Raw genomic sequence first — 72,089 nt, forward strand, 5'->3', positions numbered from 1 at the left:
CTTTCCTGCCATCTTCTCTGCCCTTGTGGCTAGTATGTAGATAGGGTTGGCCCAATTATACTGAATGCCTTTTCCAAGATGCTGATTGCAATGGAGTGATTGACAGTGGTAGATTTGCTGATAGCCATGATTTGAAGTTCAGGCTAAATTTGCTGGAGTTTCTCCTGTTTGAGTTTGGTGTTCATGAACATTTATGTGGCTTAAATTACTTCTATCATGTGTCAGCCATGGCCTGAATGTTATCTGTGCCTTGCAGCCTGATACATGCTGGATTATTACTGCTGCTAGGTATGATATATGATACGAATATATTTTTATTGAATTATATGTGTAGTGCTTGAAGCTGTTGGCTGCTGCCCATCATGGGGAACGTTTGTGATGTTTTGCACAGTACATGTATCCAATAAGACTGGTGGCAAGAGTACAGAACATTATTTATCAGCCTCATTTGTTCATTTTAATAATAAGATGTCATGAATTGATTTATTACTAATAAATATACCTGTACTACAATTAAAATAAAACACTCGAAAATCAATTTAAATATAATGCTTTAACACTTAAATTTTAGCAATCGGCTTTGCGCTGGACCACATGGACAACAGGAACACATACATAAGTTCATTAGTTCATACGTTATAGGAGCAGAAGTAGGCCATTCAGCCCATCGTGTCTACTCTGAAATTCACTCATGGCTGATAGAAACATAGAAAATAGGTGCAGGAGGAGGCTATTTGGCCCTTCGAGCCTGCACCGCCATTCATTGTGATCAGGGCTGATCGTCCCTGTATATAATGTAATTAACATATGTTGTGTCTTGTGCGAGGGGACACATGTGCTAGTGGAGACTTAAGGTGGCGTCCTGCAATAAAGAAGCTTGTTAGTTTACTCCTGTATCTGAGAGTTCTTTTGAGTCAGTTCCAAGTACCCAAAATACACTACAATTGGTGACGAGGATGGGATAGAGTTTGTGAACTCACCCACAGGACTGTTTTGCAACACATAAGATTGTTTAACAGTTTAAACTGTAGATACGGAGTTGTGTCACAGTTGTTTGCGAGCTGGACAAGAGAGGCCTGCAGATCCCTCTATGCCGGGGACTGCATTTAAAACATCAGCTGTACAAGTCGGCGAGTTTAGTCAGGCTATCTCTATGTTGTGTCTACGCGGCAAGATGTCGTCCTTCGGATTGTTACTCATTTTAGACTGAGTTTTGTTTTTGTCAAATTCCTCAAGCTGAATAGTCTTTGTATAAGTTTTAGGTGAATTGTTACACCAAAACACACAACAACAGCACGAAGAGGATAAAAGAACAGAAAAGGAAAGAAGAAGGACTGTCAGAAAAAAAAGGTTGTGTTTGGAAACAAAGTGGAACGGCACCAAGCCAAAAGATTTGGCGCCAAATGGTTTTGAATTGGCGCCAAAGAAAAGAAAGGTCGGAACAGGAAGCAAGGAAAACAAGTGGGGCAGTAGGTAAGTGTCACCGAAGAAAGCAGCCGAAAGCTGGAAGCCTAACCAGCAGGACAGCGACGGTGTCAACTTACCTGGAACATTTTCCAGGGCTGTGTAGCCAAGGCAAAGGGGCAGAAGAGGCCCAGCAGCTGCCACCGACTTCGGACGTTTTCCAGGGCTGTGTAGCCCACAGCCAGGCCCAGGAGCCGCCAACGACGTCGAGTGAGGGCCTAGTACCGGGTACGTCACGGTCAGGTCCAGTGAAGCCACCGATGAAACGGTGTCAGCCCGGCTGGGAGAAGAGTCAACCCGGTCGAGGGAGAAAGCGGCCGCGTGAGAAGCGGACCGGCAGCGAGAAAAAAAATCCCGGCCACGGGTGAGAAGCGGACCGGCAGAGTAAAAGAAAACTGGCCGCGAGAGAAGCGGACCGGTCGTGAAAGAAAGCCCGGTCGGGAGTAGAGTCGGCCCGACCGTGAGCAGAAAAGAGGGTCCGGCCGTGCAAGAGAAGCGGACTGGCCGAGGGGGAAAGCCCGGACGTGAGAGGAAGTCCAGCCCCAAGCAAAGAGTGGGTCCGCACGAGAGAAGGAGGACAGCTCTCAAGCACTTCAGCCCGGTTGGGAGTAGAGTCAGCCCGGTCGTGAGGGCTGTGGAGACAGTGGGCAGGCAAGTCAGCAGAGCAGCAGTAGTCGACTTCGCAGTGAGCCAGCAGCAGCAAATGTAACGGTGAAGCCTGGAGGAGCCAACAAAAGCAGCAAAAGTGGAGGTCTGGCGAGGCCAGCAGCAAAAGTACCGGTGGGGACAGCTCGAGAGGTCGAGAAGGCACCGGAGTCCATAGGCCGAAAACCGACCAGTGAAATTCTTCAAAGTAAAAGCAGGACTGTTCAATGTAATGCGTTGGTCACTGATCCTTCACAGTAAAAGCGGGACTGTTTGGATGTAATGCATTGGTCACTGTTATTAATAGTAAATCTGTGTGCATAGCAGGAATATGGTTAAAATGTTCGAAATGTCTATTAACATGCAATGTTGGTTAATAGTATAAATCTATTATTATAAGAATTAGTAATAGTCAGTGGGCTGGATCACTTCTTAGTGTGTAGAAGGATTAAGTCTAGTGCAGAATACACAGTGAGAGAACAGAAGATAGTGCACCTGAATAGCAACAGGTAGCATGGCTTTTCAAATTGTAGGAAACGTGCCCCAATTAGATTATGGGTGTAATTTTGAGAAATGGACCAAAGTCTTGGAGGCTTGTTTCATTTCCAATGATATTGCTGCAGAGGAGAAGAAGAGAGCATGGTTCATATTAGGTTTAGGAAGAGAGGGTTATCAGACCTTACGTATGTTACTGCTGCCAGCAAAACCCACAGATAAAATGTATGAGGAGTGTAAGGAGGCTTTAATGGCTCATTTCTCGCCAAAACCTCCAAGGGTATCCAGAGGCAAGGAGCCTGAACTAAAGAGGGCAGAGAGTCTCTCAAAGGGCCAAGGTCAAGTGCAAAAGGACAAAGGTCAAATGCAAAAGGACAAAGGTCAAATGCAAAAGGACAAAGGTCAAGTGCAAAAGACAAAGGTCAAGTGCAAAAGGACAAAGGTCAAGTGCAAAAGGACAAAGGTCAAGTGCAAAAGGACAAAAGTCAAGTGCAAAAAGACACAAGGTCAAGTGCAAAGGGACACAAGTCAAGTGCAAAATGACACAGGTCAAGTGCTAAGGGACAAAGAGCAAATGCAAAGTGGCAGAAGTCAAAGGCAAAGAGAAATTGCCATCCAAAGGGCAACCCTAGCTATTCAAGCTGCATTCAGGGGTATGAATGAATGGAAAGAAATCCAGAACAAATAGAAGGCAGCAACGGTAATACAAGCAGCATTTAGAAGGCACAGAGTATACCGTCAATACAAGGCAATGAGTTTGGCAGCTATAATAGTACAAACCCATTGTAGGGCACACCTTCAAATGGAAAGTGATCGCAAAACTTACATGAAGGTACGCAGAAGCGTTGTACTGCTTCAGGCAGCCTACCGTGGAATGCTTGTTCGAAGGCAACTGCGGGGCATGCATAAATCTGTCAAGGTCATACAGACTTATTATCAGATGTATAAACAGCGTCAATATTTTAAGAAAATACGCTGGTCTGCCATTGCGGTACAGCACCGATACAGAGCATGCCTGATAAGAGATGTCCAAGTGAGACAGTATCAGAGTTTGAGAGAAGCAGTGGTGTGTATTCAGGCCTTATACCGCGGCATCAAAGCCAGAGTTTTGGTAAAGAAAACCAAGGCAGCACGCTGTATTAAGCCATTCATAAAAATGTGCATTACAAGAAAGCATTTCTTGATGCAAAAGGCAGCTGTAGTCACTCTGCAAGCTGCATACCGTGGTTACTGATTAAGGGTACGGTACAGAGCTATGCGACAAGCAGTCATTTCGATCCAGAGATGATACAAAGCATGCAAAATAGGGCATTCCCAGCAATATCAGTTAATGAGGGATGCAACTATTACATTCAGACTGCCTACAAGAATATGGTGGTTAGGCAGTGGGTTAAGCAAAAGACTGACTGTAAAAGTGCAGTCAGTACTCTGTATGAGTTGGTATAGGAAAGACCTAAGGAGACAAATAGATGCACACCATAAAAGGCTGAAACGATACAAAAGGCTTAAACGATATAGGAAAGACTTCCTCAAACCGATGTATACAGCAGTTGTAATGCAGTATCACTACCGTGCTTATGTAGTAAGAGAAATATACAGAGCGCAAATCAAAGCCACTGCTGTATTGCAAGGACAGTATAGATCCTACTGCTTGATGAATAACCAGAAAGGTGATTTAAGAAGACAAATAGACAAACAACAGAAAAGGCTTAAACGTTGCAAAGAACGGTTAATTAAATGTGTGACAATGAGCAAAAAGCTGTTAACAGAAAAGTCTAAAGAAGAGAGGCTTGTCGGTCGAGACAAAAGTATGCAGGACCGATTGCGATTAGGACACTTCAGTATAGTCCAGCATGGAGCTTCCTCACTGAGCAATGGACAATTATGCATTGCTGAATGTCATTATACAACAAGAGCAGATAAATACGGAGCGCCAGGAAATTGAGCGACAGAGAGCGACTGAAAAACGAAAACCTGCAGTCATGTGTCAGATCCCACCTACAAATAAGGAACAGAAACAGAGGAAATGTTAACTTTAGCAGAATATCAAGAACAGGAAGAAATCTGCAAATTACATTAGGATATTTAAAAAGGGAAGAGGCAGAGATAGAGCTAGAGTGATTAGAAAGATGAGTGGAATGAACCATTATAAGTGCTAAGTTTTAGTACGTTATTACAGTTATGAGGATGTAATGTAAGATGACTGTAATAATATAATTGTGCAACAGTGTAACGGTGTAACCTGCCTCCAAGTTAAAGGGGGAGCAGTGTAATGTATATAATGTAATTAGCATATGTTGCGTCTTGTGCGAGGGGACGCATGCGCTAGCGGAGACTTAAGGTGGCGTCCTGCAATAAAGAAGCTTGTTAGTTTACTCCTGTATCTGAGAGTTCTTTTGAGTCAGTTCCAAGTACCCAAAATACACTACAGTCCCCAATCAGTAACCCGTGCGTGCCTTCTCCCCATATTGCTTGATTCTGTTAGCTCCTAGAGCTCTATTTAAATTTCCGCTAGACCCTCGAGTTCGATCTATCTTTCCCTCTCAACCCCATTCTCCATCTCCCCATGACCCTTGACACCCATACTAATCAAGAAGCTGACAATCTCCATCTTAAAAATACCCCCATTTGCAGCCTCCACAGATGTCTGTGGTAATGAATTCCACAGATTCACCACCCTCTGCCTAAAGAAATTCCTCCTCATATCCTTTCTAAAGGTGTGTCCTTTTATTTTGAGGCTATGGCCTCTGGTCCTAGACTCTCCCACTAGTGTAAACATCTGCTCACTATTTGGTAAGTTTTAATTAAGTACCCGTTCATCCTTCTGAACTCCAGTGAGTACAGGTCCAGCACCATCAAACACTCATCATACGTTCTCGTAAACCTCCTGGGGACCCTTTCCAAAGCAAGCACATCCAGCACGTCAAGCACATTAATTGACTACATCTTGGTGTTCAACATCACAATCCCTTCCAAATGCATCATCAAACTCAGGGAACGGAGTCACTTATGTATATAACAAACAACAGAGGTCCCTGCAGTGATCACTGCGGAACAACACTAGTCACTGTAGTCCAGTCAGAGAAACAACCCTCCACCACTACCCTTTGTCTTCCATGGCCAAAGATATTTTGAATTTATCCTGCCAAGTCTTTATGGATCCGATGCATCTTAATCTTCTGGAGCAGTCTAAGAATGGCCTCTCCCACACAAAGCCATGGCTTACCAAATGCAAATAAATTGTATCCTTAACAATCTTCACCAATAGTTTTAATAACACTCACCATCTTATAATATGCTGGAATATCTCTATTTCCCATCTTAAACAAAAGAACAATATTCTCAAATATCTTAAAAAATGTAATATCCTCAATAATTCCAAGGAAGCTGAGGCCCAGGACCGATCTAATGGCAGAAGGAGTATGTGTGAACCTTTTATCTATGCATGGAAGCACATTGAAGCCCAGACTAGCCAGCAGATGGAGCTCACTGTCTCCTAAACCTCCCATCTACATTTTGCCCTGTCAATGCCCAACTTGGCCGTCTGCGAATCCCACAATGGTCTCATCAGTTACCCCAGGCTCCACTGAACTGGAGTAGGAATTTATGCATTGAAATTCATCCTTGATTTCATGAGACAAATATGAAAAGTAATGGGTAAGGAATGTTGATTTACTGAGAGGAAAGAAACACCTAATGCGTAATAACATCCCTTTAATTTCAAACCAGCAGAGGAAAAATATGCCATGTGTCGGATGATAATGATGTGAGAATGTGGGTGGAATGGATGGCAACAGGAGTTCACGTGATGCAATGTGCAACAATAGATCAGGACAGGTATGACAAATTTACTTGAGGAGCGCAGCAAACAATCCAGGCCTCACCATTCCTGCACAAAATCCATTCAGATTTCTGGGCATCTGGTAGGCAGCCTGTTCCAATAATGCATCTCCTTCTTTCAGTTTGCAGGTAACCAAATCATAGAAACTACAACCACAACAGATTGTAAATTGTGACTGGGAATTTTACTGATGGGATCACAGATTGGAGTTAACACTTTCCTGAAATCCATGAAGGATTATGGAATTTGCGAATTCTCAAATCTATTCATTGACATGAATTTCAGGCTATAAATCAATGTTTGTATGTAGAGTGGGTATGTGCAGGAGTATTCTGATTCTAGCGATTATTTTTCCAATAGCTGCAGATGACCCGAGTTGTATTTCAAAGCGCTATCTTTGGGAGCTCCGCAAAAATCACATTATCACAGCAGGAAGTAGTTCTGTTTTATGCTGGAGGTAAACAGTGTGGCTTGCTTTGGAGGCTGTGGTGCACTGGGATACTATAGCAAGTGGTCAGTGCAGTTAACTTGACTTACGACTTTTATCCCATTTTCTTTAGAAGGCTGGAAATACTTGAGTTGCAACTCCATCGCATTTGTAGGCTGATTGCTGTGTTAGATTTTGATATACAAGTTAATTCAATCCCAGTGTTGGCTACTGTTCTGAATGCTCCGAATACAAAAAAAAAACTTTTTCTTTGCTCATGTGTTGTCTGCCTCATCTTGACCCTTTCTGGGATGTTTACATCACGGAGAAATCCATCATGTATGAAATCTTCTAATGGAACAAATCCCCCCACCCTTGGCAAAGACCTTCATCCTAACAGTTCAAATATAAATATTTAGTGATGAATGATACATGTTTATTGAGCAGCGAGCAAGGATCCGAGTTGTTATACTTACCATGTCCATGGAAAATGTGGGGGCTGATGTTGTGCCAGCCATCGGAAGTTGTTAAGCAATTCTACAGACTAGTCTTCTATTTCATCCCTTCTTCCCATGTTCCGAGGAGTTCTTGGTGAAGGTTACGAGCTGGTCCACAGAGATGAATTGCTGACTCTTCTATTTTTTCCAGTGTCTCTCATGGCTGAATTAATAGCCTTGCTGGGTGTCAGCCAAAGGTTACAGGCCCCTTGAAATATACCAGGAAATATTTCCTCATCAAATTTGGAGCTTCTCATTAGTAACTCAAGAGTTGTCTAATCTACAAAATAAATGTGAATAACTATTTTACGGAGACAGTTCAAGCCAGTGTTCAAATCCCGGGGGGTGTTAATAAAATACATGCTATACTAAAGGCATTTTAATTTCTTTGTACTTGTTCTAAGCGTATTGGGTGAAAGGAAGAATGTATATTTAAGCAAGACTTACAGAGTAGCACACGTTGAGGGTTACATCATAAATTTAGAAAACAGGAAGGTAGCATCTGACCTGTTGGATGTCTTACAGCTCTGAAACACATTGTAAAGAATTTTATGTCCTGCAAGAGAAGATATATAAAAAAATGATGAACTTTTGGTTTGCTTCACTCCAAGACAAGGTCTGGCTTAACAGCTAAGCATTGAGCAGGGTCTGGCTGGAATAGGAATTGGCAACAGCCTAAGTGTCATAGCGTGGGTAGCGGAAGGGTTGTCACTGAAGTTTGATATCCTAACAAAGTGATTTGTTGTAACATGATTCATAGCAGAACAATGCACAGTTTAATCCGATGTTTGGGAGGAATCCACGCGCTGGTGTATGTGTTAGTCTTGCAATGTAGCCATTTACAGGCACAAATAATTCTGCATGTAATAACCATGTGATCTAAATTATTAACGTTCACAAAGCTACACAAAACTTCCAAGTAAATGTCCGTAGTAATTCTTTAATTGGGGCAGATGAGTGTGATAAAGACAGAACATACTGGAAAATCTCAGCAGATCAGGCAGTGTCTTTAGAATGAGAATCAGATCTGGTGTTTCACAAGGGCTGTGGAACCAGGGGGGCTGGGCTGCAGCCCCTCCACTTTTTTGGTGAGATATGCTTCATAACCCAAAATTATCCGACCCGCAGGCGTATTTTTCTCCTCTTCTGAGGATCTCTGACATCCAGAATCTCAGAACAAGCGCGCAGTGAGCGTGGCAAAACCACAGAACATAGAGGAGGAGGGAGAGAGAGAGAATCGGCCCCGAGAGGAAGAGAAACAGAAACAGAAACAGAAACATCGAAAATAGGTGCAGGAGAAGGCCATTCGGCCCTTCGAGCCTGCACCGCCATTCAATATGATCATGGCTGATCATATTGAGTCGGCGGAGAGAGAGTCGGAGAGAGAGAGAGAGGAGAGGGGGGGGGGGGGCGGATGGGGGTATATCCCCCCACTTTTTGAGTTAGTGGATGGCCTGTATTATCCCCCAGATTTTGGAGGTCGAGCAACAACATAAATAATAATTGTGCCACCCTCCTCCCTTTCTGTCGCTCCGCTCCCTCACCGGGTACCCCCGAGGTCGGTGTTCAGTGATCGCTCAGCCCCCCCCACATTCAAAAACGTTCCGCGGCCCCTGTTCCACGTGGGTAATCTCTGCCCACTGATATATGAATACAATTAACTTGAAGGTCGCAGAGGAGCAGCAGCCTGACCAGCGAGTGAGTGGATTGGCTGAAGGAAGGTCAGTTAAGTTCATAGAAACATAGACAATAGGTGCAGGAGGAGGCCATTTGGCCCTTCGAGCCTGCACTGTCATTCATTGTGATCATGGCTAATCATCCACAATCAGTAACCCGTGCCTGCCTTCTCCCCATATCCTTTGATTCCGCTAGCTTCTAGAGCTCTATCTAACTCTCTTTTAAATTCATCCAGTGAATTGGCCTCCACTGCCTTCTGTGGCAGAGAATTTCACAGATTCACAACTCTCTGGGTGAAAAAGTTTTCTCATCTCAGTTTTAAATGGCCTTCCCTTTATTCTTAGACTGTGGCCTATGGTTCTGGACTCCCCCAATAATGGGAACATTTTTCCTGCATCTAGCTTGTCCAGTCCTTTTATAATTTTATAATTTTATACATTTCTAAGTTCAGCAGGTTTAAAAAGAGTGCCAAGAGTAAGCCTGGGGCAATTACCTTGAAGGTTGCCGAGGAACAGCAGTCAGACCAGCGGGTGAGTGGAATGGCTGAGACATCCTAATTAGTTGTGTGGATAGTTAACTTGATTAGATAAAATTAAGTTCAGATCTAGGGGAGCGGCCTTGTTAATGCCAGACAGTGGAGATGCAATGGCAAAGATTTAAAAACCTCATGGATGAACACCAGAAATTGTTCATCCCTGTCTGGCAAAAAAATAAAACCGGGATTGCGGCTCAACCGCGGCTGACGAGCAAAGTCAAGGATAGTGTTAAATCCAAGGAAGAGGCATATAAATTGGTCCGAAGAAGTGGCAAACCAGAGGCCTGGGAGAAATTTAGAACTCAACAGAGGACGACAAAGAGGTTAATTAAGAGGGGAAAAAAGAGCATGAAAGAAAGCTTGCGAGGAAAATCAAAACCAACTGTAAAACTGACTTTAGTTATGTAAAAAGGAAAAGATTAGTGAAGATTAGTAAAGACGAATGTGGGTCCCTTACAGTCAGAGACAGGTGAATTTATAATGGGAAACAAGGAAATGGAAGACCAGTTAAGGGCCTGTCCCACTTGGCGATTTTTTCGGCGACTGCCAGCATCATTGACTGATGCATCAGGTCACCGAAAAAGTCACGGCATGATGCGGCGTAACATGGCGATGACGCGGCGTGATGATGTATTGACGCACGGTGTTTCCTCAAGTGTCGCAACATTTTTTTTTTGTCGCTGCTGGATTCTGAAATGTTCAAAATCTTTTGGCGACCCTGATATGACGCTGGCAGTTGTAGAAAATATCGGGGTGGGCCAGGCCCTTGAAACGAGTACTTTGGTTATATCTTCAGTAAGGAAGACACAAACATTCGCCCGGAGATTCTAGGACCGAGGATCTAGTGAGAGGGTGGAACTAAAGGGAGTCCACATTAGTCAGAAAATGATGTTAGCTAAATTGTTAAGATTGAAGGCAGATAAATCCCCAGGTCCTGATGGTCTGCATCCCAGAGTACTCAAGGAATTGGCCCTAGAAATCGTGGATGCATTGGGGATCATTTTCCAATATTCACTCAAGTCAGGATCAGTTCTTGTGGACTGGAGGGTAACCAATGTAACTCCACTTTTTAAGAAAGGAGGGAGGAGAAAACTGTGATTTATAGACCAGTTAGCCTTACATCGGTAGTGGGGAAGATTGGGTCGATTATTAAAGATGTTATAGCAGCGCATTTGGAAAGCAGTGACAGGATCCATCAAAGTCAACATGGATTTATGAAGGGGAAATCATGCTTGACTAATCTTTTGGAATTTTTTGAGGATGTAACAAGTAGAATGGATAAGAGAGAGCCAGTGGATGTGGTGTATCTGAACTTTCAAAAAGCCTTTGACAAGGTCCCACACGAGAGATTAGTGCGCAAATTTAGAACACATAGTATTGGAGGTAGGGTACTGACATGGATAGAGAACTGGTTGGCAGACAGGAAGCAAAGAGTAGGAATTAACAGGTCCTTTTCAGAATGGCAGGCAGTGACTAGTGAGGTGTCGCAAGGCTCGGTGCTGGGACCCCAGTTGTTTACAATATATATTAATGATTTAGATGAGGAAATTAAGTGTAACACCTCTAAGTTTGCGGATGACACAAACCTGAGTGGCAGTGTGAGCTGCGAGGAGGATGCTATGAGGCTGCAGGGTGACTTGGATAGGTTGGGTGAGTGGGCAGAAGCATGGCAGATGCAGTATAATGTGGATAAATGTGAGGTTATCCACTTTGGACTGGCAAGAACAGGAAGGCAGATTATTATCTGAATAGTGTCAGATTAGGAGAAGGGGAGGTACAACAAGACCTGGGTGTGCTTGTACATCAGTCACTGAAAGTAAGCATGCAGGTACAGCAGGCAGTGAAAAAAGCTATTGGCATGTTGGCTCTCAATACGAGAAGCTTTGAGTTTAGGAGCAAGGAAGTCCTACTGCAGTTGTACAGGGCCCTTGTTGGACTGCACCTGGAGTATTGTGTCCAATTTTGGTCTCCTAATTTGAGGAAGGACATTATTGATATGGAGGGAGTGCAGTGTAGGTTCACCAGGTTAATTCCCGGGATGGTGGGACTGACATATGATGAAAGAATGGGTCAACTGGGCTTGTATTCGCTGGAATTTAGAAAGATGAGAGGGGATCTTATAGAAACATATAAAATTCTTAGAGGATTGGACAGGGTTGATGCAGGAAAAATGTTCTCATTGTTGGGGATTCCAGAACCTGGGATCACGGTTTAATAATAAGGCTAGGCCATTTAGGACTGAGATGAGGAAAAACTTTTTCACCCAGAGAGTTGTGAATCTGTGGAATTCTCTGCCACAGAAGGCAGTGGAGACCAATTCACTGGATGTTCTCATGAGAGAGTTAGATTTAGCTTTTGGGGCCAAAGGAATCAAGGGATATGGGGAAAAAGCCAGAAAGGGGTACTGATTTTGGATGATTAGCCATGATCATATTGAATGGCGGTGCTGGCTCAAATGGCCGAATGGCCTACTCCTGCATCTATTTTCTATGTTTCTATGTCTATGTGTGCTTGAGTGTGCTTTGCGAGATATGGAGGCCAGACCGAAGGTCCTGAATTTAGAACTGTACATATTGTCATTATAGCTACATCTACACATGATTGTTTTGCTATGTGCTTGTAAACATGTAGGTAGCTGATTATTGCATATGGAGTTCATTATTGTACTTGGCATAAGCTTCTATAATTAATCTGGATAGTGCTTTGGGCTAGGTTTTCTTTGTTGTCTTGGTTGAGCGCATCCTGGTGTTACAGCATAAATACTTTGTGTTTTAATTGTAGTTTACCAGTGATGCTGACACACTGATCATTATATTATCAATATATCTTTGATACTTTCACCAAACTTCACATTTCCCACGAATGGTGCCGTGATCTTGTCTCTGTCTGTGCTCCTCAGAGATACAAGCACCTTCAACAGCATTGATGCACTGGGTTATCTTGGGGTTTAAGTCCAGAAGTCCCTGAAAGTGGCAACACAAGAGTGGTAAAGAAGGCATTGGTATGCTTGCTTTCATCAGTCGGGGTATTGCATTCAGTAAGTCATGATGCAGTTCTACAGGATTTTGGTTAGGCTGCATTTGGAGTATTGCATGCATTTCTGGTCGCCAATCACAGGATGGATGTGGAGGCTTTGGAGAGGGAGCAGAGGAGTTCACCAGAATGCTGCCTGGATTAGAGTGTTTCAGCTACAAGGAGAGGTGGATAAACCTGTTTGTCTGGAATGTCCAACATCATAACTTCCTCTTCTTATCGAGTTCACACACAAGATAGTAAGATTAAACGAGAACTTACCAGTTCGAAGTTTGATCATTATTTTATGAGGAGTACGTTGAGGGAATATGTGAAGAACCCCGCCAGGACGCATGCGTGTCATTCTTCAAAGCAGCGGTGTGAAATCACAGATAACTGTAATGACTGAACATAGTAAGATTAGAGAAGAAAATACCAGTTGAGTATATGATCAAGGGTGGAAGCGGAGGGCACGTATTCCCTCAACGTACTCCTCATAAAATAATTATCAAACTTCGAACTGGTAAGTTCTCGTTTAATCTTACTATTTTACTTCGGAGTCACGTGAGTGACTACGTGAAGATTTCAAAGCTCTGTGATTTCATGCCGTGGAAACGAGTCCATGCATCACATCTGCCTTAATTGACTGTGGGAGGAATTGTGTTAACATGTTTAGACATGAATCCAACATTGAAATCCATGATAAATTATTAACAACAAATATAGCCCCTATTTATGGGGTGAAATTATATTACAGAACTTAAAATTGACTATGCAAAGTTCCAGGTTTAACTACTGGTTTGTGGTAGAATAATTGGAACATTTTCCCCTTACCCATTCTGCTGTCTCGAGGATTTGGTCCATTGGTACATCCAACTCCATAGCTGCCGATGTAGCTGCAGCCCTGGTGGAATAAGATTTGAATATGTTAGTATCCACCCCAGCTGTTGTTAAAACCTCTTTCAGCCATCTGGAAATAGTTTGAACCGACACTTTTTTGTGGGTTGTTTGTGGCTGATTAGTAGTGCCATCTCATAGCCTCAGATGTTTTTGGTGTTATCCATATATAACAATAATTGTCTTATTATACAGAGACGATATCTGTAGGGTAATCCCTAAATTCTATTTTGAGGCCTGATGATCCCGGTCTGTTCTGTTTGACTAATTTGTAATATGAAACGTTATATTCCTGTTGAAGAAGTCATATTATAGTCCAGCCTTAACTTATGTATGACTGTACCCTTAGTGCCATGACCAAAGCCATCAGCATGACTGTTTTGTGCGTCAGTCTTTGCAGGGACAGAGCTGTTGCTGGAGACCAATTCCTTACCAACGTTAGGGCAATGCTCATATCACATTTTAGAGAGTACCTGGTTCTTGGGGGATTGATATTAAAAATTCCCCTCATAAGTTTGGTTACCAGGGGTGAGTCCCAACAGAATGACGCTCTGATCCTCGCCATAGATATGTTGAAAGGGCACTTCTGGCGCAGTTAATGGCACTGTAACTGAGCCCCTCATCATAATGGAGGCTTGCCAGGAATTCCAGAACAGACGTTATGTTCATCGAACTGTAGGTGATGTTGTTTCTGTGACAATATATCTCCCATTTCCTGATGTATGCCAGATATAGTTTTTTGGTGGACTTTCTGTGGCCCGCTGAGATAATGTTCAATGTTCGGTCCGCCAGTCCCAGTTGCAGTAGAGGTTTCTTAAGACTCTACAAATTGATAGGTCTGTTGTATTTGACATGGATGGGTTCCCCTGTTACGGGATGAACCAATAATCTGGTTGTTTCAGGATGGTGATACATGGTTAAAACCCATGTCGAGTATCACAGGGAACCATGGTTAAGTAGGCCAATCGGCACTACCAATTAACAGACGCCAAGTTGTTGTATTTTTCGTAATACCCGACTGATGATGCAGAAAAGGAGGGAATGCATAGATAAACAATTGCCCCCTCAATGCAGTGAAAAGCATCTGTCCCTGCTGTCCCAGGGTCTGGTTCCCAAGAAACACAGTTTGGTAACTGGTGATTAAGTCTTATTTTATTGAATTTGCGTGACCTGATGTCTGTCACTGAATTTTGGGTTACCTGGTAGGTAAGTAGCTGATATTCAAATATTTCTCTGGATACACCATTACCAAATTGTATTAGTCAGATTGTCACTCTGTAGTCTAACATGCTGGTGATTTATCCCAGAGCAGTATGACTTTAGGCCATAGAACACACCCCACATTTCCAGGTAGTTTATGCCCAGTGTCTGTGATAATGATGCCTCCTGTGCCTTTCATCTACCTCCACAGATGGAGATGGAATTGGTAGTACCCCAACCAAGCGCACTGGCATCAGTTTGTAGCACCACTAAGGGTTTGCTGATAACGATAGGGTTGGAACAATGCCGAATGTTATCCCTCCACCATTTTAATTCCATAAGCTTTGATTGGTGGCTTATTGGTCTGTCAAAATGACCAGTATTAACTTTGAGTGCTTGTATTTTTGCCCTTTGTAGATTTTTGGTAATACAAAGGTCCAAATTGTGTGGCTGGAAAGGCAGACACTATATGCCAATTACCCTTGCTACCAATCTGATAGACGGTTCACTGATGTCAGTGGGGTTGTTGCAGACCTCAGTTAAGACTGTAGCCTTGTCCTTTGGTAAAGTCACCGACATGTGAGCTGTCAATAGTGAACCACAAATAATCCATTATGTTGGTAGGCGTTAGTTTAGATTTAACTGGATGGATGATAACCCCAGTTTTCACCCAATTGTATGGTGGCTGTTACAGCTAGTTTGGCCAACTCCAAAGTTATGCCCACAATTAGTATGATCATATGATTGTGTATTTGGTAGAGCTCTATACTGCCAGAGCTGCCCCATCCAGTTGAATTTTTTAAAAATAACGTTTGTGATCAGTCCGTGTAGGCACTGAATAGTAAGCATGTTTTAGGTCGATGCTAGCCATGGAGTAGCCTTTGGAAATCAGTTCTTTAGCAGTTACCAGTTCCCATTTTGTACTGAATATATAGTACAATGTATTCAATTTGGTCAATTCTATGATGATGCGACTGTCACCATATATTTTGTTTTTGGTAAAGATATAAGACACAAATTCCAGCCAATCGTGTTGGGTTTACCCATTACCCCTTTTACACAATTCAATGGTATATCCCTGGATACTGCTTAGGATATAAGTGTCTGTAGTTGATATACACCATGTATCCAAAAGAGTGTAATCTCCCACCAATATGTGTATTATCCACTCTTCCTATAATTTGTAAGGGACCAGACCCGCCTACCTCCATTGTTACCAGTGGAAGTTTGCTTCTTCTGTGTAGTCTTCGTGGAGGTTGAGGCGCCAGTGTCTGGGTTTGTTTTTGGGTTGGGGGTTTGCGCATCTTCCACGAAGGCCGGTCTGGGCTATGGTCTAAAAGACCGCTGTCCTGTATGCCCGGCCTTTGAGCTTTCACCAGCTTCTCTTGTTCTGCTGGTGGGTGCATAAGGGTGCTGTCTTTGGCTGTAGGAGATCCTTAATGTTGTCGCCTTTATGAGCCCCAGGGTTTTTCTAAGTCCTGCTCCGACATGTTTCCAGATGCTATTTCCACGACTGGAACATTCAGGGATACGCAGTTTCCTGGTCCCAAGTATTTTTGCAGTGGTGTCCATCGTGGTCTGGCTGTATGTATTTGGACACCATGACCAGTAGATTTTGCCTTCCTGCACCCCCTGCACACTTGTAGTTTTGTTCGTCAAAACCCCTCTTCAGGGTCAGCCCAGAATTGACCCCCCAGTACTCCCCTCTGACGAGGGAGATGCACTGTGCAGCCCTACGTAAGGTGCTGCTGTGGGTGTTTTTTATATCCCCACTGTGACTAGACTCCATCTCCCGGAGTCTGTCATGTTGGAGCTTTGCTCCATAAGCCGCTCCAACCGGCTCCAGCGCTCACAGTCGCTGGCCGCTCGCGGCTGCTCAAAGTCGGACTCATCAGTCAACGACTCTTTTGGTTTTCTTCTTGCCTTCCCGCCCAGACGCAGTGTTTAATCTGGCCGGTGCGGGGGCGAAGTCGGGCACAGCTGTTCCCTTACGGGTGATTCCTGTGCCGCCTGCCGTTGTTTGCACAGCTCTCCATGTTTCCCCACCTGTGAAACAGTATGGGGAGAATAAAGACCGCAGTTTCACTTACCTGCAGGTCCAGGTTTAAACTGTCGCTACGGGGGAACGTCGTTCCACCCCGCCTCCTGCCGTTTCGACTTGTCAAAGTCGACGGCCCCATTCTGAATAGTCTCCCGCCCGGCCGTGGTGTTCTGGCCGGCGCGGGACCAAAAGTCGGCACAGCTGATCCCACTTACGGGGCTTGTGCCTTCAGCTGCTGCTGGCTCCCGCAACTTCGCGGTCCTCCCCAGCCAGCTTCACTCGCAGCACATGTGGACACTATTTTGTCCAGCTCCCCCCCCCTGTGTAAAAACAGCGCGGGGAACAAAAAACTACCGCAGAGTAAGTCACTTACCTGCAGGTCGCGGTTTCAAACTTACCGCTGCGGGGGAACGCTCCACCCCGCCTGTCGTTTCGCAAGCGTGAAAGCGATATGACACGCATGCGTCCTGGCGGGGTTCTTCACGTAGTCACTCACATGACTCCGAAGTAAAATTAGAAGTTGGTCAGCAAGAGCTGAACACACTTCTTGGCATCTGCATACAATGGTGTCTATCTTGTCGCTTCTTGTGCTTCTTGTGCGTGGTGGTGGAAAGATTGGTGAAAACAGGGCCGCGGCGCGACGTGAACGTTCTTTCCTTGACCGCACAAGAACAACTAAGGAAGGGCAATAAATGCTGGCCTTGTCTGCGACACTTAGATCCAAAAAGATTTCTTAAAAACCTGAATATTGTCACAATATACTGCTTTCAGGTAATCTATCACTATTTGGCTATCTATCATTCTTATCCTTAATGATTTTATTTGTCATACACTTGCAAATTATTACCTTGACTATTCCCAGGAAGTGTACCACCTAATGGCGATTAAAGTGGAAAATAAATATTACTGAAAAACTACAATGAATCACCATGAAAAATACAACAACAAAAAATTGGCAGTGAGTTTAAAGCTTCAGTCAAGTCTCTTGGGTCTTTGCTGACATTCTCAAACTGTTTCATCTTCCTTCCCACAGTTTATGATGTTATCAGAAGTACTCAGTTGAATTACAGCCTTGAGAGTCACTGCTATTCATCAATTATCCTGTACACAGTGAACGTTTCCATGAAGTGCAGAAAAAATAAATGTCTCGTATAAATGTGAATTGATTGTACATGATGGAGAAACAACATGCTGCAGTTCAAAAAAGCAGATGCAATAGCACTTCAAGTATCTGACGGAGTGTTTTGTATTGATTCTTTCGCAAAGAAATTTAGCACTCTGGAAGGGTCATCATTCATGAACAGGGCCTGACTGGCCATGATGGAAGGAAGGAGAGCCTAAGTTACTTTGCTGGCTGCTGCATCACTCTCTGCCCAAGGTCAATGAAGCAGGACCTTCCAAACTTTACTGCAAGTGGGCATTGATTATTCTACAGCCAAAGCAAATGAAACATGATGCCTTCAGTGTTCTCCAGGTGACATTTACACGCTGAAGTGGGGGCTAGTTGGCATCAGCTGAGTAAATGGACATTACCCAAGAAATGTCAAAGGAAGATTATATATTAGATTTCATGAGAGAGAAAAAAAAGATGTTGTTATGTTGCACTAATAGTTTTGTTTCAACTGGAATTTACATTTTCAGTACTTCAATGTAATTAGTTGCTGCTCTATTTACAATACTTGCATTGTCCTTTTGCTGAAGTTGCATTTTGAAAGATTAATAGATTGGAAACCATCCAGGTACTTAAATAATCCAGTTGCTCAGCTTTCATGATTAAAGTTTTTATGTATTGCATTATTATTCAATGCCAAATAATTTTATTTGGACAGGAAGGCATTGAGAAGTAGGAGTATTTTATTTATTTCAAATATACAAGGACAGTTCTTGGATGATTTGGACTATTCAAGTATTCATAACAGTGGAAGCTTTGTTCTTTGCTTAAGAGTGATATAGCCGTGGTATCATTTATGATCTTTCATGTGGCTAGCAGTTGACATTTGGGGTTAGGTTTGAGATAGTCTGGCCCTTGGGGGAGATGGGGAAGGGTTCGCTGTTTATTTTTAGCAGGAGAACTGCAGGCCTACTAATTAAAGGAGGATATATTAGCTCTTTATTAGAATTTACCAAATTGCAAAATTTTAATTTTGCCTCTCTTCCACAAGTTTGCTTAATCTTCTATTCATACAAAATTATTCACCATCTGATTCTCATTTACTGCAATATACCTTCGGGGTTTTTTTTGCATTTAATTGTAAGCTGAGTTAAGGTGGCATCTCAGATGCTTCAGCCCATCATGTTCTGCATCAGAGAAAAACAATTTTGTGAATGGTCAGATTGTGTGGAATCCTCATAAAGCCATCATGTTCATAAGTTAATTAAGTCATAGGAGCAGAATTAGTTTACTCCGCCATTCAATCATGGCTGATCTAATGTTACAGGTGTTCATAGATTTCATGTAATGAGGGGGCACATGATAGAAGTATATAAAATGATGAGAGGCATAGATGGGACAGATAGTATTTTCCCAGGGTAAATGTCAAATATTAGAGGACATAGGTTTTGCGGCAAGAGAGAAAGTTGAAAGGGAATTTACATGGCAAGATTTTAAAACAGAGTATTTGTCGATGCCTGAAATGCGATGTCTGGTAAGGTAATTGGGGGATATAGACCATGTGCAGGCAGATGTATAGTTTAACTTGGCCTCATGATATGCACAGATATTGTGGGCTAAAAGGGCTGTCTCTGTGTTGTACTGTTCTATATTCTATGTTCAGGTCCTTTCAATAGAAGTTGAGGAACCATGGTTGTTCTATTCAAGGTCCAGTGGCTGGCTTGACAGGCCTATAACAGCGGTAACACCTAACACCAATAGAGTCTTCAAAGAGCAAATATGCTTCCACATGTCCTCTGACACACAACATAGGATAAAGATCTCCCTGAAGTATGGACATCTCCCGAGCATAGACACTTATTCATAGACACAGCTTATCACAATACTCACGCTTCCTTATCCTTAAAAAAACTTAAGAACAAGCTAATAATCTTTGGATTCATGTGGTTATATAGCGACGGAGTGTTCTTACATTCATATATTCCTGATCAAGGAATGAAAATATTGACTTTAAGTAAAATTTGACATTAGAAGATAACTTTTAAGGGAGTTAGTTGTAGGTCTGTGCTCAGGAATTTACTAAAATTCCATCTTCAGAGGACGAGAAAATGATAAATGTGAGGCAATCCCTTGAAATATATTAATAAAGTAACAGTAGGTTGGAAAGCATATCCAATTGAACTTGCAAAATATGCTTATGAGTCTTGAAGTTGTTAACTTCCTGGGATAGTAACTACAGTTCTGAACCACTGATTCAGCGATGCAGGTTCCCATCCCACCATGGAATCTGAGAAAATTAAATTTAAATAAATTGTGATTTAACAAAAGGCTGGCCTTGGTAATAGTAACTACAAAACTATCAGATGTTATAAAAAACCCACTAGGTTCATGAATATCCTGTGGGGAAGATAATCTCCCATCATTATCCTGTGGTCAGTGAGTGAGCCCAGACCACCAGTGTCGTTGACTCTTAGCTGCCTCCTCAGTTTAGAGGTAATTAGGGGAAGATATGAAATGGTGGCAATATCAGTGATGTTCACATCCCATGAACAAATGAAAAGTAGTTAACCTTACCTCAGTGGGGGGAAATGGATACCTCAGGATGATCAGCCATGATCATATTGAATGGCGGTGCAGGCTCGAAGGGCCGAATGGCCTACTCCTGCACCTAATTTCTATGTTTCTATGTTTCTATGATGGGACTCTCTTTTCACACAGAGAGTGGTGAATCTCTGGAATTCTCTGCCACAGAAGGTCAGTTCATTGGCTATATTTAAGAGGGAGTTAGATGTGGCCCTTGTGGCTAAAGGGATCAGGGGGTATGGAGAGAAGGCAGGTACAGGATACTGAGTTGGATGAAGAGCCATGATCATATTGCCATCAGGCAAGAGATATCGAAGCATCAAAGCCCGGACTACAAGACTGCTAAACAGCTTCCTACCACAGGCTGTGAGGCTGCTAAACAGTCACTCTGTACTCACAGTCACTTGATTCTGCGGCTGGCATGGACACTTTAATAACTGGCACTGGCCACTTTAATAACTGGCACTGGCCACTCAAATCAGCTGCCCCGGACATTTTTATGATTGGTTTTACTGTATTTTAACATTGTGTTTTACCTGCTTTTAACTATTTATTTATACTGTTCCATCAGGGACTGGATTGTTTTTAGTGTTATTATGTGTGAAATGTTTTAAATTTCATGTGCGATGCTCCGCTATTCCCTGGGAAACGTCTTTTCATTTTGCACTGTACAACTGTTGCTTGCAAGATGACAATAAAGGTTGATTGATTGATTGATTAATTGATTGATATTGAATTGCGGTGCAGGCTCGAAGGGCCGAATGGCCTACTCCTGCACCTATTTTCTATGTTTCTATGTTTCAGACTGAAGTTATCTCACCATTTCCACCCACACATGCTACCTAACCCACTGAGTTCATCAAGCACTCTGATTATGTTCCAGTTTACAGAATTTCATAAATTCATAAGCCATAGGAGCAGATTTAGGCCATTCGACCCATTAAGTCTACCATTACGTTTGTCTACCTTCGATTTAACCAGCATCTGCAACTCTTTCTCAAACACTTTGTGTCTACCCACCATTCAATTATGGCTGATCTATCTTTCCCTCTCAACCCCATTCTTCTGCCTTCTCCCCATAACCATTGCCCCCCCCCCTTACTAATCATTTGCAGCCTCTCCTGTGAACATTATCTTGCTTGTCTCTCCACAGATGCTGCCTGACCTGCTGAGTATTTCTAGTTTTTTCTGTTTGTATTTTTAGTTTCCGGCTATTTCAGTATTTTGCTTTTGAAGTGGAAATATATATATTAGCAGTCATGGGTGCAATGTAGCCCACTGGCTGGGATGCCCGATCGGGAACTAATTAATAATTGATCTGACAGGTGAAATAAATATTAATTTTATGTTGGGAAAACAAAATATGCAAAAGGAAAGGTGTCATGGGGATCTGAACCAAAGCTGCTATCAGATGATGGTTCAAACTTAATGAGAATATTAGAGTGATTTGAAGGAGAAATAAACCAAAACAAACAAAAAATGTACAATCCTTCTGAAGTACAAAATAGAGAACACTAAGCATTTTTAAAGGACATCCCAAAACACTTAGCACCCTTTAAAGTACTTTGTTGTGCAATTAGTGTTACGCTTAATGGAAGCTGTAAATTGCAGCATAAACTGTTAAGTGAAATTAGAAAATAATTAACTGAAAATAAATTTTAGAAACTAAAAGAATAGCAGAACTGAAACCAAGTCAAAGAAAAATAATTTCTGTTTCTCTTTCAATTGGCTATATACTGTACATCTTCCTTACAATAGCAACTGATGTACTTCATAGCATGTGTCTCTTTAAATATTGTAAAGGAGTATCACAGCAAGAAACATAGGAGTACGATGTCCTGTAAATGTTCAAAAAGTGGAAAGGTGTGTTTCACGCCAAAGTCAATGAACGAGTGATAGATCAATGGACATTGTTTTCCTTATGCATGCAGTTTTGAGTTGATTATTATTGTTTGTCATGTGATAAATCATTATGGCGATGCTCAAAGTAAAAGGGTGGGTAGCTTATATATTTACTGTTATTGAATATAAAACAGGACATATGGTGTGCACAGAATCTAGTCTTGCACAAGACATTGGCTGAGTAACAGTATTGGTTCTTTTTGGCAAATCATATAAGAGATTCTGGAACCACATAAATATTGGAAGTTCAATCTAAGTCTGAAGTGGTGTATCAACCCAAAACATTGCCAATCCATGTCCTCTAGAGACGCTGCCTGACCCACTAAGTAACTTTAGTAATTCGTGTTTAATTGATTACAGAAGTTAATTCTTGGTAATTAGCATTAAACTTTCTATACATTTAAACCTTGAGACTTTAGAGATACAGCTCGGAATCAGGCTCTTCAGCCCACTGAGTCCGCACCGACCAGCGATTACCCCAAACACTAGCACTATCTTCAAAATGGGGGCACATCGCGAAGCCCCGTGTCTCCCAAGAATGGGAAAAATAGCGACAAATCCCCTACCTGTTTCAAGGCTGCTCACACTGAGCAGTCTTGTATCCATTTCGTACAACCGACAGGAACTTCTGGACTTCGGTTCCTGCGGCTGCAACAACTTTCTGGGCGATCTCCGTCTTGCTCCTGAGCTCGTCAGAGCAACAGCACCGGAGCCGCACTGGAGAACGGAGCCGCGGGGCTGGAGAACGCCAGCTGAGCCGCGGGGCTGGAGAACGCCAGCGGAGCCGCGGGGCTGGAAAACGCCACCCGAGTCGCGGGGCTGGAGAACGCCAGCAGAGCCGCGGGGCTGGAGAACGCCAGCAGAGCCGCGGGGCTGGAGAACGCCAGCTGAGCCGCGGGGCTGGAGAACGCCAGCTGAGCCGCGGGGCTGTAGAACGCCAGCTGAGCCACGGGGCTGTAGAACCCCAGCTGAGCCGCGGGGCTGTAGAACGCCAGCTGACCCGTGGGGCTGGAGACCGCCACCATAGCCGCGGGGCTGGAGAACGCCAGCTGACCCGCGGGGCTGGAGAACGCCAGCAGAGCCGCGGGGCTGGAGACCGCCAGCAGAGCCGCGGGGCTGGAGACCACCACCGGAGCCATGGAGGCCCGGAGCAACGGAGCGGCAGAACACCAGCGCGCATCAAGCCAGCTTGGCCGACCGGAAGCACCAACAGACGGCGAGGCGTATGAAAGCACCGCCGGGGACGCAGAGGTGGGTTAAAGGCCAGGTTAGAGCTAGCCCCACACAGGGCAGCGATTCCTAGCCTTTTCCTCGCCAACGTGCGCTCACTGGCAAACAAAATGGATGAACTCCGGCTAAGGATCACCTCCCACAACCGGATCAAGGACTGCAACATCCTGATCTTCACGGAAACTTGGCTCAACATCGACGTTCCTGATAGCGCCATCCAGCTAACGGGGCGTCATTTACTCCGAGCGGACAGGACAACAGACTCCGGTAAGACCAGAGGTGGGGGTCTGTGCATTTATGTAAATAAAGCATGGTGCACGGACTCCACCATCATCGAGAGTCACTGCTCAGCTAACCTTGAGTTCCTCTTGGTTAGATGCAGACCGTTCTATCTGCCCAGAGAGTTCACCTCCACTGTTGTGACTGCAGCCTATATCCCTCCTGATGCTAATGCCAAGCTTGCAATGAAAGAGCTGCATACTGCCATTAGCAATCAACAGACGCACAACCCCGAGGCAGCCTTCATTGTTGCGGGTGACTTCAATCACTCCAACCTGTAGACTGTACTCCCCAAATTCCACCAACATGTATCCTCCCCACTAGAGTAGACAAGACACTGGACAAAGTCTACACCAATATGGCTGAAGCTTACAAAGCCATCCCCCTTCCCCACCTTGGTCAGTCTGATCACGTCTCATTGTTCCTGCTCCCTAAGTACTCCCCACTCATCAGACGGGTTAAACCCACTATGAAGACAGTTAAAGTCTGGCCAGAGGAAGCGGACTTCACACTTCAGCAGTGTTTTGGAAACACTGACTGGAAGGCGTTTGCAGCCCAGGCCACCCTTGACTCCCACACGGACATTGATTCCTACACATCATCTGTTCTGGACTTTATAAATTCCACCATCAATAGTGTCACCTCCCTCAAACGGGTGACCATATTCCCGAATCAGAAGCCATGGATGAACAGCGAGGTCAGGCTACTGCTGAAAGCATGGGACACCGCTCTCAGGTCAGGCGATGCTCGAGCCTACAGTTCATCCAGGGCTAACCTGAAGAGGGGCATCAAGAAGGCCAAGCACTGCCATAAGCTCAGGATTGAGGAGCACTTCAACAACAACTCCGACCCCGACGCATGTGGCAAGGCATCCAGGCCATCACGGACTACAGACCCTCCAACACCACCCCCACATCCAGCGACGCCTCCTTCCTTGAGGAGCTCAACCACTTCTATGGCCGCTTCGACAGGGACAATCTAGAGCCAGCCATCATGGCTGTACTACCTGCCGATCACCAACCCCTCACACTCACCCCCTACGACGTATACGTGGCACTGAGTAGGACTAATGCACGTAAAGCTGCTGGCCCTGACGGCATCCCCGGGCGCGTCCTCAGGGCCTGTGCTGCGCAGCTGACAGACGTCTGGACTGACATCTTCAACCTGTCACTTGCCCAAGCAGTTGTCCCCACGTGCCTTAAAACCACCTCCATCGTGCCGGTGCCAAAACACTCCACTGCGGCAAGCCTCAACGACTTCCGCCCAGTTGCACTTACCCCCATCATCACCAAGTGCTTCAAGAGGCTGGTCGTGGCACACCTCAAAGGCCGCCTACCCCGCACATTGGATCCCTATCAGTTTGCCTACCGCAAGAACAGGAGTACGGAGGATGCCATCTCAACGGCACTTCACTCCGCCCTCTCCCACCTCGACAACAGAGACACTAAACTAAGTGGATTTCAAATTCAGGCACAGTTCAGCAACTAGAAATATATTTCAATATTCATCCAGCATTGGAGAATGCACCTGCGATGCTCCTAGGACTAAATCACAGATGAAACACATCTGTAATCCTCTGTTGTAATTCTGAGAGTTACATCAAACAGGAAGTTGGAAAGCAGCAAGATTCTATTAGTGCAACTTTACTGAAAATGTGTGACTTGCTAGACATTATCCATTAATCACTTTAAAATAGGTCAAACTGCTGTTTTTTTAGTAGAGTTGGAATTTCTGGTTCATTAGTTCATGCATCAGACACTAATTACATCATCTGCCATCAAGACACAGGAACAGATTATAAACTGTACCGTGTCAGTGCAGTAAAAATCTCATAGCTCACTAAATAATCTTCCTTAAATTCTGAAATAGGAGAATTGTTATTGCACAAAAGGAAGTTATTTGGCCCATTCTGCTGGCTTAAAAAGTGAACATTTTAGGGCAAACTAATTTGTAAACCAAGTCCCATGTGCAAGGCCAAATCTGCACGTATCAAGACATTTAAAAATTTAAAAGACAATTTAAAAACTGGAGGCAGCAATTTTTTTCTTAAACAAAACTAATGGACATGGGAAAGAGGAAAGACAGTTTTAGAAATCCGACCTTGTGTCCTCATTTTTTATTTGTATGTTCAAGAAAGAACAGCAAATGCTGGAAAACATGAAGGTAGACAAAAATGCTGGAGAAACTCAGCGGGTGAGACAGCATCTATGGAGCGAAGGAATAGGTGACGTTTCAGGTCAGGACATGACTGAAGAAGGGTCTCGACCCGAAACGTCACCTATTCCTTCGCTCCATAGATGCTGCCTCACCTGCTGAGTTTCTCCAGCATTTTTATCTACCTTTTATTTGTATTTCATGTCTTTGAACTTCTATTAAAAATAAACTAGCATTAAAGAAAATTTACCTGTGGTTTGCAATCTACAGTTCTCTTTTTGGATCCCCAAATGCATGATCTACAAATGCACCTGGGCATATCAGACTTTAGGCCTGAAGCAAGCCTTTCAGCCCTACGAGTCTGCACCAAACAAAGATCACCCAGTGCATTAGCAGTATCCTCCATACTAGGGGCAAATTACAATTTTACCAAAAGTAATTGACCTACAGACTGTACATCTTTGGAGTGTGGGAAGAAACTGGAGCACACAGAAAACCCATGCGGTCACATGGAGAACATACAAACTCCGTACAGACAGTATGCGTAGTTAGGATCGAACCGGAGTTTCTGCCTCTATAAGGCAGCTATGAACCAGCGTGCTGCCCCCTTTTTTTAAATACAAGGACAAAGTATTCAGTGGTGCCCAACAGAGGTCACCTCTTTTCGTTGCATGTGCACGCATCACTTATTCAGAACACATTCAACAACTATTTTAGCTCATTAAAGGAGCCTTTATCTTATTCGTTGCACAAGAAGAACATTTCTTGCCTATCCCTATTTGCTCTTGTTTGGTCGATGATGTTGACGCTGGAGCATACTAACTCGGCCTGCTGATCCCAGAGGAGGATCTACTATACACAATACCATTGTCCTACTCATTTCAATCTTGTTTCTACCCACTGTACCCAGGTTTAGCTTCATTGTATTCATGTATAATATTGTCTACTTCGATTGGATAGCATGCAAAACCTCAGTACCCATGACAATTTTAAACATGAACCTACAGTAAATTTACCACCTAAAAGCTGCACTTTTCTGGAAGGTAATCTCAAAATGCTTGGTAGGAAATTCCAGCATTAACACTCAGCAACAGCAACAATGAAAGAATGGAAAGATATTTATATATTTGATAGTGTTCAACTCTAAGGAGGATTGTGTGAGCAAGTCCCAAGCTGTGGAGACGAGCTTGATGAAATCGACTGGAAAAAAGACCTGGCGTGACGTCAACTTATAAAATACGCTGAAACTTAAAATAATGCTGTTCTGCTGTTCTACATAAAGTGGTCAACACACAAAGAGGACACCCCCGTAATCAAAACACAAAGAAATTTACCTGAAGTTGCTAGAAATCTGGAATAAAAACAGAAGATGTGAAAAATATTCAGCAGGTCAGATAGTGTCATTGGAAAGCAGACGAGAAACAGCAATGAAGACGATAAACAGGGTGGGTGCGATGAAGCATCCCTGTTTGACCCCCGTTTCCACAGTGAAGGGCTTGGACTCTGAGCCACAGTTGCCGAGCACTGTGACCGACGTGCCATCATGTAGAAGCCTCAATATTCTGATGTACTTGTCATGGTTTGATGGATGAGGCGATGATCTGTCCAGCAGTCATCTGCATCGATTCTGACCCTTGTGATGTTCACGTCATGGTGGTACCTGGCTTGTACAATGGCATAGTCAATGAGGTGCCACTGTTTGGAGTGTGGATTTCTCCAAGATGCCTTAGGTTTGTTTTTCTGGCGAAGGAGGGTGTTAGTGATGATGAGGTCATGCTGAGCACATTTGCTGAGAAGCAGAGCTCCATTGAAGTTGATGTTCCCGATCCCTTCCTTTCCTATCGTACCCTTCCAGAGGTGTTGGTCCCGGCCGACCCTGGAGTTGAAGTCTCCTAGGAGAATAATCTTATCCTCCCTGGGGATTTTAGACAGTGTCTCGTCCAAGCAGGCATAGAAGGTCTCTTTGGCTTCCTCTTGAGAGTCTAAAGTAGGGAGGGGCATAGGCACTCACAACTGTTGCCATCTGGTTGTTGGCAAGCACCAGACGGATGGTCATGAGACGCTCACTGATTCCCACAGGAAGTTCAGAGAGGTGACATTTGAGCTGGTTCCTGAAGGCAAACACAACACCATGGATCCCGGGCTCATCAGCAACTTTTCCTTTCCAGAAGAAATGGCTGAGCATCCAAAATTAGTACCCCGTTCCTGCTTATACCCCATATCCCTTGATTCCATTAGGCCTAAGAGTTAAATCTAACTCTCTCTTGAACACATCCAGTGAATTGGCCTCCATTGCCTTCTGTGGCAGAGAATTCCACAGATTCACAACTCTCTGGGTGAAAAAGTTTTTCCTCATCTCAGTCCTAAAAGGCCTCCCCCTTATTCTTAAACTGTATTTCAGAGGAGGAAAACAAAATGGTGATGTCACTATTCAAGATGTCAGCACCATTAGTCGGGTATCAATTCTTTGACATAAATGCAGATAATGCTAAAAATACTCAGCAGGTCAGGCAGCATCGGTAGACAGAGAAACTAAGTGACTGTTTCACGTCAATTACCTCTCATCATTGCTTTTATTTATTTAAAATTATTTATTTCCAATTTTCTCTTTGTTGCTCTCTGCTGACCTGTCGAGTATTCCCAGGTTTTCGTTGGGTTTCAGAAAGGGCAGCTATGTCAATCCGGCATCTTCTCAGATCTCTTGCGCTGATCGTGGTTCTCCTCTCTGGTCTGTTACTGGCTGCACTATCCATCAATGTGCGCACATTCCATGCTCCAATGCTCATATTCATTTTTCTGTGTTTCTGACCGCGTGTAGTGTTACCTCTGGACGCAGTAATCCAGTCGGTAAGTTTGAGGCTGGCTATTTTTAGGGCACCTTTTCTAGCCCTTTCCCCAAGTGGTGTGAGCAGAGTGGATCCTGAAGGGGATTGCTCAGTCGTGGGTGCAGCTGCGACTGGGTGAGGGCTCTTCTGCCTCGTTCCAAGAGTCTCGAGTTAACATAGCAGATTGAAGAGATTGCATTCTAATAAGACTGGGTTCCAATGTAATTTGGTGAGAGAAACTCCCTAGAATAATTTTACCAATTGCATTCTTCAATTAACAAACTCCAGTGTATTCTGGGATGTAATTAAAATGATTAAATGAAATATGTAATTGTTTGTAAAATTATACTCTTTCTGCCCTAATATCATACCACAGTAAACCCATCTACATAAGGTGGACAGTGTGGTGAAGAAACCATTTGCCTCAGTTGGGAAGCTTATTGAGTGCAAATGTAGGGACATCATGATGCAGCTGTCAATGGCAAAATCATACTCGGAACTCTTAGTGCAATTGGGGTCGGCCGGCTTTAGGAAGGATGTCATTAAGTTGGAAAGGGTGTTGAAGAGATTCACCAAGGTGGTACCTGGGCTTGCGGACTTGAGTTATAGGGAGAGGTTGGATGGGTTGGGACCTTTTTCTTTGTAGCGTAGGAGGGGTGACCTTATTGAGATATACAAGATCAAGAGGGGCATAGATAAATTGAACACTCACAATCTATTCTCAGGGTAGAGGATTCTAAAACTAGAGGGCATAGGCTTAAAGTGAGATGGAAGGAATTTATGAGAGACCTTTTTCACTCAGAGGCTAGTCCATATCTGAAAGCTATAGAAGCAGATAATGTTATGACTTAAACAAAATGGATATATGAATATGAAGGGTTACAGGATTATGGGCTAAATGCAGGCAAAAGGGACAAGTCCAATATGCAACCTTTGGGGCTGTTTCCACTATGACCCTAATTATAATTTAAAACTTCTGAACGCAACCATCGTTCCAAATCCCAAAGGGTTATCTATAAATAAAAAGAAATACAAATCTTTGTGAAGTGAAAGGAATGGATTTAAGTAGAAAATATTTGAACCAACTGATTAAAACCAATGAAAATGTTTAATTGAAGAAAATAACTGAAAGGATCTAGGGCCATGAATAAAATGTGCAATATTGTTTGCCTCGCAAAATGAACCGTGATAACCTTTAGTGCTATCTGACAGCTAAGTGCTGGAAGAAGTGATAGGTGATCTAAGGAGACACAATTTCAATGCCCAGTATTATCACCAGTACGGAACGGCATGGGAATATGAGCTAATTGTTGCATAGTCAGACTGCTGTGAATAAATGGGGTTTGACATGGCTGACAATGTCATGACCAACAAATAGCCAGCAACCCTTTCGCCATTAATAATAGTAAGAGGCTGATTTTGAAGAAGTGCTTCAATCCTTAAAGCCCATTGGTTTATTAGAATTTTTATGTTCATTATTAGTTTTCAACTTCCAGTTTGTTAATATGGTAACATAAATATGAACCGACAAATGTCAGACTTGAGGACTTGCAGTGCCAACTATGCTATTTAAACTTTAGTGTAAATAACTGCACTTTGAACCAAATGCCTTTTCAGAATAAATATATCATTTAATGATGCATTCACCAAAACATATTAGTCTCTAAAATACACAGATGCAACATTTTCTGAGCCTGAACATAAGACTGAGCCTTGCTATACTGTTTTTAAAAAGTGATAAATAACTAGTCATGGAAATAACTATTCTCTCTTCTCCTGCTAAAAGTTATATCAGGCTGTCTTCAATACATTGTGCAGATGAAAATAATTATTATGCTATGATGTTCCGCCATGTAAAAGGCCAGGGTAAAGCAAGACTCCAATTTATTAAAATTAATTTGAAGTTATAGTTTCTTTGAGCGCAACCATCTGATCTTAAAAAAAAAAACCGTTGAGGTGATTCTAATCTAGGCTTTTTGATCCTGAAAATAGGATTCAGCATTCAGTCATTAGTAACTTTTTAGTAATTTTTTTCATGGTAACTCTGAGCACCATGTCTGGTTGAGGCAGTAGGATAGACTAGTTTGTCTTTTCCCGCATGTGGCCTGTATCCATATATTTTCCTGTCACACGTTCCTGATGTAGCAGATAAGTTTAGCTTGAATCTTGGTCCCAAGCCCACATAATTTGTCACTGCTGTATCCTGTTCTGCCAATGTTTATTAATTCTTTCTTTCTCACCCCTGAAAGCGTTGTAATTTCCTCTTGAATGAGACCTCCATTGCCTGCTTTGGGAATTTAACCGTTGCAGTTCATCATTACAATGCATATGTAGTAGCTGTGAGTTATTCTGGTTTCCAAATCCAAATTATCGAGTTAAAACCAATGTGCGACTTAGTGTAAATAATTAGCAAAAGAAACCGACACATAATTAACATAAAATAAACTGAAAATTGTTAGAGAATGGACAGCAGAGGAGAGAGACATCGGGTCGGGATTACCTGGATTGGGGGCACTCCAGAACTTCCAACACATGGACTGGATTTTGCACTTTGGACTGTTTGTGTTTTCTGGGGTTTTTTTCTTTTCTTTTTTTAAAATGGTGCCAAAATTGTGGCAACTGCATTGTTGGTTGCGCAAAACAATTTCACTGTGCTGTGCATATGTGCATATCCAATGACATGTTGAATATCTTTAAACATCTAAGAAAGTAGATGATGCCATGCTTTCTTTGTGAATACATCTGTGCTGGGCCCAGGATAGGTCATCTAAGATGTTAATACCCAAGGAATTTGACGCTGCTGACTCTCCACTGTCACCTATCAGTGAAAACTGATGCATGGTCTCCCGGCTTCCCTTTTCTGAAGTCAACGATTAGTTCCTCGATTTTGTTGACGATGATCAAGAATTTGTTGTTGTAGTACAATTCAATAAGCTGTTCTATCTCTCTCCTGTGCACTTACTCATCACCACCCATGGTTTGTCAACAGTGGTGTCATCGACGAGTTTACAGATGGCACTGGAACCATGCCTAGCCACACAAGTAATTAGAGCAAGGGGGGGGGGAAACACACAGCCTTGAAGTGTACCTGGTCAGTGAGAAGGAGATGTTATTACTGTTCCACACTGATTGAGCTCCTCTGATGAGGAAATTTAAGATGTTCCCAGTTTTGGAGTAGCTTGGACTTTTTTTTCAGGATAATCAGGAGGTTGGAAAGATCACCCTGACAATTTTGTATCCATTTTTAGACAGCTTACAGTCATAGTCGGACAACGGGGAAATGGGCCCTCCGGTCCAACTGGCCCACTCAACCCCACCTGCACCAGTCCCACTGTATTTGGCCCATATCCCTCTAAATCTATCCTATCCATGTACATATCCAGATTTTTTTTAAATGTTGTCATAGTACCTTTTTGAAAGTTGTGACAGTACAATGATAAATCCATTCTCCTTGAAGTATACATTCTTTCCCAAACCATCCCATGATTTGCCATTTGTTTCTCCACTTCATGTAAGTGAGAGTAATCTTCCTTTTAACCTTTATTCATGTTCAAAGGTTGTTAGGGCAGGATTAGGCCATTCGGCCCATCAAGTCCACTCCGCCATTCAATCACGGCTGATCTATCCCTCTCAACCCCATTCTCCTGCCTTCTCGCACAACCCTTGACATCCTAACTAATCAAGAACCTATCAATCTCCACCTTAAAAATATCAATTGACTGCCTCCACAGCCTTCTGTGACAATGAATTCCACAGATTCACCACCATCTGACTAAAAAACGTCCTCCTCATCTCCTTTCTAACAGCACATCCTTTTATTCTGAGGCTATGGCCTTTGGTCCTAGACTCTCCCACAAGTGGAAACATCCTCTCCACATTCACTCTTTCCAGGCCTCTCACTGTTCATGCTGTTGTTTCTGTTTCCACCATAGCTTAGCGTTAGGTTTGGGTGAGGATGTTAAGAGCTTCTAGAGCTGTAAACAGTGATCTTTTCAGGCGTTCATTCCCACTTCCTTTCAATCTGACACCACAAAGAACACAGGTGACACCTTAGGGGCATGCTCATGTTTCTCCTCATCTTTATAAACGTGGATATACTATATAATGGGAGATCTGGAAGTCACTATTTCCTCCTGAATAATACCCTCTGGCATTTGACTGAAGAATTAGTGCTGGATTTGGATCATTATCCTCTTGGAGAAGATCTTCATTTCTATAAAGCATAACTTTGTCTCTAGCACATGCAGTTTGTAAGTTTCCAGTCAGCAGATCTGGATTATTGGATGGATAGAGTTACAGGTAACTTGGGCCAAAAGCTTCATTTGCTTTTTGTTAAAATGCTAGATTGTGATGATAATAAGGTCTGATTGGTTGGCTTCACTTCTTAACAGCTGGACGTTGAGCTTCTACAGTCTGAAAAATACTCTTCTTTGCGTTTGCCTGGCAAAACCATCCCTTTTTTTTTAAAGCCTTACAAGAGTTATTAATTAGTATTTACTATATTATTATATACAGATCTTGAGGTCTCTGAAAGTGGCAACATAAGTAGATAGAGTGATAAAGTAAGAGTATGGAGCTTGTCATCATCAGTCAGAGCATGGAGTCATGTTACAGGTTTATAGCATTTGGGTTAGGCCATGAGTGGAGTATTTTGTGCAGCTATAGTCACCCTTTAACAGAAGGAGGCAAAGGCTTTGGACATGATGCAGAAAATGTTGACCAGAATGCCTCCTAGATTAGAGGGTATTGGCTATAAGGAGAGGTTGGACAAAGTTGGATTATTTTCTCTGGAGTGTCGGAGGCTGAGGGAAGACCTGGGTTTCTTACACAGAAGATGGCAAGGGCCTGGAATGTCCTGTCAGTAACGGTGGTGGAGACAGATACGATAGTGGCATTTAAGAGGGTTTTAGAAAAGCCCATGGGTATGCAAGGAATGGAAGGATATAGATCACATTCAGGCTGAGGAGATTAGTTTAAATTGGAATCATGCTCAGCACAGGCATTATGGGCCGTAGGTCTTGTTCCTGTGCTGTTCTAAAACTTTGTAGGACAAGTGATGTCAAATTCAGTGAGGTGGTTGAAATGTGGAATGAATTATTTTAAACCAGCACTATCAGAAGAGATTGTAGAAGCATTCAGGGATCACACCATGAAGAATCTGTCTTTCGTTCTTGCGCTGTGCTGTTCTCTGTTCTATTATGCCACAGGTCAGGGGCCTAGGAAGTAACTCTCAGCAGCCAAACATAGCTTTTCTAAGTGGGCCATGTTGGTTTGTTCGACTGTTGAGATGTAATTGCCTCAACATTTTTACAGTAACATGGCTCAGTCATGTCCATGTTCGGAGTTAAAATGGTACCTCATCAGAGAGCAGATTATTTACAAGGAGTGATGGATAAAATTAAGGAACTACAATCACTTTAAGGTAAATGCTACAAATAGGGACAAATGTTGTTGATCTTGACGTAGTTTTAGACAATAGACAAAAGGTGCAGGAGTAAACCATTTGGCTCTTCAAGCCAGCACTGCCATTCAATGTGATCATGGCTGATCATGCACAATCAGTTTCTGTTTTCTCTGCGGATTTTAGCCTTTGCAAAAGGTATATAAGAAAAATGACTGATGGCAAACTAAATAAGGAAACAGGCAAGTAAACATGTTGTCTATTGATAGATCTAGGTCATAGTTCAATGGTTCAAGCACTTGATGGCTGATGAAGTGAATGTGGGGCTGCACAGGATTCAGATTCAGATTCAGATTATTTAATGACCACACAGTCAAGCTGGTGGAATTCAGGTTCAGTACAGGATGTTACACAATAAGCTGATTCCCGTCAAACATAACATAAAACACAACAACAAACAGTATATGGTACATGCACGAGGTGGCTATGTGATGTTGTCATAGAGTGTTCAGAATTCGAATTGCATGTGGATAGAAACTGTTTTTAAATCGTGATGTTTTGGCGGGCAGTGAGCTGTAGCGCCTTCCTGACGGCAGCAGGTGGAAGATGTGGTGAGCTGGGTGGGAGGGATCAGAAATGATTTTCTTCACCCTTGACACGGACCGTTTGAGATTGAGTGATTCTTTTGACGGGAGGGGAGTGCTGATGATTTTGGATGCTTTGTTGACAATGCGCTGTAGTTTATTACGGGAGTGAGTGTCTAAACTGCTGTACCAGACTGTTATTGATGAAGGGAGCATGCTTTGGATGATGGCTGTGTAAAATCGGATTAGGAGATGTTTCCTCACTCTGAACTTCTTGAGCTGGAGGAGAAAGAAAAGTCTTTGGTTGGCTTTTTTATAAATGTGATCTAAATGTGATCTGATTGTGGCAGCCTTGTTATTTTACCACAGTCAAGTCAAGTCAAGTTTATTTGTCACATACACATACAAGATGTGCAGTGAAATGTCTCACAAGGAAACAGTGGAGCATGCCTGTGAAGTGAAATGAACAGTGCAACCCAAAATGGAGCAGATATTAGATGTCTTCACAGGTTTAAGACTGGATAGATCATAATGGCTGAATTACATATATTATCAGCAGCAATTTAGATATGTCAAATGTGAGACTTCTCCAAATAAGTTAAAGCAGTAAGAGAGGTGATTGCTGGGGCTCTGACAAAGATTTTTATATCTTCGCTGGTCACAAATGATGCGACAGATCTGAGTCATAGGATCACACAGTGTTGAAACAGGCCCTTCAGCCCAACTTGCCCATACCTACCAACCTGCCCCATCTCCACTCGTCCCACTTGTTGCGCTTGGGACAAGTCAAAATTCATCAACATGTTTTCATTAGAGAACCTGTCCAACCATTTTGATTTAATTTTTTAGAGGTAACAATGTATATTGATGAAATTTAGATATGTCAAATATGAAACTTCTCCAAAAAAGTTAAATCTTACAGTAGGTACACAAAAATGCTGGAGAAACTCAGCAAGTGCAGCTGCATCTATGGATCGAAGGAAATAGGCAACTTTTCGGGCTGAAATCCTTCTTCGGACTGAAGAAGGGTTTCAGCCCGAAACGTTGCCTATTTCCTTCGCTCCATAGATGCTGCTGCACCCGCTGAATTTCTCAATCATTTTTGTGTACCGTCGATTTTCCAGCATCGGCAGTTCATTCTTAAATCTTACAGTAAATTGGCAATATCAGATCGAAAATTGGTGGTAATGGCAATACATATAAAAGATAGGACATCTGAATTTGGGAAGGCAGGCATTAATCAAAATTTATTGACATGTTTTCATTGGAGATCTACCCAAACATGAACTGATTGAATGGCAGAGTAGATTTGATGCAGTTTTAGACAATAGACAATAGACAATAGCATGGCCTAATTTTGCTCCAAATGAACTGATGAACTCATGATGAAAAATGATTCCATGATGTCAGAAGTATAATTTGAAATGTGTACAATTGGTAGAGAGGTTAAGCTTTTGCTCTTAAAAGTTGTTTCCTTATTCCTCTGCTTCAGTAATGGATAAACAATTTACCAAGTCAATTCTGAAAAAAAAGTAGAATTAATGATGTCACAGATTTTCCCCATGTGAACTAAAGTTATTTAATATTGCACAGATTATATCAACATTAGGCACTGTTGGTATTTTTTTAAATTAAATCAATCAAGAATATTTGAATTACTGATTTATTTTAGTGAAAAGTACATTCTAAATCCAGTAACGGTCTGAAGAAGTTGTCTCGACCTGAAACATTACCTATTCCTTTTCTCCGGGGATGCTGCCTGAGCCGCTGAGTTACTCCAGCTCTTTGTCTCTAGCTCCATTAGGAATGTTGCGTATACAAGGCAGTTACTTCAATAAAACGCGAAGCCTTGAGTGGTTACGAAGAGAACCTCTCCTTGAGCTGATGCGGTGGCTTTTGGTTGCATACCCCGCCATCTTTCCATCCCCCTGTGTTTGTGTCAGTTTTATATGGAACAGTTCATCTTATTTTGTGCTGGTGTTAATTGCTGTCCAACGGAACCTTGGCTACTGTGCATTGGGAGCAGCTGCTGGGCCTGACCTTCCATCTCTGCCTGAGCATAGGCCCATTTGCCTGTCCACTGATGGCAACCTGCTGGTGGACTGAGTACAGCAGCTGGAAAAGTTCTGCCTGCATCGCTTCCTTTTTTCAATTTAAGTTTTGGACTGTGACACTGTGCGACTTGCAGAGAGATAAATCAGCTCTTTGCAGGATGACTTCTGGCAGATTAAAGGTCTTCTTGCCCTATTCCTAACAATGATCGTTCTGTCAGGATCAGTTTACTGGTAGGAAATAATATGTCAATGGTTGTTATGTACCATTCTATATACAAATGCCGAGAACTAAAACAAGCAACTGTTTTTCAAATATTTGTTGTTTATTTTCCCCTTGTTCAAAATTAAAATACATTGTAAGTGATAATGCTTTATTTACTTTTGAAGCTGTGTGATCGTGGGGGCAGTTCTAAAGTGATGGAAATATATTATCTACATCAACAGCTGGAAATCTTATGACAAATATTCTTCATGTAAATATGGTACTTGCTAAGTCTTGTACTTTGCTCATTGATTGCTGGCATTGATACGGTGTTGAAATGGACTACATTGAATTATGTATAGAACTGTGCAAACCATGCAGCGATTCACCAAATGTTTGTCAAAAGGCTAACATAAGTTAACCATTTTCTTGCAGTATTCCTTTCTGCAGTATTCCACTTTGCTAAGCCCAACTGTTAAATTTTACAGATAACCTTAACCTCGCCCTATTCCATGGCCACTAGATTTCAGTATTGCTACACCTTTGAGTTCCATTTCTCATTCCAAATACATTGACTGAGTGATAAGATCAGCGACAACTTCTCCAGCCATCTAGATTTTCGTTAGGATTGAACTGCATCTTAAACCATGCCAATTAAGACTTTAAATTATACAATGAGGGTCAATGAAAAAACAACGTTGCTAGAAGATTTTAAGTCAAGGACATGGACTTCTTTCCATTCCTTGTGTAAGTGGCCAGGTTAATATTCAAACATAAACAAGCATGAATCTTTCTATTGCAACTTTTAAGAAACATTTAGACAGGTACATGGATAGGATAAGTTTTGAGAGATGTGGGCCAAACGCAGGCATGTGGGACTAATGTAGATGGGGCATGTTGGTCGGCGTGGGCAAGTTGGGCTGAAGGGCATATTTCCATCCTGTATGACTCTATGACTTTGTGACTCTCTATTAATCAAGACACATGAAACTGCAGATACTGGAATCTTGAGTAAAACACAGTGTAACTTAGTGGATCAGGCAGCATCTCTGGAGGACTTTTGTCCCTTGCCTCTATTTGCCCATGATTCTTTTTAATATCTAGGACCCTTGTCCTTTCAGGGAAAAGCTGGGAGGTTATTATATGTCATGTTAATCTACTGTGCTTTTATTCCTTTACACATTTATCTGTTTGTAGCAGTCTCCATCTCATTGAATGGAAGTCATTGTCAGGACCGTTCTTCAGACTGCGCTAATCCAACCCTTCTTGAATAAGAAGGATCCTGACCTGAATCGTAGCCTATGCATGTCCTCCAGAGATGCTGCCTGAAAGATGAATTGTGCACAAAATGTTTAATTCCTTAAAGCCCTGTCCCACAGTACGAGTTCATTCCAAGAGCTCTCCTGAGTTAAAAAAAAATCAAACTCGTGGTAAGCATGGAGAATGAACGTAGCGGGTACGTCGGAGCTCGGGGACGTCTCTTAGCGGCTCGTAACGCTAATGGCAGGTACTCGGGAAGAGTCGCTAACGACAGGTAAGCATGGGAAGACTCGTGAAGATTTTTCAACATATTGAAAAATGTCCACGAGAGCCCCGAGTACCAACGAGCGGCCATTACTGTAAATCTCCGAGTTCCAATCAGGGCAAACTCGGGAGAGCTCTTGGAATGAATTCTTACCGTGGGATAGGGCTTTTACTATTAAAACAAAAACCATGCCTTAAATTTTTAAAGGGTGAGGAAGGTGTTTGGGTGGTGCTTTATCCACTGGGGTTTGTATTTGGACTGGAATTCGCAATCCGTTAATTAAATCAAGATCAAGGACACTGCTAAAATTGTTAGAAAGGGTCAGGGCAATCTGAATTTATTTTAATGCTCCCACTTAGGCCTCATGAGGAATCTCCCCTTTATAAAGCAAGTGTCCAAATGCCCTGGAAATGGCAAAAACATTTCAAAAAGCCCAATTATGGCACGTGTGATGACATTAGAGACATAAAGACTGGATGAAAATGTCTCTCATCCATCCAGAGAATGTGCCATAAAGATTCCTATGGAGATTCTGAGCATCCCTCTAGGACTAGCATTGCAATGTCTGCATGTATATTTAATTGTATATATCTCACAACCAACCAGTGTGCAGATCATGTTTAAATTTGTACTGAGTACCCTGCAAAGATATCAGACATGCATCGAGAGCCAATATTAATAAGAACAAATTCAAAACTATTGCAAGGTAGGAAGAACAACTAAACATGATTTGGACAAGGTTGACTTCATTTAATTAAACATACTGCTGCATACAGATAAAATTGTAACGGAGTAAAAGCACAGTCGATTTATATAGGATATAAACAGGTGTTTCCCTCCAGGGGCAAGGGATCTAGTTGCCAAGAAGAAACATGGGCAAATAGAGCCAAGGATGCTCAAAAAACTCAAAGGAAAAAGCAGACAAAAGAACAAAATTCCATCTGGTCACATCAAGCCAGAGAAAAACAATGAGCAAAAAATGTGATGAGACTGTTACTACAATAATAAAAGGTACACAAAGAGAGCAGGGAAAGGAAACTTTCAAGGGTTGTTAAAATCAATGCAAGAAAATCTTTACAACGGAATTGGGCAAAAGAAGTGGGTCAATAGCAATGTGCCCAGGCATTGGAGTTCTGTCTTTTAATTGAGTTACCACCTCCTGCAACTTTTTTTTTCAGGACTTCAACTCTAATGCCCCTGTCCTACTTAGGAAACCTGAACGGAAACCTCTGGAGACTTTGCGTCCCACCCAAGGTTTCTGTGCGGTTCCCGGAGGTTCCCGGAGGTTTTTGTCAGTCTCCCTACCTGCTTCCACTACCTGCAACCTTCGGCAACCACCTGCAACCTCCAGGAACCGCACGGAAAGTCTTGGGTGGGGCGCAAGGTCTCCAGAGGTTTCCGTTCAGGTTTCCTAAGTGGGACAGAGGCATTAGAGTCCCAGCAACATCCTTCAAATGTTTTTACATTCTCTTTGTTTAGACCTTAGAATAGGACTCAACACTTTATTCTAGAATAAAACAGAAAATGGTTGAAATACTTGACAGTTTGGGCAGCATATGTAGAGAGAAAAACAGAGTAAGTGTTTCAGATTAATTGCCTGCCATCAGAACCATTTAGTTTCATATTTGCAGGTAGAAAGAAACAGTTACTCCCTTTCATTTATAAATATGTTTGTGTTCCTACTTTAGCCACGATGACCCCGAATTCCACATTGCTTACAATGCTCTTTCCTAAATCAATACATTTGATGATACAATTCAACACGAAACATTACTTGCCAAGATAATACCAACATGGATAACTGGAAATATAACATGTTTGCCTGACGGTTGGTACCTTGATTTTACTGATGATGCCAAGGTAAGGTTCAACCAAAACTATTATATTCAATGGTTCAGTGGTCAGTGACCACCGCTGCCCAAAGTAACTTCTGTCTTATATTTGAACATTTATTTTCTTGATTTCTTTCTTTGCGCAAGCAGTAACACAGCCTTGAACTAGCATGAGACCTAAATAAAAGTGGAACTGATGGATGGTGCAAATTCCAATTTGACAGAGTCTTTCCTATTCGACAATGTGAGAGTAGCTGTCAACCCAGGTGCAACAATGGATTTTGATCCTGTGTTTTAATAGCTGTCTACGCTAAATTGGATGTTTATACAATCGCAAATGTCTTATACCGTTAAAGACACAATTTGAATATATATGTCAGATGTACGTAGAGAGCTGGGGACCAGGTTCCTTGAGAAGTCCAAGGGGTGTAGGAATACACTGAAGAGGGAAATCAGACAATGCAAAAAGAGGGCAGATAAGGTAAAGCAGAATCCAAAGAGATACTGTAAGTATGTTAAGTCAAAAAAATAACGGCGGAGAATAAGGCCCCTTAAAGATCAACAAAGTTGTCCATGTGTGGAGGAACAGAAGACGGGTGAGGTGTTAAATAAATATTTCTCGTCTCTAGTTAGTATGATGAAGGACATGAATGCAAGATAACTGGGGCAAGGTAATGGCAATGTCTCGAAGAAAGATCATATTACAGGAGATAAGGTGCTAGAGGTCTTAAAAGGTAAATACATTCTCAGAACCTAATCAAGTCATAGAGTGATACAGTGTGGAAACAGGCCCTTCAGCCCAACTTGCCGATACTGGCCAACATGTGGTCCATAACCCTCCAAACCTGTCTTATCCATGTACCTGTCTAACTGCTTCTTAAATGTTGGGATAGTCCCCGCCTCAACTACCTCCTCTGGCAGCTTGTTCCATACATCCACCACCCTTTGTGTGAAAAAGTTACCCCGCAGATTCCTATTAAATCTTTTCCCCTTCACCTTAAACCTATGTCCTCTGGTCCTCGATTCACCTAGTCTGAGCAAGAGACACTGTCCATCTACCCGATCTATTCCTCTCATGATCTTATACATCTCTTATACCGCTCATCCTCCTGTGCTCCAAGGAATAGAGTCCCAGCCTACTCAACCTCTACCTATAGCTCAGACCCTCTAGTCCTGGCAACAGCCTTGTAAATTTTCTCTGTACACTTTCCCACATGACAACATCTTTACTATAACACAGTACTCAGAACTGAACACCACACTCTAAATGTAGCTCACCAACTTCTGATAACTGCAACATGACCTCCCAACTTCCATAATCAATACTCTGACTGATGAATGCCAATGTGTCAAAAGTCTTTTTGAACACCAAATCTACCTGTGACTCCACCTGCAGGGAGCTATGCACCTGCACTGCACCTAAGTGTCCTAGGGCATTGTAGTACCTCGTTGTATTGTTCTTTGCCTTATATGCCACTGCTATCTCATGTCCTCATTTAGCCTTCTTGATTCACCACCCAAAGTTGTGCCTCTATTTTAAAAAAATCTACAAGGAAAAGCCAGGGAACTATAGATTAGTGAGACTAACATCAGTAGTGTTTATGTAATAGGAGGAGACTGAGAGACTGGATCTACATGAATTTGGAAAGGCCAAGACTGATTAGAGATAATCAAGGTAATCAGAAGATAATTAGCATCGCTTTGTGTGTGGGACATTGTCTCGCCAATGTGATTGAGTTTTTTTGAAGCGGTGACCAAGAAGATTGATGAGGATGGATGCAAAATGTGCAGTAACTCAGCGGGACAGGCAACATCTTTGGATAGAAGGAATGGGTGACGTTTCGGGTCGAGACCCTTCTTCAGACTCGGGTCTCAACTTAAAATGTCGCCCATCATATCAATAAAGAGCAGCAAGACACCCAAATAAATGTTTAACATGACCATCCACCACAGCGACTCCCACATTCCTCACTGTGATGGAAGGCAAAAACAGTTCAATCTTCTTCCCTGTCTCTTCATGGATAGGATAGATTTAGAGGGATATGTGCCAAATAGGTGGCACTAGTGTAGATGGAACATGTTGCTCGGTGTGGGCATGTTAGGCTGAAGGGCCTGTTTCAATGAGGCCCCCCACATCCTTCTAAAATTCAGTAAGTACAGGCCCAGTGCTGTCAAACGCTCATCATATGTTAACCCAATCATTCCTGGGATCATTCTCGTACACTTCCTCTGGACTCTCTCCAATGTCAGCACATCCTTCCTCAGATATGGGGCCCAAAACTACTCACAATATTCCATTGTAAATTGAATGTAACGTAAGAATAAGACATTTTCAATTGTTATGAAGTTCCATCTTGACATCTTGAGTATTCAATTACCAAGGATCACATCATCCACTCAATCCAAGAAAGGTTAAGTTAGATGCATGCCATTTGAAGAACTTTGAAAAATGATGAAAGATGTTCCAGACTTCAGATGTCTGATTCTCTGATGTTCCATCTTAACCGGGATCACACTAATTTACCATTTTATGTTATTATTTAACATTTCCATTTATCAGGTGTGTGTGTGACAAAGTGTGATGGTGTTTTAAAAATTCCATTTGCCATACATTATACTTGATCTTTATACACAACCTCAATTTATCATGGGATTTACAGCTGTATTTAATTTTAGGGCTTCAGTACAAGCCAACTGATACAAAGGCACCTAATAACTGGTTTGTACAGAGTAAAAGGTTCAAATGCCCGCTGGAACTTTATGGCCTCACAAACCTCTTCACTCTACACAAAAAAAAGACATTGTATTTGACATAAATCTCTGCTAACTTCAAGACTTACTAGGGGGAAAAAAACCCTCTGTACTTCAATCTTGAAGAAGCTTGGCGAAGATTCAAACATGTTTGGCAAATTCATTTATCAAACACTGGTCAAAAATAACTCTAAGCCCTACGTGTCTGTTGATTTGGTGTTAAATGTGTTCTGAATGAGTAAGTCTGTTACTGAATTAAGGACTTTAAAGAACGTAAAGTCTGTTTTCCTTTGCTATTCGTGGTGGTGATAATAAAGTTCCGTTTCTGCTGCTCACTGCCAAGTCAAACAGTTTTGCTTGCTTCATTTGTTACATCTCATGAAATATCCCAAGAGCACAGAGACGGAATCTCTTTTGTTCATGTTCCACATCATGTATTGTAATGGTGAAACACTTTTGCTTATCTGCAGCACCAACAATTGTACCAATGACTCATAAAATCGTGGTGGGCATGACATACTGTATCTGTCCCTGAAAGATTGCTGTCTCACTTTCAAGTGAATTATTTCTGATCCAGTGCACACATCTTCATTATTTTCACTGGAACAACCAGCAAGGTTTAGAATAACACAATCATCTTATCTCTGGGGATCTGTGATATTTACAAAGCTTAGTTGAAGTTCATAGGCTGAGTTAGTTGCAGCTATTTTAAGGAAGGCCAGTATACTGGTAGCTTGGATTTGCAAATCTCCAAGAGTTGGGGGGGAAGAAAAGGGGGAAGCTAGCACGGCAGGTCTCCTTGGCTGAACATGGTATGTCTGTGTATCACACTGCATGGACAACACTGTTTGGCTAAAGTGTTTGGCTAATTGCTTTGATCATGGATAAGATGGCTGTTGTCCACATAAGGTTTTGAATCAAGATCCAACTCCTTAGTGGATGGCTAAACTCTCAAAGCCGTATCCGCAAAGAGGTTAATTTCCCCAAAAAATATTTTGATCTGTATGTAATTAAAGTATTTTACCAAATTGGCATTGTGTGTTAGCTTTCTATTTTTCAATGCTGGCCTGCCAAAAAGATACAAGAAAATGGCACGGTGGTGCAACAGTAAAGTTGCTTACTTATGGGCCTGTCCCATTTAGGCAGTTTTTTTGGCGACTGCCGGCGACTGTCATAGTCGTAGCAGGTCACCGAAAAAACGGTGACTGGACCCCCCCTACGACAATGTCTCTGACAATGTCTACAACAACCTACCACCTAGTCGCCGGCAAGCTACGGCAAGCTTCCGACAACCGTTGACCCATTAGGACGTCCACCTACGACCACACCTACGACAACCTACGTCCACCCGCGACAAGGTACGACTCTGTCAGCGACAACTGAAGACAACTAAAGACATGTCAGTCGGCGGTACCTGTCGCAGGTTGACGTAGGTTGACGTAGGTTGACGTAGGTAGTTGCCAATGGAATTGAACAAAGTCAGCACCGGCGGCAACCTACGTCATCCTTGCGACCACCTACGACAAGCCAACGGTCGCCGAAAAGTTTTGAAAATTTCAAAATCCAGAGGCGACCAAAAATATGCTACGATTCTTTGGGCGGCTGTGGAGACTACTCACGACACCCCTGCCAACCATGTGGTGACAGCCTAGTCGCCTGTACTCACCTAAAAAATCACCTAAGTGGGACAGGGGCATTACAGTGCCACAGAGCAAAGTTTCATCCTGATTATAGGGGTTGTCTGTATGGAGTTTGTACGTTCTCCCCATGACCTTCGTGCGTTTTCCCTGGGTGCTACGGTTTCCTCCCACACTCCTGAATCATACAGGTTTGTAGGCTAATTGGCTTGTTAAATTGTAAATTGTTCCCAGTGTGTGTAGGATGGTGTTAGTGTGCGCCGTTCACTGGTTGGCGCGGATTCGGTGGGCTGAACGGCCTGTTTCCACGCTGTATCTCTAAACTAAACTAAAAGTCTTGCATATGTGCTCGCAGCAAAGGAAGCAAAATCAGAAAACTGGCTCTTCTAAACCTGTCTAGTTCAGCGGAGTAGATATATATTTTTAGCTTTACATGAAGCGAGGTATCTGTTTAATTAGGGATTCTTCCAGTATCCTCCTCCCAGTGACCTGCTTCTTCCATAACAAAAATGCAAACATGGCTTGCAGTGCTGTTGGCTTAGGCTGAATAAATAAATCGACTCTCACATCATAGCGAGGTCAAACAAATTCAAAATAGGAAGCAGCGGAAGATACAGAAAAGGGAGGGAACAGAATGAGCGCTGAAATTACTTTGTAAAGAAGTGTAACCTGATATGTCCATAAATACCCCCAGATCTGGATCAAAGTTATGACCAAAGTAAAACAAAATGGACAGGCAACATAATTTTTACAAATCATTCCAATACTTAGTGTTTTGATTTAGATTAAGTTGTGGGCTGAGGTAAAGCTGTCAGAGATTGGTCAGTTTGTAGATGTCGTCTACAGAAATCATAATCCAAGCATAACATAACATTTCCTGGAAAATGAATGTATCAGGATTGAGCTCGCCAATAGACACAACTATGGTATTTGAACAACCAGTTAGAAAAAAAGTGCTGGGAGTTTAATGCACCCAGGACTTCTTGTGCCTCTTGTAGTAGCCATTTAGCTAAATAATCTGCCATTACACCTCTTCAGGTACAAGAATGAACAAAGTTGATCTGTAACTTCAAGATAAAATTGATACAAGATCCTGTCCAAAGGCAGACTGAGGGACACAGAACAGGTAAATAGATTTATGTTTAAACATTCTGGGATATTCTGATGTGGTAGAACACAAGAAGATATTCAGCCTATTAAATTCTGTTGATTCATTCAAAAACACAATTTAATTTGTATTAGACCCTCAAAAGATTAATATAATTTATCTGGAACATATAAATAATTGAAAAGTGGAAACAATAAGTGATGAAAATATAATGTAGGATCTACAGCATCTGGAAAAAGGAAAGGAAGGTTGATGTGCAGGAAGGATCTGTAGATGCTGGTTTAGCCTAAAGATAGACATAAAATGCTTGAGTAACTGTCAGATTAGGTCCATTTATCAGTGCAAACTGTGGCCATTAAACCTAGGAGCAGAGAACAGCAAATCCCCTCACAATGAAACATTGACTATTTTACATGCAGCAGCATAAAGAGCATGTAGATAATATGTATAACAAAAAATCCAAATAAATTGAATTGGGGTGGTGGAGGCAGATATGAAAGTGGGATATAAGAGACTTTTGGATAGGTGCATAGATACGCAGGGAATGAAAGGATGTGGATTATGCGCAGGCAGTAAAGAGATGGTCTTGGCAACGTTCAGCATAGACATTGTGGGCCGAATGGCCTGCTACTGTGCTGTACTCTTCTATGTTGTAAATGAATAACGCCAATACTAGTGCAAAGAAAAACAGAAGTCATGTTTGCAATCAAAGGCAATATAGCCGAGTTTGGTGTTGCATAGCGTTCAAGAGCCTGATGGTTGTTGGGTGCAAGCTGTTCTTGAACCTACTGGTCATGGTTTTCAGATGAAACCCTCTTCCCGATAGTAGGAGCAAAATGAGAGCATGGTCAAGGAGGTGTGGGACTTTGATGATACTGGCTGCTCTTTACTAGGTGGTATAGTCATCTCCATTAATGAGGGAGGGAGAGATGGGAGGGAGAGATAGATCAGCCATGATTGAATGGCGGAGTAGACTCAATGGGCCGAATGGCCTAATTCTACTCCTATCATTTATGAACTTATTGGGAGCATGGTGGTGCAGCAAATTCACCACCCTCCGGCTAAAGAAATTCCTCCTCATCTCTATTCTGATGGTACGTCCTTTTATTCTGAGGCAGTGCCCTCTGTTTCCACACTCTCCCATTACTTGAAACATCCTTTCCACATCCACTCTGTCTAGGCCTTTCATTATACGATATGTTTCCCTCTTCGCCCTCTCCCATCAGGTAAGAGGTATAGAAGTGTGAAAAAGGACACCTCCAGATTCAGCAACAGTTTATTCCTGGCTGTTATCAGGCAACTAACAACTAGACAACTAGAGAGCAGTCCAGAGCTACAATTAACCTCATTGGAGACCTTCGGACTATATTTAATTGAATTGTACTGGACCTTATCTTGCATTAAATGTTATTCACATTATTTCCATTATCATATATATGTACACTGAGGATGGCACGATTGTAAACATGTATAGTCTTTCCGCTGTCTGGTTAGCACGCAACAAAAGCTTTTCATTGTACCTCGGTACACGTGACAATAAACTAAACTCAACTCAAATAAACTCGATGAGAGTGTAAGAAGGAACTGAAGATGCTGGTTTATACCTACTATAGATCCATGAATTCTGGAGTAACTCAGTGGGTTAGGCAGCATCTCTGCGAAAAAGATACCTTTTCTCCAGAGATGCTGCCTGACCCGCTGAGTTATTCCAATACTTTGTGTCTAAACTCAATGAGATCTACCCTCTTCTTTCTAAACTCCAGCAAGTACATGCCCAGAGCCCGCAAATGTTCCTCATATGTTAACCCAATCATCCTCGGCATCACTTTCATAAAATTCCTCTGGACCTTTGTATGAAGCACAAGGTTTCCAGTGTATGCTCAATTTAAAAACAAAAGTGGCAAATGAGAAGATGTCTCTCACTGTTTTGAAAACTCTAACATTTAAGTTGACCTGACTGTGAAAAATGTTCTTTTTGGGAAATGAAAGCGAACATCTGCTCTCTACAACTGCAAGCATATTGTTTATGCTTTTCGGTACAGACACTCCACAGAATCTGTACACTCTGAACTTGGGTCAGAATGCACAGGCTGTGTTTCCAACTGAGATCTTAAACCAGTGTGCCAAACAGGAAGCTGATCCATGTGATAATCTCCTGATGAACAATTTATTGGAGAATTATGGATGACCATGAAATAATAATGGAATCTGGGGGGAAAAAGTACTTATGCTTCCAAGATATAGGGCGATGTCAGTACAACAGTGGAAATAATGAAAATCACCCACACTATTCGAACAGAATTGTCAGATGAACAGTAAAATACGATACAGATGCCTGTGAGGGAGTTGTTCAGTTCCTCAATGTCAAGCTATTTTTAAATAGGTAAAGTATTTCCTCTTCTTCCCCCACAAGGTGTCAGACAATATTTTGTTTAGTCTGACTTTGAATATATTTTTGAGCTTTGCTCGGTGCCCAGAAAATCTTGAACATGAAATATTATTGCAATGGTTTTAATAGATGTTTTTAACTAGGGACGATGGACTTTTAAAATGACTGGGAGAGGATCCCAGAAGGCTGGCGAGCTCATCAGATTCCAGTCCCTCTGTTATCCATTTTCCGTGCTTTACTGAACTTTGTTGAGTTTCTATTTCTGTTGCTTCATAGCGATTATAAAAACGTATTCAACCACGGTTGTTGATACCGTGGCCGCTGTTTTTGCACAACTTGGCTTTGCCCTGCAAGTCAAGTTTCCTTGCTTATTTTGGAATCGGATGCTTGACCCATCTTGACGTACAGGTTTGCAGGTTAATTGGCTTGGTATAAGTGTAAATTGTCTCCAGTGTGTGTATGTTAGTGTTAATGTGCGGGGATCGCTGGTTGGTGCGGATGGTGGGCTGAAGGGCCTGTTTCCGCGCTGTATCTCTAAACAAAAGCTTTTCACTGTACCTCGGTACACGTGACAATAAACTAAACTAAACTAAACTAGTGTTAACCATGGTACAAATGCGTGAACATGTATTGGATACCAAATTAGAAGTCAATCGAGACACCTGGAGATTAAACATGCATCCAAATTTTGCCACCAGAATTAAGCCTCTCCCTTGGCAGGTTGGTAAAGCAGGCGATTTGTTAAACAAGGGATAGGCTTGCTCAGGGATCATCACTGTGACTTGGAAGCGGAACAATAGCCGTGTGAAATAAACACATTAGTTACTTCACCAATAAATTGCTAGATTTATACATGTGGTTCCTGAATTCCACTTCAGAATAGACAAACCCTGTGAAACTATTTGGACTAGTGAGATAAATAACATTTTAAACACACTAGCGGATAAAAAAAAAACCTTTTGCATAAATAATCAAGTAATTATATGGGTGAAAAATGAACGTGCATGGACTTTGTATTTAATAGTTCGGCAGCTGTATAAAGTTGGAATGAACAAACCTTAAATCAAGCTGAGACTAAGTAAATGGTGTTTCGATGGTTAGGGAGAGAGAGGGGGTAGAGAACAGGGGGCAGGGGGGGAGGTGCAAGATAGGGTTTAAGAGTAATCTATAAACAGTTTACTGAGTACTATGTTTATTTCCACAGCCCCTGCAACGATTGATGCACTTTTGCAAGAAATGCTCCCTCTGCCAGCAGTCACCAGGTGGCAAGTAATCTTTTTGATTTAATTTAGTTTAGAGATACAGCACAGAAACAGGCCCTTCGGCCCACCAAGTCCGCACCGACCAGCGATCCCCACACATTAACATTATCCTACACACTAGGGATACTGGATAGGAAAGGTTTACACGAATATGGGCCAAATGTGGGAAAATGGGACTAGCTTCGATGGGGCATCTTGGTCAGCATGGATGAACTGAGCTGAAGGGCCCGTTTCTGTGCTGCATGACTCTGACATTATGAGTACGAGTATAGACAACGTGTTGTGCACCAAACAAAATAGAAGGAAAATCAGAAAGAGATGAAAAGCACAAGAATGAACGTCAGGCATTAACGCGAGTAAATAGAGGCTGCCAGAATATTTAATTTTATATTTTCTGATAACATAGGAGGCCATTCAGCCTACCAAACCTATGCTGGTTTTCAGAACAATTCTATCAACTACATGCCCCCACTTACTTATGTTATTTCACTGTTAAGCATATTAGCTCCATCATTATGGCCACCATTCCCTTTGTCATGAATCTGTTCACTGTGGATGGGTCGATTGTATTCACGTATTGTCTTTGCACAGACTGGTTAGCACACAACAAAAGTCCAGTCAAGTCAACTCAAGTTTATTCGTCACATACACATACGAGATGTGCAGTGAAATGAAAAGTGGCAATGCTCGCGGACTTTGTGCAAAAAGACAAACAAACAAACAACCAAACAAACTGTAAACACAATCATAAACACACACATATTCTTTTACATATTAAATATTGGAAGGAGAAACGTTCAGTAAAGTTAGTCCCTGGTGAAATAGGAGTTTACAGTCCGAATGGCCTCTGGGAAGAAACTCCTTCTCAACCTCTCCGTTCTCACAGCATGGCAACGGAGGCGTTTGCCTGACCGTAGCAGCTGGAAAAGTCCGTTGCATGGGTGGAAGGGGTCTCCCATGATTTTATTGGCTCTGGAGTTGCATCTCCTGTTGTATAGTTCCTGCAGGGGGGCGAGTGAAGTTTCCATAGTGCGTTTGGATCTGCAGAGCCTTCTTGTCCTGGGCAGAGCAATTCCCAAACCAGATGGTAATATTTCCGGACAAGATGCTTTCCACAGCCGCTGAGTAGAAGCACTGGAGGATCCTCGGAGACACTCTGAATTTCCTCAATTGCCTGAGGTGGTAAAGGCGCTGCCTTATCTTACTCACGAGTGCTGAGGCGTGTGATGCCCATGTCATATCCTCAGAGATGTGGACTCCCAGATATTTAAAACAGCTCACCCTATCCACAGTATCCCCATTTATCCTCAATGGAGTGTACGTCCTCGGATGATGTGCCCTCCTAAAGTCCATGATCAGCTCCTTAGTTTTTTTGATGTTCAAGAGGAGGCTGTTGTCCTGGCACCAGAGTGCTAGATCAGCCACCTCCTCCCGGTAGGCCTTCTCATCATTGTCTGAGATCAGGCCCACCACCACAGTGTCATCAGCAAACTTAATTATTGAGTTGGAGCTGAACCTAGCCACACAGTCATGTGTGTACAGGGAGTACAATAGGGGGCTGAGGACACAACCCTGGGGCGATCCTGTGCTCAGGGTGAGGGACTTTGATGTATTCCCTCCCATCTTGACTACCTGGGGCCTGGCAGTGAGAAAGTCCAGGGCCAGGCACAAAAGCTTGTCACTGTACCTTGGTTCACATGACAATACATTAAACTAAACTAAATAAACCATTGTTCTGTTATCCATACATCAGACAATTAAACACTCTTGTCTCTTGAGTTTATTGACTCTTGTGAATGGAATGACTTTGATTAATTGATTGATTGTTACTTTATTGTCGTGTGTACTTGGTACAGTGAGATTGTTTGTTTGCATGCAGTACAAGTATGCAAGAAATGACTACGTTACAGAAATATTCAATAATGTCCCTCTTACTTCAAGTTCAAGTTCAAGTGAGTTTATTGTCATGTGTCCCTGTATAGGACAATGAAATTCTTGCTTTGCTTAAGCACACAGAAAATAGTAGGCATTTACTACAAAACAGATAAATGTGTCCATATACCATGATATAAATACATACACACATGAATAAATAAACTGGTAAAGTGCAAATAACAGAAAATGCTTATTAATAATCAGAGTTTTGTCCGAGCCAGGTTTAATAGCCTGATGGCTGTGGGGAAGTAGCTATTCCTGAACCTGGTTGTTGCAGTCTTCAGGCTCCTGTACCTTCTACCTGGAGGTGGCAGGGAGATGTGTGTGTGGCCAGGATGGTGTGGGTCTTTGATGATACTGCCAGCCTTTTTGAGGCAGCGACTGTGATAAATCCCCTCAATGGAAGGAAGGTCAGAGCCAATGATGGACTGTTTACTACTTTTTGTAGTCTTTTCCTCTCCAGGGCGCTTAAATTGCCGAACCAAGCCACGATGCAACCGGTCAGCATGCTCTCGACTGTGCACCTGTAGAAGTTAGAGAGAGTCTTCCTTGACAATCCGACTCTCCGTAATCTTCTCAGGAAGTAGAGGCGCTGATGAGTTTTTTTGATAATTGCGTTAGTGTTCTCGGATCAGGAAAGATCTTCAGAGATGTGCACGCCCAGGAATTTGAAGTTCTTGACCCTTTCAACCATTGATATAAATGGGGCTGTGGGTCCCCCTCCTACTCCTTCCAAAGTCCACAATCAGTTCCTTGGTTTTGCTGGTGTTGAGGGCCAGGTTATTGCGCTGGCACCATATGGACAGTTGCTCGATCTCTCTTCTATATTCTGACTCATCCCCATCAGTGATACGCCCCACAATAGTGGTGTCGTCAGCGAACTTGATAATGTAGTTCGCACTGTGGTTCGCTACGCAGTCATGGGTATAGAGTGAGTACAGCAGGGGGCTGAGCACGCAGCCTTGAGGTGCTCCCGTGCTCATTGGTATCTCCGAGATCTTGGGTTCCCACATTCCAAAGATGCACGTACAGGTTTGTAGGTTCATTGGCTTGGTATAAGTGTTAATTGTCCCTGGTAAGATAATGTTAATGTGTGAGGATCGCTGGTCGGTGCAGACTGGGTGGGAAAGTCTAGTAAAGTTTGATTAATGATAGTGCGAGGGTCTCCAATGAGGTAGATAGCACCTCAGGACCGCTCTCTAGTTGTTGATAGATTGGTTCAGTTACCTGATAACCGCTGGGAAGAAACTATCCCTGAATCTGGAGGTGTGTGTTTTCACACTTCTATACCTTATGCCCAATGGGAGCGGGAAGAACAGGGAGTGGCCAGGGTGCGACTCGTCCTTGATTATGCTGCTGGCCTTGCCGAGGCAGCATAGGTATAAATGGATTCAATGGAAGGGAGGTTGGTTTGTGTGATGGTCTGTGCTGCTTCCACAATTCTGCGCAATTTCTTGTGGTCTTGGATGGAGCTGTTCCCAAACCAAGCTGTGATGCATCCTAAAAAAATTCTTTCTACGACACATCTTTAGAAGTTGGTGAGAGTTGTTGGGGACATGCTGGAGTTCCTATGCCTGCTGAGAAAATCGAGATGTTGTTGTGCTTTCTTGGTCATTGCTTTGATATAGGTGGTCCAGGACAAATTGCTGGTGATTTTTACTCCGAGGAATTTGAAGCTTTCAACCATCTCTACTTTGATGCCGTCAATGCATATTATGTTTACCGCTTCGCTTCCTGAAGCCAATCACTACCTCCATTGTCTTGCTGACATTATGAGAAAGGTCGGTGTCTTGACACAAGGACACGAGGTTCTCAATCTCCTTCCTGTACTCCGTCTCATCATTATTTGATATCCGGCCCAAATTGGTGGTGTCGCCTGCGAATTTGTAAATTTAATTGGATTTGCACATGGCTGCGCAGTTGTAGCTGTACATGGCTTCTCAACTTGCCTAGGTGAAAGCTTGAAAAGATATCAAGGTCATGATGGCAATATTTAAAGATCTAAAATAAAAAATCTACTCATTGTACACAACAATCAAAATGCAGTTAACACGTTCTTAATCAATAGCCAGTTTATTTAAATGGAACAAGTGAAACATCTGTTCACAGTATAAATCAGTTCAACATGCACTTCTTTATATTCTATACCTGAGCTAATAAAAATGCCATTCGATTTAGCTCCATAAATTAGCTTGTTAAAACAATGACTCATATTTCCTAATGCAAATTATGGTACAACTCCAAGGTCCCCAGTTTATATGCATGACTGTTAAAAATATTGTCTGTGCGCTGGTTTAAAAGGTGAACCAATTTTTCCAATAAGATAATACCTCGCTGAAAAAACACAAATTTTACTTCGGAGTCACGTGAGTGACTTCGTGAAGAAGCCCGCTCAGGGCGCAGGTGCGGCATTACGCCAGCAAGTGCAACAGCGGCGGCAGCTGGAGTCAGGCTCTCCAGCTGCACTTTAAAAGCGCACTTTCAGGTAAGTGAAGGGTGCGTTGGGAACGGAGCGAGTTGGAGTTGGTTTTGTTTTGGAAAACATGTCCCAACGTAAGAAACTCGCGACTAGAGCTGCCCGAGCTTTAACTCCGCCAGAGGAGTCTATTCCAGCGGGGCAGCAGCCAGCGGCACTACCGCTGGAACAGCGGTTTGAAATTCCTCAGACCGAGCCGGGCCCAGTCACGCCAGAGCCTACACGGCGGGCTGGGAAAGCCACCCGTAAGACAAACCGGCCGGTCGATTCCGATTCGTCGGAGGAGGACGTGTCCACCCCGAAGCGGGGGAGAGACAGCCGCTTAAGCTGCATCAAGCAGCTGTTGGAGGGGATGGTTTACCGGGAGCAGCAGCGCTCTCGGTCAGACAGGACAGGCGCCCCCTCCATGGTGCTGAGTCCGGCACCCCCCTTTGCGACCTCGGACCAGGACTGGGAGGTCAGCATCGGTGACCAGGAGCAGGCTGGTCTGAATATGGGGCAGGCGGAAGGTACCGAGAAAGAGCAGGGTGTGCAGGAAGAGCTGCTAGGGGTCGTAACACGATTCGTTGCTACCCCACGGGTTGGAGCACCACTGCAGCCTAGAATGGCTGCAAGTATAAATCATCTCTCCAACAAGCCACTGCAGGAGAAGGTGCTCGCCCAAGTGCTGGACGAGCACATCGCCCCGGATAACTGTGAGGCCCTGAAGGTCAAGAGCCTCAACCCTCAGATATGGGGTAACGTGGGTGGACCTATTCGAACTCAGGAGGTCAAACTCCAGCGCGTACTTCGCCTCCTGACGGCGGCGATAACAGCATACGCACGGGGAGTCGAGACCACGGAAATGACAGCTCACCAACAGGATGTCTTGGCGCTCATGTGCACGACGCAATACGAGCTGAACAATCTCAGGAGAGATAACATTCGGCCGGCACTGAATCCTAAATTTGCAGGATTGTGCAAAGCCCCCACTGTAGAAACCGACTCATTTCTTTTTGGGAAAGACTTAAATAAGCAACTCAAAGAAATGGAGGAGGCTTCAAAAACCTCTAGCCTCATGAGGGCAACACCGCCAGCACCTATACCGAAGCTCTTCATAACACCTAGGCGGCAGCACACCGCTGCATCCACCAGTCGGCATCCTCCATATGCGACTGGTCAAAGCTTGGGGCCGCACTATCCCCAGAAACCTTTTTTAGGTCAGGGCCTGCAGCGGACCCCCTGGAAAATGCGCCTCCCCCCAACATCGCCAGCTCGTCGACAGAGAACATCCAAAAAGAGAAAACCTCAACCCCGCCAATAACCATGGAGGTAGGTGGATCTGGTTCCTACCCGCATATTGTGAATAAAGGTGAATTACTAACAGGGGGAAGGTTACACTTATTTAAAGAAGCATGGGGGAGGATCACAGATGATAAATATATACTTAATAGTATTCAAGGTTATAAAATAGAGTTTATTTCGAATATACCGCCAGTTCAACACATGCCTGAAAGGACATTTGTACTCTCCAACAAACAACAACTGGAGGGACAAGCTGAACTGGTGAGGCTTATAAACAAAGGGGTCATAGGAAAAACTATTCATGAGCCCTTGGAATTTGTTTCCAACATATTTACTAGATGTAAAAAGGATGGTGGATGTCGCATCATCATTGACTTGACATCCTTGAATGTATTTGTTAAGTATATACATTTCAAAATGGAAACATTTGCGACTGCTAGACAATTGATTTTCAAAGGATACTATATGGCCAGCATCGATCTCAAAGATGCTTACTATCTAGTACCGATACATAAAGATTATAGCAGATATCTTAAATTTATCTGGATGGGGGAGCTTTGGCAGTATAAAGCACTGCCTAATGGGCTTACTTCAGCTCCAAGACTATTCACAAAAATATTGAAGCCAGCCATGGCAACGTTAAGGAAACAAAAACATATAGTCATGGCATATTTGGACGACATCCTCATAGTTGGGAAAACTATGGAATTGGCTGTAGCAGCAGTATCAGCTACAAAACAGCTCCTAGAGACTCTAGGCTTTGTCTTACATCCAGATAAATCCAAGTTAAATCCATCCACAATTATGGACTATTTGGGGTTCACAATTAATTCAGTCCAAATGACGATTACCATGCCAAGGGAAAAAATGATTGCATTAACACAATCATGTAAAAAATTAAAAATAAAGAAAAAGCCAACTATTCGACAGGTGGCAGCAGTAATTGGCAAAATGGTAGCAGCATTTCCAGCTATCCAGTTTGGACCTTTGCACTATCAAAATTTGCAAAGAGCAAAGATAACAGCATTAAAATGGCACAAAGGTCATTATGATCGGATCATGACTATACCCCCTGAAGCAATAGCAGAGCTACAGTGGTGGATTCAATATATTTGGCACGGTTATAGTCCTATTGTTATTACTAATCCTACGTTAGTACTCCAAACCGATGCTAGTGCTCAAGGCTGGGGAGCAACTAACTCCATATCCAGCACAGGTGGTAGATGGACTAACTCAGAATCTTCATTACTATCTACACTGGGCATTAACTCTTTGGAAATGTTGGGCGCCTTTTATGGTTTAAAAGCATATGCGTCTGATATGCGTCACTTGCATGTTAGATTAGAAATAGATAATACAACGGTGGTGGCTTATGTTAACCATATGGGCGGTATAAAATCTTTATCATGCGACAAATTGGTTAATATGATTTGGCAATGGTGTGTCGAAAGACATATTTGGCTTTCAGCTACCTATCTACCAGGTAAGCTAAACATAGTGGCGGACACCAGGTCACGGAAATTCAATGACAACATCGAATGGATGTTAAATCCTAAAACATTTGCTAAAATTGTAAAGCAATATGGGAAGCCAGATATAGATTTATTTGCATCAAGACTGAATCACCAACTACCTGTCTATGTCGCGTGGGAACCAGATCCGGAGGCAGCAGCGGTAGACGCTTTTACGTTAGATTGGGGAAAGTTTGTCTTTTATGCTTTTCCCCCCCTTCTGCCTCATTAGTCGGGTGCTTCGAAAAATCCAGACGGATTCAGCGTCTGGAGTTTTGGTGGTGCCCGACTGGCCTACACAGCCATGGTTCCCAATTCTCCAGGACATGGTGGTGGAAACACCTATGGTATTCCCCAGTCATCCAGGGTTACTGACTCACCCAGTATCAGGCATCAGCCACCCATGCCACAAAGATATGAATCTCCTGGGTTGCAGATTTTAGACCGACCTTACCTGGATCTGGGGTTATCGGAACAAACCATCGCCACCATGTCAGCATCCCTACGGATATCCACGAAGAGGCAGTACCTAACCTGCATCAGGAAATGGGAAACGTACTGCCAGAAAACCGGGATTGCTTATAAAACAGCCACAGTAGCGGATGTTCTGGAATTCCTGGCAGACTTACATCATCGTGAAGATTTGAGCTACAGTGCCATCAACACGGCACGTAGTGCTCTTTCAAATTACCTCAAACCTGCGGGACATCAGGCCATGGGAGCCCATCCGCTGGTGGTAAAACTGATGAGGGGCATATTTAACAGCAAGCCCCCCACCCCTAGATATACAAAAATCTGGGATGTCAGTATTGTACTCACATACCTGCGGGACAGACCACCAGCTAGATCTCTCAATTTAGAGCAGTTGACTTTAAAAACACTCATGCTCATGGCGCTAGTATCTGCACAGAGGGTCCAGTCCTTACATCAACTTCGACTGGACAACATGGACACTACATCGGATCAGATCACATTCACTATTCAAGGTCTGATAAAACAGTCCAGGCCAGGAACATCCAACATGCTAGTGGCATTCCGGGCATACCCACTAGAGCCACGATTGTGTGTGGTGACCCACATAAATATTTACATAGACACAACCCATAATATCAGAGGAAGTGAGAGAGCCTTATGGGTCAGCCACAGGAAACCACATGGCAGGGTAACAAGTCAAACCATTTCAAGGTGGTTGAAACAGGTTTTGGAAGCTGCTGGAATTAACATTAATCTATTTAAATCTCATTCCACCAGGGCAGCATCCACATCATCGGCGGCCAGAATGGATGTGCCTGTGGACTTAATCCTCAAGAAAGCAGGATGGTCACGGGAAGCCACATTCCGAACATTTTATAATAAGCCGTTGGTGGAACCTGATATATTTGCAGTCAGCATTTTAGAAACTGCAAATATTTAATTTAAAGCCCGGGGGAGCTATTTTTCTTTTGTTATTGTTAATAAATACCGTTTTGTTTTCAAAACAGATTCATTGGTTGATTACAATAACACTTCCTTCCTCAAGAGCTTTCGGTAGTGAGTGTATAAAACTGTTACACGGTTTGAAATCACAGAGCTTTGAAATCTTCACGAAGTCACTCACGTGACTCCGAAGTAAAATAGTAAGATTAAACGAGAACTTACCAGTTTGAAGTTTGATCTGTATTTTATGAGGAGTTACGATGAGGGATTACGTGCCCTCCGCTCCCACCCTCATTAGATGGATCAAACCGATAAACTGATGTCTCTTTGTTCTTTACTATGTTACTTCAAATACGTGTCTGTCTGTGATTCCACACCGCTGCTTGGAAGCATGCCGCACCTGCGCCCTGAGCGGGCTTCTTCACGTAATCCCTCATCGTAACTCCTCATAAAATACAGATCAAACTTCAAACTGGTAAGTTCTCGTTTAATCTTACTATTAAATCTCTTTGAAATCAAACCTAAACAAAGAGTAAAACTCAAGAATGTCAGAAACACTCAGTGGATCAGGTAGCATCTGTGGGAAGAGAACCAAAGTCAGCATTTCAGGTCTTCTTCCACACTTACTGCCTCTCCTGCTGAATGTTACCAGCATTTTTTTTAATTACAGATTCCCAGCATCTATATATTATTCATGTTCAAAGTGTGAAACTAGCCCAAAGTAGTAGCTTTCTAATAATGCGTTTATGCAAAGTAAAATTAGTTGATAGCAGAAATTGCAAAGTCAATAAATCAAGCTAGTAGCAGAGAGATGCCACTACATATTCTTGTGCATCTTGAGGAGCATTTGTTGGCGATAGAAACATTTCATGAGCCTATGTTTTATCTCCTCATTTATTGCTTTGAGAAAGTTACATAATTAACACTGGCAATTTTAGGACAACATTTATTTGAATGCGTTAAAGACAGTAGTGACAAGTGCTAAATTGTCAGAGGTGACACCTTTCATATCAGATCTTAAACAAAGGTTCAATTCATCCTCTTATGTGAATGTAAAGGATGACACAGCCTTAGCTGAAGAGAAAACGGAACTCCTCATTTTCTTACCCAATATTAATCCTTGTCAGCATCTCAAAGATATAATCCAGTCACCATTAGATTGCTGTTTGTAGGTTCTCACTGGTCGCCGCGGACTCGGTGAAACAAAGTGCCTGTTTCCGCGCTGTATCTCTTTTTTTAAAATATTTTATTTTATTAGAAGTAAGTACAGTCATATGGCACCAAAGTGCCTAATATATATTTTCATAATACATTTTATGTACAACTTATTTTTTGTTTTTGTTACATTGAAAAAAGATGAGAATAAGAAAAATAAGTTAGATAGTAAAGGATAGAAAGATGTGAAATATATAGTGTGTGAAGAAAGAAAACGAGTAAATGAAGAAAGTTGAGAGAGAAAATAGTGAAAATAAAATAAAATAAAAAAGAAAAGGAGATCATTATTTATAATCTTGACCAACCCTCGTCCAGTCCTGAAACAGTTATTTTTTACAATTGTGTTGCACCATATGATTCCAAAAAAACGACGAATGGAGACCAACTCGTTATGAATTGGTCTGATTTATCCATTAGGAGGAATCGCATTTCCTCAAGATGAGCAGTGTCCAACATACTTCCCGCGCTGTATCTCTAAACACTAAACTCTAAGTTATGATGATAATATAAAGTACTAAAAGTTGATTAAGTGAGTGATGTAGAAAGAAGTGGTGAATGTCTTATTCTCCTCTACAAGGTCTAAGTGGATGTTGCGCACAGGCCACTGGACTGGGTCTTAAACCCACAAATCTCTGGGTCAGATGTGAGATTGGCATCAAAGTTATCAATCCAATTAGTTCCTAACATCAAAAGCCTTTTGTGGAAGAAAATTCAATTCTTGACATGGCAAAAGTCCTTCCTGCTTTCAGAACTAAAAAGTTCTAAAACTATTTCCCCATGTCTCATACCTACTGTCCACCTCATTGGTGACCCTCGGACTATCTTTGATTGGACTTTACTGGCATTACTTTTCACCAAACTACTCACTTGTCATTTATCTGTGCACCATAAACGGCCCGATTGTAATCATGTATTGTCTTTCTGCTGACTGGTTAGCATGCAAGAAAAGCAACTAAGCTTTTCACTGTACCTCGGTACACGTGACAATAAACTAAACTACTATTAAGAAATTTATAACTATCCTATGAATCCTTTTCAAATCACCCCTCAATCGTGCTGACTTAAGGTAACTTTAGTCAAATTTAAGCAACCAGTTTTTCATAACCGCACCCTTTGAAACCATGTGTCATTCCATCCAAATTGGCAGCAATTTCTCCAAGGCTGGTATATCCCTTTGCTGTGCAATGTCTTAAACTGAACACTGACCAGATGCAGTTTGTACCAGGCTTTACACAATAGAACTATATTGTTACAAAATGGGTTTGGGCTGATGTCAACATAAAATTGGTATTTTGTAAGTCGGCATGAATTTCTTGAGTTGCATTCAGTCATTCCATTTGAAAACACAAGCGGGTTAATTTCACCTTCACACCCTTAACACAGCTAACATTAATTTAATCAATATCAAAGTGTAAGTCAGGTAGGTTTTCACTCATTAGGGAGCACCATGAGCCAGTGGTATAACTTATTTCTGTCAGTCGCCAGTGATGATTACTAGTTGTAGACAAGTACTTGCAGCGTAACAATGCTTTCGAAATAATTTTAAAGCATAAATGATGTCAGCAAAATATTTCCACTATTCTTATGTTTGGTAATATTAAAAACATTTAGTTTGTTTTTCGTTCAGACTATCTATGTACTTAAAAGTCTGATCTTGGATGTGTATTTATTTGTATGTTTGTGTGTAATCACATCTTCTCGAAAAAACGACTCGCTAACGGTAAAATGTTCACATATTCCGGTTGGGAATGTCATGCTTTATTTCTCTCTGCCCTCTTTCTCTCTCTGCCCTCCTCCCTCTCTCTCTCTGCCCTCACTCTCTCTCTGCCCCCTCCCACTGTCTGCCATCTCCCTCTCTCTGCCCTCTCTCTCTGACCTCTCTCCCTCTCTCTGCCCTCCCTCTATCTCTGCCCCCTCCCTCTCTCCGCCCTCTCTCTCTCTCTGCGCTCTACCCTCTCTCTCTCACTCTGCCCCCTCCCTCTCTCTGCCCTCTCTCTCTCTTTCTCTATCCCCTCCCTCTCCCTCTCTAGCCGTGGATAGGGCGGGGGATGGAGTAAAAGGAGCGAATGAATAATATTAATATAATATCAAGGTGGGTGGTTAGTGTGTGTGTGATGCCACAGGCCACCCACCGCAACCGCGCATTGAGGGGACGGGACCCAACGGGTCCCACTTGGTCTAGTATAACCTTTAGTTAGACATTCAGCATTTAAAATGTTAAAAGCCATATGACTTTATTCTTATTTTTAGCTAAACATTAAATAAGTATATTTGCATGATGTAAATGTTACCATAATGGGAACTCCTCCAGAATGTTGGTGTTCTGATGCACCAAAGATGGAGCCCAAGGAAGGCGACTCTCTGCGTGCTGGTCCCAGAAATGGGTCTGCACTCTTTTAAATCTCTTTCTTTTCTGGACCTTATCTTGCTCTAAACATTATTCCCTTACCATGTATCTGTACACTGTGGATAACTTGGTTTAAATCATGCATAGTTTAGTTTAGTTTAGAGATACAGCACGGAAACAGGCCCACCGAATCCACGTCGACCAGCGATCCCCGTACACTGCCTTCAGATGCAGTTTGTACCAGACTTTGCACAACGTATTATTTTTTTTGCTGAACAAAAAAGCTTTACACAGTACCTCGGTACACATGATAATAACTACACTAAACTGATCGAGTTTGTTTTTCTGAAGTAATTGCTTGATAATGTATTGTGCTTGCTGATAAGTGTAGCCGAGTGTGCTCTCTCAACTCCTGTTAGTTGGCAGTGGACTTGATTTTCACCAGTTTTACTGTTAGGAATGAGAGATTGCTGCTTTAAATATTGAGAATGGCTGGAAATATCCCAAATTGACCATGGAAGGATCTTCCCACAAGACGTATTCCTTTGGGATTAATTTTTGTCAGGCTGTATATGCGAAGATGCATAATATAAATGCAAGACTTAATCCAATCTTTCATAAATCACTACATTAAATGATAAACAATTTCCTAAATTTAATTTTTACATATATATTTAAAAACCCCACAGTTTGAGAAATAGCAACCTTCCAGGTGATTTACTTTATTATATGTATAGGAGCATTCGGCCCATCAAGTCCACTCCACCATTCAATCATTGCTGATTTATCTTTTCTTCTCAACCACATTCTCCTGCCTTCTCCCCAAAACCCCTGACACCCGTTCTAATCAAGAATGAGTTCCAACATTAACATTATGAAATGTTAGCTGCAGTTCAACAGCTTCTGACTGGTGAGAAACAGTGATGAGGCATTTAGAATGATGTCATGCCAAAGGAAAAGGTTACATCAGAGTGATCACCTGACAAATTGACCACAAAGAGTGTATCAACAACTTTGCAGTTGATTAATGGTTGATCAATTGTACAGTCATGTCTCACTTTAGCTCTGTTTGTGCTTTAGGTAAGAGATAGGGAAAAAACTTTTGCTGGAAATGATTTTGACCCTGCTGTTAAATGGTCTTGGAGCATAGAGCTTCCTAATTGAATTATTTTGGCATCAGCAGGCTGGTATATCTATCTTCAAGAAAAAACGTAATTGGGGTAAAATGACCCGAATGGTGTGATCCAGTGACGTGAATAATATTTGTAGACAATTCCAAAGCATAAATTGACTCAATTTATACCTGATCTGACTAGCAATTTCAGTTCATGAAATGCAGGTCACATGAATCATTCAGACATGATCTATTTAACAATCGCAATGAAAAAAAACCCCATCAGTAACAGAACAAAAAAAAATACTACTGTTTTACATTTTTAGTTTGAACAAGAATAGATATTGTAAAGTATGTAGAGTCATAGTATCATAGAGTCGTAAGCGTGAAAACAGGCCACACTAACCAACATGTTTCATCTACACTTGTCCCACTATTCCTGTGTCTGGCCCATATCCCTCCAAACCCGTCCTATCCATGTACCTGTCTAATTGTTCCTTAAACTTTTCCAAGACCCTGCCTCAACTACCTCCTCTGGCAGCTCGTTCCATACACTTACCACCTATTGAATAATACTTCGACCACATACTTTATACCTGTACTAAGACTTTGCTTCACTATATACAAGCAGTGATTTCATGATTTTTTTTTACAAGATTTTGGCTGACATTTATGGAGAGATATAAATGTTTTGAACTGCACTTAAGAATTCATCCTGGTCCATTTAGCATTCAAAAGTATTTGCAATGACCTGTTACAATCGGTTGTTTCAAATGTAAAATGAGATAAGGTGCAGAAAGATTGGTTGATTTACTATATATCAAATCACGGGCATCTGATGGGTTAGTGCAGTTCAATGATTTGTAGTTTAATATGTTAAGGCATCTTAGTTTGTATTCAACACAATGTTCTGTGGCGTATGTGGCATACACACACCAAAGATTTTAAATTGCTGGGTAGGATGGGGTCTCTTCATGTGTATAGTTCACATTAGTGATGGAAATGCGTTTTAGGAACTAGGGGTAAGCTAAGGTCCGTGAGGCTGAGGCTGAGGTTGGGAAGGAAGGGGGGGGGAGGACATTTTTTTTAATGTGCGGTCATACCCATGTAAGAGTACAAGAATGCATAACTTGTTTATTGTGCATTTGTAATACAGTTTATTGTGTATTATATGTCATAGCTGCTTTCTTGCATCTCTCTCTCTCTGGACGGGAGGAGACCGATTTATTGATTGGACAGGAATTTTAAGGGAAGCTGGTCGGTGATTGGTCACAACGGCCCTCGGAGACTGTGTCTGATTGGCCGCCGAGTGACCAGCGCATTATGTGATCGGACGCAATGCCCTTGGAGAGCGAAAGTCAGAGAAACACAGCGAGAGAGGGAATGAGCGAGGGAGGGAGGGAGGGAGGGAGGGAGGGAGGGAGGGAGGAGAGAGAGGGGGGAGAGAGAGAGGAGAGAGAGAGAGAGAGAGAGAGAGAGAGAGAGAGAGAGAGAGAGAGAGAGAGAGAGAGAGAGAGAGAGAGAGAGAGAGAGAGAGAGAGAATAATAAAATAACATGGGTGAATGACTTTACCTGCATTCTTTTATTTTTCTCCCATGAATTTTATTCAAAGGAACGCGGAGTCATTAATACTTGGTCAAAACACAATTACATTTACTGAGGAATGTGGATCGATGTATTGATGACACATTGTATAACTATGTGTTAAATACTGGCTGTTAACAAGTGCTAATAGTGGTAGTCAACAAGTCGTTTTCGTCTCATGGCCAGTGCAGCATGTTTCGTTGTAACGATTATCCATGGTCGTTTTTTTTAAAAATCCGTATTTAACAACTAACTCCCTTCTAGTACAGAAATTGGACATAAACTGTAAACTGAAAATTATGGGAATGCCGTCCCCCTGCATACTGGTTCCAATAAATCTATTTAAATCCTGCCCTCCGAGTTAGATACCATGAGCTGATTTAATCTACTTTTGGACCTGCCTGTAATGGAATTATTTGTCGCACAACCTCAACAGTAGACTTTTATCATCTCCAGTAACTTTAAGGCAGACTACCATGTAGAATCCATGACCAAAATGGTCAATAAAACTTGATACCGAACAACGATTATAGTTAGGAAATAAATCATGTTGTTGCCAAATCATGTCACCATTTGGAAACTTTCAACTTCTATTTAATTTAGTTTAGTTTAGTTTAGAGATACACTGCGGACACATGCCCTTCGTCCTACTGAGTCAGCACTGACCTGCGATCCCCACACACTAACGCTGCCCTACACACACTAGGGACAATTTACATTTATACCAGGCCAATGAACCTACAAGCATGTTCAACTTTTGAAGTGTGGAAGGAAACTGAAGACCTCGGAGAAAACCTACGCAGGTCAAGGGGATAATGTACAACGCCATACAGACAGCATCCGGAGTCGGGATCGAACCCGGGTCTCTGGCGCTGTAAGCGCTGTAAGGCAGCAACTCTACCGCTTTGCTACCATTCCACCATTTCTTGTATATTGAGTCAAAGAATGACAGTGTGGAAACCCTTTGGCGCAACTTGCCCACATCGACCAACATGTCCCAGCTACACTAGTCCCACCTGCCTGCGCTTTGTCCATATCCCTCCAAACCTGTCTTATCTATGCACCTATCTGTTTCTTAAATATTGGGATAGTCCCAGCCTCAACTACCTACTCTTAAGAAAGGTTTTGGCCCGAAACGTTGCCTATTTCCTTCGCTCCATAGATGCTGCTGCACCCGCTGAGTTTCTCCAGCTTTTTTGTGTTACCTACTCTGGCAGCTTGTTTCACACACCCACCCTTTGTGTGAAAATAAATCTAAATCTCCTATATCTTATAAGTTTTGAAAATGTCCAAGTTTCAAGAAGACTTGATGTTCCCACGGAACTGAAATAATGCCCCCTAAAACATGCAGGCAAAGAGAAACTTGAGTTAAATTATTGCACAGTTGAATTGATTTTAGCGGGGATGGTAATGGGGAAGCTACAATATGTTTGGATTAGGGACTGGAAAAAATATTAGGCTGGGTTCCCATTCCTGATTGTTATCTCCCATCAGCTAATAAGTGCCTAGCAGGATTAAACTCAGCTATACTCAGATGGAAATTCTGACAAGCTGTTTAGGCTCAAGAATTGCTGTCTGGATGAGGTAACAGGGATATCATACCTGAGTTTGGGAGAAAAAGAGGGAGATCTTTATAACATACAAACCTGCTGACAACTGCAGGTCGGCTATTATCATGTTCATCACTTTAAGCTGCATGTTCTTGCAGCATGTGCTAATCAGCAAATGGATATCTTTGTATTATATGAGGGAGAGTTGGCTGTGAACGGTGATATTATCCTAAAGTTTCAATTACTGACCCTGCTTCTGTTTTATTTCATGTCTGGCACAAATGGCTGTCAGTAGAGTAAAACACAAGGCTAATTCTAGTGCAGAATTACACCAAAGCACTTAAACCTAACAGTAATACATCAGCAGCGCTGTGAAAGGCATTACAGCATAAAATTTGTATGAGCCCAATATTATAGTGAGTAGGCCTTCAGATCTTGGAGAGAAAAAGGGTAGCACGGTGGCGCAGTGGTGGTAGAGCCTCACAGCGCCAGAGACCCGGGTTCGATCCCAACTATGGGTGCTGTCTGTACAGAGTTTGTACGTTCTCCCAATGACCTGCGTGGGTTTCTCCGAGATCTTTGGGGTTCCTCCCACACTCCAAAGATGTACAGGTTTGTAGATTAATTGGCTTGGTATAATTGTAAAGTGTCCCTAGTGTGAGTAGGATTGTGTTAATGTGCAGGGATCGCTGGTCGGGGTGGACTCGATGTGCTAAAGGACTTGTTTCCATGCTGAATCTCTAAACTAATCTCAACTAAACATCACAAACAAAGATAAAAACTTCAGGCACAGCAGATTTATTATGAGTTCTAACTGGTAGACCAACATTTTTCAAATATTAAACCATTTTATGGTCAGCAGAGACATTGTGGGCTGAAGGGCCTGTTCCTGAGCTGCACTATTCTCTGTTGTATGTTCTGGCACTAACACATTGAGAGCTTCTGCTAGAGAAGCAACGGATGAACTTGAAGGCAAAAATCTCCCAGCAGATTTAAATGAAGTTCTTTGTTTTCCGTAGAGATATGTTATCTAGAATGTGTAATGCCTATAGCACACATTGACTCAGTCTGCTTGGATTCTGTAACAGTGAAAACAACATTGAATGGTTGCTTTGGATCCAGCCTTTGAAGTGTTTGTTTACATTATACACTGAGTTCCAAAATTTGGGATTAGTGTGGGCCTGTGCTCGTAAGAGCACAAAGATATTTGTAGAATGGATATATCAGATCAATTACTTGACACACTTGCATTCATAGTTTCAGAGGAAGACTTATAATGTTGCACTGGATATATAAGGGTATTATATAAAAGTGTTGCTTTAAGCCTGTTAAGTCTTTAAGTACATTGCCATGTCACTGACAGCTCGCTGAGAGGTTGTTTCAGTAAAGTTTCCAGTCCGTCTGCAGGGCCATTAGAATGCATTTCCGTTCTCATTTGGCTTTTCTAGGGTATTGATGAGTTTGTTCACCCCTTCACATGATAGTCAGAGAACTGAAATACCACTTATTAGTGTTTGTACATACAAAGATGAGTATACCAAGTTGAAAGGACTCAGGTTATATGAAGGGAGACAAAGTGAACTAGGGAACCCCAAAAGTTTAGTTTAGAGATACAGCATGGAAACAGGCCCTTCGGCCCACCGAGTCCGCACCGACCAGCGATCACCCCATATACTAGCACTATCCTACACTCAAGAGACAATTTACAATATTACTGAGGCTAATTAACCTACAAACCTGAATGTCTAACCGGAGTACCTGGAGAAAATCCTCGTGCTTCACTGGAAGAACTTTCAGAGAGCACCAGTAGACAGGATTGAACACAAGTTTCTGGTGCTCTAAGGTAGCAACTGTAACCTTACACCACTGCATCACCCTAAACATGTTTAGGATGTGTGGTCAAAAAGAAGTACTGCCGAACAAGGCTAAAGCACAGTGAATTGGGGTTAGATACTTATTTGGACCTAATATTGACAACTTGACAGAAAGTAAAGTATGTAAATAAACTGATTGTGACTAATTGGATGCCCTGGATGAATGAATGAATGATTGAATGAATGAATGAATGAATGATTGATTGAATGAATGAATGGATGAATGAATGAATGGATGAATGAATGATGAATGAATGAATGAATGCATGAATGACTGATGAATGGATGAATGGATGATACACGTGACAGATCACAGTGCTATTCTTCGTTTTTTCATGCAATGAGTCGCTACATAAAGGGCACTGACAAAATATCCCATTTTAACACAAACCATTTTTAACACATTCCATTTGTGGTCCCTTTGGTTCTCGGCGGTTCCCCCACGCCGGGTTCTCCTTTGTTCTCCCTCTATTAGTGGTTGTGTCTCAGCTGTATGTAATCTATATCAATGGAATGGCTGAGGAGACCAAATATCATCATTCCAGGTTTTCTGGGGTTATGATTTCACAATCCCAGGTGGAATTATGAAAAATTCCATGTCTAGATAGGATTGAGAGTACAGAAGAGGATGTAAAGAAGCTTCAATGGGATTTAGACAATGAGTTCCAAGTGAGTTGTTAAGAACATAGCAGATTGGAATGCAGAATGGAAAAATATGAGCTCATCTACATTGATGCACCATATTTATTAAATGGTGAGAGATTGGGTTGGGTTGGTATTCAAAGGGACCCATGTGTATCTATATGCAAATGAATGAAGGCCAACATCAAGAATTAAGAAGGCGAATAGTTTGTTAACCTTCATTTGAGAATGATTTGTAATAGCAGCGCATTTGGAAAGCAATGACAGGATCGGTACAAGTCAGCATGGATTTATGAAGGGGAAATCATGCTTGACTAATCTTCTGGAGTTGTTTGAGGATGTAACAAGTAGGATGGATGAGGGAGAGCCAGTGGGTGTGGTGTATTCCGGACTTTGAAAAAGCCTTTGACAAAGTCCCACACAAGAGATTGATGTGCAAAATTAGAGCACGTGGTATTGGGCGTAGTGTATTGACATGGATAGAGAACAGGATGGCAGACAGGGAGCAAAGAGGAGAAATTAACGGGTCCTTTCCAGAATGGCAGACAGTGACTAGTGGCGTGCCGCAAGGCCCGGTGCTGGGACCCCAGTTGTTCACAATGTATATTAATGATTTATACGAGGAAATTAAGTTTGCGAATGACACAAAGCTGGGTGGCAGTGTGAGCTGCGAGGAGGATGCAGGGTGACTTGGATAGGTTGGGTGAGTGGGCAGAAGCATGGTAGATGCAGTATAATGTGGATAAATGTGAGATTATCCACTTTGATGGCAAGAACAAGAAGGCAGATTATAATCTGAATTCTGTTCGATTAGGAAAAGGGGAGGTTCAACAACACCTGGGTGTGTTTGTACATCAGTCACTGAAAGTAAGCATGCAGGTACAGCAGGCAGTGAAGAAAGCTAATGGCATGTTGCCTTTCATTGCAAGGGGATTTGAATTTGGGAGCAAGGAGGTCCTACTGCAGTTATACAGCGCCCTGATGAGACCACAGCTGGAGTATTGTGTGCAGTTTTGGTTTTTATTGAATGAGTGCAGCGTAGATTCATCAGGTTAATTCCCGGGATGGCGGGACAGACATATGATGAAAGAATTGGTCGACTGGGCTTGTATTCAATGGAATAAGCGAGTTTGGTATTCTGAAAAACGCCAGGAATCATGGGATTTGTCAAAGGTCAGTCGTTATAAAGCAAAAGGGAACGAAGCACTTGCTGTACAAACAGTGTATAAATTCTTATCTTTATTCAAAATGATGTGTAAAAATATATTTAATCTGAGGAACGGGGGTGCCAGGTAGCGGGAGAGCAGGGTGTAACAGCAAATGCGAGTGGGAGACAGGGGAGAGCGCGCACACAGACCCGCACTTCATCTGCAGCCAGGATCGAACCCGGGTCCTCGGCACCGCCAGCACGGCTGAGCCGCCACTGGACCGCCCCGGACGAATACGTCCAGATCGACCCCGGACCGACGGGGCACTGGCGGCCCCAGGCCCACAGTCAGTGCGGCGAAGAAGCGGCAACTGCAGCCCAACCCCGCTCCATCCTCCCCGACGGGCCATGGACCACCAGCCGCACCCCCCGCCCCACCCAGCGGCTGCCGGCCAACCTCCCCGGCGCCGGCGAAAGCACCCGTAGTCGGGATGGAAACCGGGTCTCTGACGCTGTAAGGTAGCAACTCCACCGCTGTGGCACCATGCTGTTGACTGGAGGCAAGACAGGTGGGATCCCATATCGTATAAGAAAGGACCATTAACAAAGTGTAGTACATCTTTGTGACATGTAGATTCTCAATGGATCCAGTATTGGAAAATGGGAGGTAGGCAAAAGTGCTGGAGAAACTCAGCGGGTGCAGCAGCATCTATGGAGAGAAGGAAATAGGCAACGTTTTGGGCCAAAACCCTTCTTCAGACTCCATAGTAGACAAATGGGCCTTGGTTCCAGACCAGCCAATTTGGGAGATTATGTAGAGAAAGTGCATAAAACAGTTTTATGTCTCCCCTAGCAACCTGCATCAAACGGAAAGCAGAACCACCTGCTCAGACTCTGAAGAAGGATTTAAGGAAACAAATGTGTGAGTAAGAAGGTGGATAGGTCAACGCAGCACAGGACAACACCTCCATCCAGCACTAGGGCGCTGAGGAGGTTAAACCTGGTGCAACCAAACTTTGAAACCAGACTGGAGCAGAGAAAGTGGACCCAATATAAGCAAAGGTAGAAACAAAATGCTGGAGTAACTCAGTGGGATCGACAGCATCTCTGGAGAGAAGGAATGGGTGACATTTCGGGTCGAGATCCTTCATAGAAACATAGAAACATAGAAAATAGGTGCAGGAGTAGGCCATTCGGCCCTTCGAGCCTGCACCACCATTCAAATGATCATGGCTGATCATCCAACTCAATATCCTGTACCTGCCTTCTCTCCATACCTCCTGATCCCTTTAGCCACAAGGGCCACATCTAACTCCCTCTTAAATAAAGCCAATGAACTGGCCTCAACTACCTTCTGTGGCAGAGAGTTCCAGAGATTCACCACTCTCTGTGTGAAAAATGTTTTTCTCATCTCGGTCTGAAAAGACTTCCCTCTTATCCTTAAACTGTGGCCCCTTGTTCTGGACTTCCCCAACATCGGGAACAATCTTCCTGCATCTAGCCTGTCCAACCCCTTAAGAATTTTGTAAGTTTCTATAAGATCCTCCCTCAATCTTCTAAATTCTAGCAAGTACAAGCCGAGTCTATCCAGTCTTTCTTCATATCAAAGTCCTGACATCCCAGGAATCAGTCTGGTGAACCTTCTCTGTACTCCCTCTATGGCAAGAATGTCTTTCCTCAGATTAGATCAAAACTGTACGCAATACTCCAGGTGTGGTCTCACCAAGACCCTGTACAACTGCAGTAGAACCTCCCTGCTCCTATACTCAAATCCTTTTGCTATGAATGCTAACATAGCATTCGCTTTCTTCACTGCCTGCTGCACCTGCATGCCTACTTTCAATGACTGGTGTACCATGACACCCAGGTCACGTTGCATCTCCCCTTTTCCTAATCGGCCACCATTTAGATGATAGTCTACTTTCCTGTTTGTGCCACCAAAGTGGATAACCTCACATTTATCCACATTATACTGCATCTGCCATGCATTTGCCCACTCACCCAACCTATCCAAGTCTACTTGCAGTCTCCTAGCATCCTCCTCACAGCTAACACTGCCCCCCAGCTTAGTGTCATCCGCAAACTTGGAGATGTTGCATTTAATTCCCTCGTCCAAATCATTAATATATATTGTAAATAGCTGGGGTCCCAGCACCGAGCCTTGCGGTACCCCACTAGTCACTGCCTGCCATTGTGAAAAGGACCCGTTTACTCTTACTCTTTGCTTCCTGTCTGCCAGCCAGTTCTCTATCCACATCAATACTGAACCCCCAATACCGTGTGCTTTAAGTTTGCATACTAATCTGTTATGTGGGACCTTCTTTAGACTTCAGGCCAATAAAAGCATTTTCAGTCATAAAAGAAAGATTTTTTTCAAGTGGGTGATGCATATACGAAAATATTCAAAAAAAGGAGGGGGAGCAGAAACATGGA

This window comes from Leucoraja erinacea, chromosome 5 (assembly GCF_028641065.1).
Source record: "Leucoraja erinacea ecotype New England chromosome 5, Leri_hhj_1, whole genome shotgun sequence".
NCBI classification, from domain to species: domain Eukaryota; kingdom Metazoa; phylum Chordata; class Chondrichthyes; order Rajiformes; family Rajidae; genus Leucoraja; species Leucoraja erinaceus.